We start from the raw sequence: 72,089 nt of genomic DNA on the forward strand, positions 1-72,089 counted from the left end.
GGTAGTATAGGGTACAACAGAGTAGAGCAACTGTGATTCCAACTGGTCTACTTCACATATCTTTTGATTTTTTTTTTCTGTCTATGAGGAGTTGGGGCAAGGCTAGGGAGAGAGGGAAGATGAGAGGGTAGTCCTTTCTGAACAGGACCAGATTATTGAGTGCTAGAAGTCTGCTAGGGCTTTTATTTTTCCCTAAGTCAAAGTTAGCAGATTGGGAACATGAATGTTGGAACCAGACATGCCCTCCAGGAGTCATCTCCTTCCCTCTTTATTGGAGGTCTATTTGGATGCTCCTTTGTGCCAGATCTGGGGACAGTATGAATTTTTTGTGGGTTTTGGGTGTCCTCATAGTTCCCCGATGCATCTTGGCTAAGCTACCAGGCAATATAAAAACAGTGTAGGTATAATGAAACTAGTTATAAGGCTTGCTGCATAGGGCCCATGGGACAGAGAGATGATTTTAAAAAAAAGCTTTATGGATTTTGCTGAAAATGGAGTAGAGGAATATGTCAGTAGCTGGTGGAAAAATGGGATTAAAAAAAAGCATTTTAAGTTGGAAAACAGTAACAGTATGTTGTAATGACAACATTGGAAAAGGAATAAAAAAGATGAAATATGCAAAAGAGGCTAGAATTTCTGGAGTGAATATTTGAGTTGGTGCAAGGAGGTGGGATATTGTGCTCAAATGGAAGGGTTGGCTTTGGATAGCAGAACACAAGTGTGGTAGGTGGATAGATATGTTGGTGCTAGTCTATGGAAATTATCTTTAATTATCTTTAATGCTTAGTGATGTGGGAGGAAGCACCATCATCTGAGTCTGAGGATTGGGGAGGAGGTGTTAGAAGTTTGATGTTCAAGAGCATAAGGCTGAAACTAGATAATGTGTGACTGTTAAGAATATTGAAGTTCATGTTCATGAATTTATTGGAAAACCAAACAACTTTCTGTGTTATTTTTATATCTATGCTTATCTGCATGCTTATAAGCATGATCTAGATAGGGAGAAGTACATTGCCAAGCTTCCACAAGTCTAACGCCTTTACTCATGTCAAATTCATTATTACTCCACTGATCAAAGTAGGAAGTCTGGTCAACTCCACCACGAATTGAATGTAGTATGGTTTTGAGATGATGAGCTGCCTTCTTTCCTGGGAAGTATTGCAAAACCACAAGGAGAAAGAACAGGATGCAAGGAGAATGATTCAATCAGCCATTGGCATTAACTATTACCCCCAACTTAAATGTGAGGATATATAAAGAAGATAAACATTTCCTAGTGTCATAGAGCAATGAACCCTAAACCCCCAGAGCACTTGAGCACTCGAATGCCACTACATTCTTGTGCACAGGATATCTTAGGAGAATGTAGAGTGACATAGAGGGTTATGAAGCATTTGAGTAAGGTACTGCAAGCAAGTCAGAATTTGAGAATGAGCCTGAGTAGTTAACAGATTAAATATTTCTGTTGGATTTAGCAATAACTAATAATGAATGGGACATTGGTACTGGTGAGAATAATTTCACTGGAGAGGTAAAGAAAAGAGATAATAGGTTTATCAGTGCTTGGTAGTGAAGGTAGAGGACCAACTAATGAAGATAAATATGAAAAAATTAGATAGGACTGAAATAGAAGACAACATTTTCTTTCCCTCAAAGACCTGAGAGCATAGTGCAAACCTGGAAGTTAATAGCAGGTCTTGTTGGATTTGAATTTACCCTTTAAAATATCCATCACATACTTGGCCCTTGGTATAATATGAACTCTACTGATTGTGGGGAGTGAAGGAGAGAAAAGATTTGGATATATCTAAAAAGAAGACATGATTCCAGTAATTGTCATGCCAGTGCCTATTTACATGTGGCTGAGCTTAGTGTTGGTTCAGTGGTTTACAGAATTGAACTGAAACCTTTTTTTAACTAATATTCAGCACAAGACAATATTTATCACAAGCAAATTTGAGAAGACCTTCTTTAGAAGGTCCCCAACCCTTCTTGATATTTTTGTTTCTTCACCTTTGAGATGAGACAATTGGATTATTTGGTTTCAATTTGGGAATCCCTGAAGTGGTATTTGAAGTTTGCTAAGTACTTCTAATATTTCAGAAAGCTGTTTTGGAAATTATGTTTTCCTTCAGTAAACTGCAAAGATTGAACAAAATATCCTGTTTGTCAGTACTATATTAAACTAAGCTTGAATTCTCAGGGGCCTGGTGGTGGTGTGCCCAGTTGAGTACACACATTACCAGGCTCAAGGACCTGAGTTTGAGCCATCATTCCTTACCTGCAGGGAGGATACTTCATGAGTAGTGAAACAGGTTTGTAGGGTCTGTCTTTCCCTTTCCCTTTCTCCCATACAAGTACTATCCAGGCCCGACCCTGCTTAGCATCTGAGATCAGACGAGATCGGGCGTGTTCAGGGTGGTATGGCCATAGACTCTCTTTCTCTTTCTATAACCACCCCCTCTTAATTTCTCTCTGGCCTATCAGATGATATAAAAAATATGGAAAGAATAGCCTTCAGGAATGCTGATTCATAATACTAGCACTGAGCCACAGTGAACCCTGGTGGCAATAAAAATAATTAAGTAAATAAACTAAGTTGACTTCTCATAGTTATTCATTTCATAGTTCTGGAGTTTGACTACTAAGTTTGGCTCATTGGAAATCCTTCAAGCAATGTTTTCCGATCTAATTTCTATAAATACCACTGTGAAAAGTATATCTTATTTTTTTTATGTTAACCAGAAACTCTGATTGACTTCTCAAAGGAAGACCATTGAGTTCACAGTTTAGCAGGTGTATTGGTTACTGCATTGTTCATTCCATAAAGAAAGAGTACTCCAGATAGAGACCAGGTGGGTTCAACCCTAAACTTGGCTTGTTGGTGCACCTATGGACTATAGCCCAGTATATTTATTCATAAATCTGTGTGGTTTCAATTATTTATGATTCTCTGCTACAGTTGGATCTGGTTCCTTTGGTCCTGTAAGATCCATCTGGGTCATTGACATTCATCTGGGTCATCAGGTTATTTCCCTGCTGTGTCCATGTGTGCAGTCTATTTGTTAGCAGTGCAAAATTCAGCACTATGTCAGGGAAATAACATTTTAACAGGCTAGGGAAGATTGATTGTGGCCACATGGGAGAGTGCAAGGTGTTGCCAGGAATATTTCAATCACTTTGAAATGGGTTCTCTTCCTCAGCATTACTGGTTTGAACCTGCAGTGTCTACTTCAGTCCTGAATATTTTTAAGAAGAACAGATTGGATATCTTTCCTGCTGTGTTGACCGCTCAGAGGGAGAGAGAAAAGAGATACTACCTGCTGTTTCTGAAGTGAAGTGTTTCAGTGGGGTATTGTTTTCCCCTCAAACTCTACTGCTTCTCTGCTTCTGAGATTGTCAAGCTGAGCATTCATCCTTCAAAAATCTGAACTACAGGGTCAGGCACATGAAGGGGCAAGAGAATAGACCAAACCTTTATTAGTTCACAGAACTCCAATTCTTTATTAATCACAGCTTGCTCACAATGACATACAGGAAAATAGCACTAATGAAGAATAAATATGCAGGCAGCAACCTTCAAGAGTTGGGAATTGGGGAAGAAACAACTTCAAAACTGCGATAGGTACTTATGGTGGGTATCTGGTGATTCTCTTTGTTGGCACAAATGCCCTGCCTAGCCCCCTAAACTGTGTCAGCCCTCATAGATGGAATAATTTTTTTTGTTTGTTTTTTAATAGGCAAAATTGCTTCACACTGGGGAAGAAAGACCAGCTTGAGTGAAAGTCCGCAGTGCTTTTGATTTTGTGTGAAGATTTTAATGCAACAACCAGCTCACAGTTTCCAAGTGGAAAAGTATGTAGTAGCATTATGTACTGGTACTATATGTAAAAGCTTAACATGAACATCATCAATCATGGCATCCACAAATAAGCCACCCGACACATTAATTAATTCATTCCATCAAAAGAACGTAAACTAGAGAATTCAGTCCACTTCATGAAAAGCAATTCCACAGTTGCTTGAACCATTTGGATTTGGATCTGTATTCAGCGCTTCGAAAGGTTCAGTTTTTTGCTTCTACCTAGATTGATCTCAGATCTGTTTTCTCATCCATCCCTTTCTAAAGCCAAAACACATTTGTAGCCCATAATCTGGCAGAAGCAGAAGCAGAAGTAAATGCTATGATCGATGGTTTTTCTTAGCCTAGTTTTGTAGTTTTTTTTTTTTTTTTTTTTTTTTTTAGGAAGTTTGTAGACTATGAGCAAACAAATGTAGAGGTTCATGTGTATTTAATACCTGTGATCTAGGTATGGTTTTAGCTGAGTTGAGAGATTACAAAGCCATCTAGGTCATTAGGCAATGGTGGGTTTCTAGCACCATAGGCTGTCTACTGACCTCATTTGTCTGTTGGAATGGAAAGGGCAGGGAGTGGAGTTAGATGTGAGGAGCTTCAAAAAGAACAGACCTAGCAGATTCATTTGAGTGGAGAGACACAACGTCAAAAGCCTGTTACAGGACATGTAAGATTATGAAATAACTTGCATAATGCAATACTTGTATTTTTTAACAAAAATGTAAGTATTTACAAAATAAGATCCAAGGTATTTTTTTTTTAAACATCAAGCAAAACATTCTGCAAAGAGACCGCATTGACTTTTTTTTTTTATTTTCGATGGTTTTTTTAAATTTTTTTTTTTTAATAATGAGTTCTTTTTAAACCATGTCATACATTTCCCATACTGACATCGCATGATCCATTATAATATAGGCGGGGGGATTTACTAATGGTGGGGCGTGCCATACCCGCCTTCCCTTCAGCCAGACAGTTCAACCTGGAGTTCCTTGTTTCTGCGCACCTCAGCGGCATGCCTCTCCTAGAAGACACCGAGGGGGAGAGGAAGAGTCAGTCTTGCCTTCTGGTCCCTGGAAAACCACATGAGCCAGCCCACACCTTTGCATACTAATTACTCAATTGGGAGTAACCTACTTTATGTTTGGTGCACCTATGGATAATACAGGTAATAGAATTTTGAAAATTATGACTCTGCTATATAAACCTGATAGGAGCAATAGAACACAGCATTGCTGTTTTCCCTTACCTTTGGATTTTTTTTCTTGAAAAATGTTTATTGATTGATTGATTTATGAGTTCAGGGAGAAATTGAGAGGGCAAGAGAGAAGAGGAGAGAAGAGGGGGAGGGATGGGAGACAAGGGAGAGAGAGAGAGAGGAGAGAGGGGGAGAGAGAGGGGGGAGAGAGAGAGAGAGAGAGGAGAGAGAGAGAGAGAGAGAGAGAGAGAGAGAAAGGGAGAGAGGAGAGAGGGGGAGAGGGGGGGAGAAAGGAGGAAGGAAACTGCAGCACTGCTTAGCTTCCCCTTCTAGAGGTGGAGGACTGGGGGCCTTGAACCTGGGTATTTGCACATTTTAACATGCACGCTCAACCAACCAGGTGATTCCCTTGCCTTTTTAATGATGTTTTTCTTTCCCCCTAATATCTTAAGGGCTAATCTACACTGGGAAGATTAGACTCAGGAAGAAGATTTTTTTTTTTTATATGCTTCCTAACTTCCCCCACCCCCTTTTAATTTTTAATTATTTTCTTTCTTTGACCAGAGAACTGCTTAGTTCTGCTGACTGGTGGGGCCTGGGATTGAAACCCTGATGTATAAACTATTGTGCTGGTTCCCTGGCCTGTGAATAGTATTTTACAGTTGTGTGGAAAATGTGTCTCCATATGTAGGTTCTGGGAGAAAAAAGGCATTGTACCCTACACTTCCTCCAAAGACACAGAGTGGGGTAAACAGGAAGTTGACTCTAAAGGAAGAGTTCAGAAGCAATTTTGTTTAATTGTTTCAAATGAGCTTTTTATGTACATTCAAAAGCCATGAAGAGAAAGAAAATAAAAGGCTTGCAGAAAGAAAGCATATCCTGTTTGGAAATGTCCTAAGGGAATTAGAATGGATACAGCTGGTGCTTCCTTCTTAACAATACAGTGAAGGCTTTTTCTCAGAAAAACAAAAAAACAAAAACAACCTAATTAGTGTGAAATGAATACTGATGAAAATTGAGAAAAATCCCAGACCATCACATGTTAGAAAAAATCCTGAGCCTGAGTCTAAATATTCACAAAAGCCAAAAATGTAATCTAATAAGAATCATGATTTCCCATCCATTTTGCAGCATGCTTTTTATTAGCTCAGTTAGTTGCAAAGAAGCAAATTTTACAGGAAGAATGATCACACACACATAAAAACATATGTGTATAATCTGTAATTCTGAAATTACATGAAAGGAAAAAAAAGAATTTACATGAAAGGAAACTTGAAAAATCTAAATTTCAAGGAAAATGTTTACTTTAAAGTATTTTAGTAATTCTGCTACTTAAAATGTTTTACATACACACACACACACACACACACACACACACACACACACACACACATGCATGTATATTTCCTTTTCCCCCTCCAGGGTTATCTCTGTGGCTTGGTGTCGGCACCAAGAATCCACTGCTCCTGGCAGTCATTTTTCCCATTTTATTGGATAGGACAGAGAGAAATAGAGAGAGGAGGAGACGGGAGGGGTAGATAAAGAAGGAGAGGGAAAGACAGACACCTGCAGACTTGCTTCACCACACGGGAAGTGCCTTTCAGAGGGCTTGAAGGTTCAAGCCCTCTGAAAGGTCCTTGTGGGCCCGAAAATGTTATATTCAATGTTGTCAACATTGTCTCTTTTTCTTAATCTGTGGGTTGTTTACAATTGTTAGAAGACCTTGGGTTCAGAGATTATTAAGGCTATTGTGATACTCTGAGGGAACTTGTCATGAAGTCAAAACTATCCTTTGATAATCATTTCATTGTTGACTTTCAATATTTTCTAGTCACTATCAGACACACTGAGCTAGGTAGACTAGTGCAGATCTAACACTATAATATTCTCTGCCAATTTACCCTGTTCCTCTTTCCAATAGAAAGGACATATAATGAATAGTATTTAGCACTGTTCGCAGCTTCCTTCACTGTGCAAAATATACTAAGGGTGGTTTTAGGAAATGTTATAACTATTGTGCTGTCTCCTCAGTACCCAAGGGATTTTATTTTGGAACCCCATCCCTAAACCATGCAGTTGCCTTATGAAGTCAATGCTATATTGGGAGACCCTAGCCATGGGCTGAGTAGTCATATGTTTTACAAAGCATATGATGAGTCATCTTATTGCACTGTACATGAATGCACGCACTGATTCAGGACTCTGCTGTGATTACCTTTTCTTGCAGACGTTCAATAATAGCAGCTAGATTAGCCTCACGGTTTTCCTTAATTTGTTCCATTTTCAGGATCAGTTTTTCCTCTGCCATTTTGCTGAAATTGTTGTTCTCCTCCAAAGCCTTCTGAAGGACTTCTCGCTCATGCTCCCTCTTCTCTGCCAATTGCTTCAGCACCTGGGCCTCCTGAGACTGGGAGAAAGAAAGAGAGAGATATCCATTTTATGATCATTTAGACACAAATCTGATGGAACAATAGCCTGCTGATTTGAGAGTTTTCCTTTCAAATGGATACTACTTCTAGCCTAGGGCAGTCCTGTCCATTGTGTACTCATCTTCATGGTTTTGAATTTTCTTTTTTTTTCTTTTTCTTTTTTTTCCCTCCAGGGTTATTGCTGGGGCTCAGTGCCTGCACTACGAGAATCCACTGCTCCTGGGGGCTATTTTTTCCCATTTTGTCGCCCTTGTTGTTGTGCTTGTTGTAGTTGTTATTGTTGTCATAGCTGTTGTTGTTGTTGGATAGGACAGAGAGAAAATGGAGAGAGGAAGGGAAGACAGAGAGGAGAGAAAGATAGACACTTGCAGACCTGCTTCATCTCTTGTGAATCGACCTCCTGCAGGTGGGGAGACGGGGCTCGAACCAATATCCTTACACCGGCCCTTGTACTTTGCGCCATGTGCGCTTAACCCGCTGTGCTACTGCCCGACTCCCATGGGTTTGAATTTTCTAAAATAATATGATTAGTTGAGAAATGTCGGTGGATTTTTAGCTGTGAATTTTTTGGATAGACTACTTATTGCTATAGTTGATATTTGTTAACAAATGACCTTCATTCATCTGAAAGACAACTACTAGCTGATCTTTAAAAAATATTTACTTATTTATTTACTATTGGGTAGTAAAGACAGAGAGGAATTGAAAGGGGTGGGGGAGAGAGGAAAAGACACAGAGAGACATTAGCATCCTTGCTTCACCACTTGTAGAACTTTCTTCCTGAAGGTGGGGACTGGGGACTTGAACCTGGGTCCTTGTGCCCTGTAACATGTGCACTCAACTAGGTGAACCACTCAGCTAGGCTCCTTGGCTGATTCTGCTCATATGTGTGATATGAAAAATTGAGATGCAAGCTGTCACTAAGACTTTGTGAAAAAAAGTTTTGCGGGTGGGTGAGTGGTACAGGAGGAATAACAGAACTGTGGTGGTGAGCGTTGTGTGGAACTATACCTCTGTAAATCTAAAGATCTTGTAAAACATTATTAAATCACTAATAAAAATAAATACATTAAAATATAAATTATTATATATTCATATTATGTACTTGGGCAATTCCTTGAATCTGGCTGATGCTCTGAGATGAACCACGACAGGACTAATTTTAAAGATGATTATCTGAACAGTGATAGATCCAAAGTAGCTGTTGGCTATTAAAAATCAATTCTGATTCAAAATACTCATAGGAAACTATTTTAATTGTTAGTGATTTTCATGTGATCATACTGGGGATATCTGTAGTCAGAGGCAGTGCCTGATAGAAGAAACATCTCATTAAAAATTCTTTTCTATAGATAGATAAAAAGCTAAATTCAGACAATCTTTGTTCATTTATTTATTCTGAAAAGTATCTGGGACAGGTCTAGTGACCATTAAAAAATCACACAGTATGTTCTGGGAATCAGAATAGACCCCCACTTGATTTTTTGAGATCTACAGTAAAACAGTCAATCCCTTTCTTTGTTAAATCTTGTCTGTGAACAATAGTGAGAAAATAGCACTTAAAATATATGTAAAATCAAACAGAGCCTGTCTGGTAGAAAAATGAGTGCAAACTACTGTAGCTGGTTCATCCACCTGCCTCTAGGTGGCACTAGAGGCAAGGTATCCTGCACTGACTTTGCTTACTTTCAGCTCTGGGCTCACTGAATTGTTAACAGAGAAAAAGGATGGCCAAAGTGGTATGTATGTGTATGTGTTTACTATTTCTCTCTGAGAACAGTCTTCATGGAATTTTTTGACATCTAGATATTTCCTACCTTATTAAATTGTTTCTTTTTTAAAAATACTAATTTTATTTTATTGAGATAGATACAGAGAGAAAGATAGAGAGAGAAAGATCAGAGCACTGCTCAATTCTGACTGGGGACTGAATCTGGGACCTCAGCCTCAGGCATGAAAATCTTTCTCTAAAGCCCATGAAATCATTTCTTAGGATCAAATGAAATGATGTTTGTAGCACACTGTCTAACATGGGGTAAGTTAAAACTGAGTGAATGACAGTTATTATTATTGAAAGCAAATTCCAAACATATTGATGATGGTAATTGAACTTCCTGGTACAGCTAAGTTCAAATGTGAAATTCTGGCTATCTCACGTGTATATAACATTTGGTCACACACTTGATCATGGACAGCAAATACACTCAGTGATCATTAGGGGGCAGTCTTAATCCTTCTCTAACTCATAATTTACACACATTCACTGAGTTTCAAAAGTGCATGGATAGAAAATTAGGAAATTTCACAATGCAGTAAGCATTGTGAAGAGAAAAAAAGCAACTCTAATCATTCATTTCAGAAATATTCAATTCATCTAGTCCCCAGTTGAGAAAATCTAGAGTGAGAAATCTAGAAAGAAAAATCTAGTTATCTCTTTCTTTCAATAGTGTGTGAAAAAGGAAAAACAATTCCATCTTATTAAACTCATAAAAAATAACTCACTGTGACAGGTGAGAATTGGTTTTCAATTAAATATGACCTTCTCCAAGAACCATTCCTGCTTATACATTTTTAGACACTCAGATTAACCTTGGCATATTTCTGTGCTTTAATTTTATACTCACTCAATTTTCTTTTGTGACAGGAGAAGACATCAGGAGTATAGGCTTGAGAATGGAAGGACTTGAAATTGAAAGGGTAGTATAGAAATACACTTTCCCCATAGTTTTGCCTGGGTGGGACACAGTTGGTCTGAGAAAAAAAAAAGTGTGAATACACTTTCTCAGATCCCATTATCAATAATGAAAAGAGGACTATAGCATTTAATGGAGTGCAGAGTTGGCTCAGTTTGAAATGCCTCAGTTAACAGTGCTGGTGCTTTCTTAGCCATTGGGACTAAATGAAATTACCCAGCGTAGGTGACAAGTGTTTTTCTTTAGCACGATTAATGAGGTGAAACAGAAACAGGAGGCAGTACAAAGTATTCTCCAGTGTGGTTGCAGCTCAGTGACCAAGATCTGCCAAACTGGGCCAGGCCATCCATACTTCTGAGCCACTCACTATTGTGGTGCCTTTTCTTGGTCTTTGAAAGGAATGCTGTATGCAGTACTATCTCAGCTAATGTATTTTTTGGATCAAATTAGTATATATGTTTCAAATAGTTAAAAGTCAAACTGGATGTGAAATTGGTTCTGGGGAGAGCTCAATAAGAAACTATGCTTGTGATGGAGATTATGCGTGAGTCAAATTCAATTTCTGTTACCGAGTCAATTCAAGTCAAATTTTCTCATGCAAATTAAAAAAATCGGTGTATTACTTATTGCTCAATAAGGAAAGTGTCATTTTACATAAATTATATAAGTTAAGCAATCCTGAGAAATAAAAAGAAGAACCAACTTGTGACTCCTTATTTTAGTTTGTTTCTTAAGTATTGAACCCTTCTCTGCAGTTTATATTCATGGAAACTTTCCTAGGATTTTTAAAGCCTTTGACCCCATTTCTACAATACAATTATGATGATTTTGATGCTTATTTCTCTAGTAACCTAACATACAGTAATTACTGTTTGTAATTTTTCTATCAATGTTTCCTTATGAAGGCAGCTTAATCTCTTAGTGATAGCCACAAGAAAGACAACTAAGTCTGATTTTGAAATTTCCATCAGTGAAGCAAATAAGTATTCTCTTCAGAAAAACACTGAAAAGAATGATAGAAAGTGAATGTGGGGCTGGATGGTGGCACACCTGGTTGAGTGCCAATGTTACAATGTGCAAGGACCCGGGTTTGAGCCCCTGGTCCCCACTTGTAGGGGGAAACCTTTGCGAGAGGCAAAGCAGTACTACAGGTGTGTCTCTCTGATTCTCTCTCTCTCTACCACTCTCTTCCCTCTTGATTTCTGGCTGTCTCTATCCAATTAATAAAGATAATAAAAAATTTAAAAAAAGAAAGTGAGTGTGAAAATATGGAAGAAAAATATGTGAAACATCAAAGTAGAAATACTTTCCTTCATTTAAGAAGTGATATTAATACTACATGGTCAAATAGATGCTCTTCCTTTCTTTTAAACTCGGATATATTAGCAAAATTGAGCTTTGGTTTTGCAGACTGACAGGGAGGCTGGATCAGTGGGATTTGCTGAAAAATTGTTTAAAATATTTTCAAGGGAAAAGAATCTGACCATGGAGAAATATTCCTGAGTAGCATGTAACTAATATAGAAGGTTATTGAATTACTGGGATAAAAAAATCAGAACAGGATCATGATCAGCAGATACAAAGCAAGGTAAGGCATTTATAGAAATGAGAAATTTATAGAATTAAAACATTCAACATGGAAATTCTGGAAGACACAGGCACATGACAAGTGAACAACTTTTCTAGGTATAAAGCTCACAATGAACTCAACGTCGTTGATCAAATTACATGAGAGATATGTGATGAGAAAAGAAAGAGACAGGAAGAAGAGTTATAGTATAGTTAGGGACACTTTAACATTTTCCAGAGGTTCATTTCCATTTCTTGTTTTACTGAGAATAAGAGTTTAATTACTGTATAAATGAAATGGAAGATAAATTTGAGTTAAGTGGCATGTAAAACTCATTTTATGTACACATAGGAGATTTAAGACCTTATTGTAGATAGCGCTAGTTTTCCTTTTATTTCTAAAATAGGCTCATTTCTACCCCTTAACTTACTGCTTCTTGCCATTTGGGCATGTTATTTGCTATTTAAATCTGTTTATTGACTTTGCTTTTTAACAACAAAAAGATTCACAAATAATGTTGAAATATGATGACTAAATATAATTAAATAAAACAACATGGTACAGATTCACTTTGTGTGTGAAGCATAAGGTATTTCAAGTGAATAAATCTAAAGACTTTTATAATAAGCCCTTTGCTAAAACCTGTAATGCACTTACTGTAGTTAATTCTTAGGGGAATCATTGCTGTGCTCTTAACTGAGGGGGTACCATACGCAAGGATTCTGTGGACCATGTGTCATATCCTCTAAGAGGCAGATTGCTTCCCAAATGCTGAATTATGACTAATCTATCCCTTTAGTTTAGAATTCATTACTGTATTACTTTGATTGCCAACTATAATGCTAGATTCAAACACATAGAAGAGGCAAGTGACCAATGACCCATTTTATGACATTTTATTAAAAGTAAGCAGGGGTCAGGTGGTAGCCCAGCGGGTTAAGCACATGTGGCACCAAGTGCAAGGACCAGAGTAAGGATCCTGGTTCAAGACCACGGCCCCCCAGCTGCAAGGGAATCTCTTCACAAGCGGTGAAGCAGGTCTGCAGGTGTCTCTCTTTCTCTCCCCCTCTCTGTCTTCCCCTCCTCTCTCCATTTCTCCCTGTCTTATCCAACAACGACGACATCATCAACAACAACAATAAAAAACAACAAGGGCAACAGAAGGGAAAATAAATAATAAAAAACTTAAAAAAAGTAAGCAGCATATTTTCCAGAGGTTCAGTGACTTAAGAATAGGATGTGCCAATATTGTCAATATGACACTGAACTGGCTTGAGTAGTACTCTTTTTAAAATTTTTTTTAAGTATTTTTATTTATTTTATTTTTGAGAGAGACAGAAACACCAGAGCACTGCTCAGCTCTGGTTTATGGTGGTGCAGGGGATTGACCCTGAGACTAAGGAGCCTCAGGCATGAGAGTCTGTTTGCATAACCATTATGCTATTTCCCCTGACCTGAGAAGTACTCTTTTAAACTAATCTATTTTAAGATTTAAGTAAGATTTTTGCTAATGCCATTAAAATACTTAGATTTTTATCATATTTTTAGAAGAAGGTATAGTTGAGATGACCTATTTCTGTTTGTGTTGCTAGGTAAACAGAACTTCATTAGATCAGAAACGGATAGGATTTTGCACACAAACAGCCCTGTTATAACGTTTGCTATTTATCTTCATGTAGAGTAGCAGCTCTTCTGGTTCACACGTTGCTTCATGACATAGGACCTATTACTCACATCATTTTGCAAATGGTAAAATAACACACAGGTTAAATAATTTGTCCAAGATCACACAGCATTAAATGATGTAGCCAGACTTTAATCATAGGTTTTCTCCTAATGACTATACTGTTAGTGTCTATATTGTTAAAAATTCTCTTAAACAAACTTTGTCCTGTTTAGGATGATAAGATTATTTACTCTGCAAACTGGGACACTGATGATAATGAATGGAGTCGTTAACAAAAGAAGTTAGCGAGTCCTTTCTAGTCAACTGGGATAGAGGCCCTCTTAGTTCTGCTGCCTCTCAATGAATAAGTGTCTGTCGAATAAATAAATAAATTAGTGAACATGTGTTTATATCATTTTACTCCTATGGGCCTGTTGCATTATGAAAATGCTGATTTCAAGAAGTGAGCTTCGGCTGATCTCTTGAAATTGTATGGCTCATGGAAGTGAATTCCAGAGATAATCAAAGAAGGAAGAAAAAACAGGAAAGGGAATTAATCCTTTTATAAAAAACTGATTCTACCAGTGAGGCAATGGAGCATTGGCACATTAATTCTGATTCAAAGGAGCCTAAGGGAGGATGGTCCACAGTAGTAACCAGATGGTCAGTACTGCAGTAGTGTCAACAGATGGAATAAGAATTGGAAAAACTGCCAAGACATTTAACACACAGTGAATTGAAGCCCACATGGAGATGCCTTCATTGCTTCCTTGTATCTGTAAATCCAAAAGGCCTTTAAATAGTGCCGGTCATCATTTCCCAGACAGAGTCCCTGAAATCCCAGAAGCAGATATTTCATGAGTGCTAATGAAGGGGGAGAAGAGATCATATGACATCAAGTGTTTTGAAAATCCCCATTAAAATAAAATTTTACATCTTTATGCTTGCATTTAATTTTTTTTTTCCCTTTTGCCTCTAAGGTTATCGCTGGGCCTCGATGACTACACTACGAATCCACTGCTCTTGGAGGCCATTTTTTCCCCATTGTTGTTGTTGCTGTTATTGTTGTTATTGTTATTGTTGTTCTTGTTGCTAGGACAGAGAAATTGAGAGAGGAGGGGGAGGTAGAAAGGGAGAGGAAAGATAGATACCTACAGACCTATTTCACCGCTTGTGAAGTGACCCACCCCTGCAGGTGCAGAGCCAGGGGCTGGAACCAGGATTATCCACTGGTCCTTGCATTTAATTGTTGTTTTTTTTTTTTTTAAGTGCTACTAGATTTATTGCCAGGGCTTGGTGCATGCATTATAAGCCCTCTACTCCAGGTAGCCAGTTTTTCCTTTTTTTTTTTTTCTAGTTTGATAGAGAGAAATTGAGAGGAGCAGAGGAGATAGAGAGGGAGAGAGAAAATAAACCTGTAGCTCTGCTTTACCGCTCATGAAGTTTCTACCCTGCAGATGGAGACCAAGGACTTGAACCTAGCTTGTGCACTCAACTAGTATTGACTTTTGAGTATGAATTAAAACAATTTGGTGATAAATGCTTAACATATATGCTAAATGTTAATTGGTAGCTATGGATTACTTTGATTATAACTGTGTCCAAAAGGTTTACCAATATTTATTTAAATATAGTATGTTTGGTAGACAGAATCTTAAAAAATACTTTTAATTTAAGGGAAAGGAAATGGAGTCAAGGTAAAGAAAACATTGCTCACCACTCTACTAGATGGGCATCTATGCATTTCTGTAAGTCTTTAATCATCTCCCCTTCTTAAATAATGGAGTTTGAGCATCTAATCTGGCACTCACAGAACTCTAAGACCATCTGTATTCACTGTCTTCCAACTCTCAACCTAAATCCACTGGTTCAAGCTACTGTTCTATCCACTGTCCTGAAATATTTCCAGCTTTCTCTCATTTCTTTCTTTTTTTTCCTTTTTATGTTTCCCTTTTTGTTTTATTTTTGTTGTAATTATTATTGTTGTCGTTATTGATGTCTGTTGTTGGATAGGACAGAGAGACATGGAGAGAGGAAGGGAAGACAGAGAGGGAGAGACAAAGATAGACATCTACAGACCTGTTTCACCACCTGTGAAGAGACTCCCCTGCAGGTGGGAGCAGGGAGGGGGGGGGCTGGAACTGGGATCCTTACGCTAGTCCTTGCTCTTAGCGCCATGTGCCGTTAACCCTAGCTACTGCCTGACTCCCGCTTTATCTCATTTCAAGGTCTTTCAGGGGTCGCATATGCTAAATTCATTCATTCATTCATTCGTTCGTTCGTTCGTTCGTTCGTTCGTTCGTTCATTCATTCATTCCTTTTGTTGCCCTTGTTTTATTGTTGTAGTTGTTATTGATGTTGTTGTTGTTGGGTAGGACAGAGAGAAATGGAGAGAGGAGGGGAAGACAGAGAGGAGGAGAGAAAGACAGACACCTGCAGACCTGCTTCACAGCCTGCAAAGCGACTCCCGGGCAGGTGGGGAGCTGGGGGCTCGAACCGGGATTCTTATGCTAGTCCTTGCGCTTTGCATGGCCACGTGTGCTTAACCCACTGCACTACCGCCCTACTCCCATATGCTAAATTTTTAACTTCAGGCATTCTACCTCCAGAAAATTAGGCATGGCTCAATTCTTACCTTCATTTCTTTTTCAAATATTCTCCCTCATTACCTTTATGCTCCTTTTCAAACATTTTCATACTTAAGACTCTGGTTTCTGACTATCCCCATAAGACTAGCACCTCTAATACCATTTCTACCTAAATGCTTTGTCCTGCTTAATTTTAGTATGATCTAATCTATATTTATTAGTTGATAAAATCACCCCTAGTGTCTGGACCTTTGCCCATCAAGTATTGTGTGCTCACTGAATAGCAGTTGAATGCGAGTTTTTCCAGACAGAGAAATCTTTGGACTGTAGAATTTATTTTGTGCAATTGCAAAGATGTCATTTGAAAACTTGCTGACTATAATTTTGTTTTAGGATAGGAGGATGAGATAAAAAGTCAAAACAAGTTATACACTGCCTTTAGCATTTTGCTATGTTTATTTACTTCAAAATGTTTGTCATACTATTGCCAGTTACTATTAACCCAAAGGCACATTGAGTTCCTTCATGGGATTTATAATCTAATGAATATATATATATATGAATAAATGAATATGCAAATAAATATATGATTACAAATTGAGCTAGATGCTACAAAGGAAAAATAAATCAGAATACCGCATGAGAGAATAACAGAAGAAAATTGAGTTCAGAGAAATCTCCTTGCTTCCTACAGCAGAAAATGGACACGTCAGATGAGATTCTAGGGAACAAAGAAAATGTGGGATTTTGAAGATCCTCTAAAGAATCATAGCAAGTCCTATGTTTCATCCTGGTGGGCTCTGATGTTGTAACATGAAGTCATAGCACGGACTTTTCTTTTAATTTTACGAATTGCTATTTCAACAGGGATGCAATTTATAGAGAGTATGCAAGAAAATGAAGCAAAGTTAAATCTGAATAATTATCTGGTTCTAATTTTAAAAGGACAAAAATTCCTCTGGTCTAATCATCCGTATTTGTGTTGTCCAACACAACATACAACAGCTGATGTGGTTATTCTCATTCTTCATTCATTATTGTTTTGAATGTGACTGCTACAAAAATTTAAAATACAGTAAGTGTCTCATATAGTTTGTACCGGACAATGTATAGCTGCATAGATTGCTTCCTGCATTCTATTTCTGTGAAAATAGCCATGCCGAATGCTGACACAGCTGAAGAAGACAAAAATTGAGTAGTATATGAGCCAAATAATTACTCTAATGGGTATAAAAACACTAGACACTGACAGATAAGGATTGTGGCTATCTGCTGTTGTCTGTCCAAGGCCCATTTTCCCTATTGCTGTAAGCACACAACTTTCTTTTGGTGTACTATCCTTCCACATTTCCAATTTAGGGATGTCACCTCAATTCCTCTGTATCAGTGATGACCATATGATCCAGGTGAAGCAAAGTTCTGCATCTCCTTGGTCACAATAAGTCACTGAGTGTTTGGTATATAACCACAGGTCATTGAGACACACTTTCAGGACTTTAAAAATAATCATGCATTCCATTGCAGTTTCTAATATGTAAAATCACAGACAACTAATTTCTTGAGATTAAATTCTCTTGATATTGAGCCCAAATAAATGTCGTAAGGAATGATAGATATAAAAGAAAAGTTTTTTTTGGGCAATATTTTTTGGTCTTCAACCTCTAGCTGTTTTTAAAGCTGTTAATTACTCCTAGATGTTTTGTAATATGCTTTTTTTTTCTGCCTCAGTTAAGTTGGATTTTGGTTATATGTATATCCTTACAAAGATAATTACTGAGATTCATGCATTCACAGAAGGCTTTAAAAATGTATGACTTCTTCAAATGACCCTTACTTAAGTACAATCCAATATATTAAAATCAATCAGTGATGTTTACATTGTCACTTTTTGTGGATTAGTTATATTTTCTTTTAATTAAAGCCCTACTCCAGGGAATAATCCATATAAAGATTTTTCCGTAGGACATTTTAATGATTAATACCAGAAATTTGAAGGAATATTGATGTTAAAGGTATTCAAAGAACATTTTCCCTGGGTATTAGTGCTTTTAGCCATTTGACCAATATCTAACGTAAGTAAACGATTTAAAGTATAACTGCTTCTATTTTATTGTGTTGAGGTAAAGAAGTTTTACTAGAATCATCAATTAAATTTAACTCAGTTTTATATGAATGATCAGTTCATTCCTATCACCTTGCATTCTTTCTATTTCTTTAATAATATTCATCAAGTTAATTAAATTACCTAGTATCAGCACCAACCCTCTGAACCATGAGATTGGTTTTCTCCATTTTTTTTTAATTTTTAAAAAGTTATCTTTATTTATTTATTGGATAGAGACAGCCAAAAATTGAGGGAGAAGTTAATAGAGAGGGAGAAAGACAGAGAGACACCTTTAAATATTGCTTCACTACTCCTGAAGCTTTCCCCCTGCAGGTGGGGAGGGTGGCTCAAATCTAGGTCCTTGCGCCTAACCAGGTGTGCCACCACCCAGGCCCCCAAATTTCTGTTCAAGTAATACAACTCTTCTTATTAACTCATGACCTATACCTACTGTCTAGATGATGCTTATACGTACTATCTAGATCATGCTAGTGATTGAAAACGACCTTGAACTGTCTTGAATGAAGCATAGGCTCTACTACTGCATATATTTGAGGATTTCATATCTTTGAGTTTTGTTAATTGATACTACAGTATATATGTGAAATATATATATATATATATACGTATACATATATGTTTGTCCTTTATATTACTTAAAAGTATAATTGCTGACAATTTATTGCTGTTGGATTGCAGGATTTTTACGAGAACCATCACTGATTAGTTGACTCAGGAAGTTGTATGAGAACAATCAATTAATTTGAATGTTCCTGCATTATTTAAATTACTTTATTTCTTATATGTATTCATGCACATATATCTGCATACAGACAGATCTGAGTTATACTTGTTAGAGAATCCAATCTTTAGAAGGTATTTCTCCATTTTTCTTTGTGGCCATCCAACATGGAAATACTAAATGTCATTGATGTAAATTTTCATTGACAACAAAAAAGGGAAGGGAAAAATTTGGAAATCTGTGGGAAAAAATTACCTTTCTTCTTTCCTCTGCAGCTTCCAGTTTTTTCTGAATCTCCTCCAGGGACAGATCTTTCTTCTTTGGAGAAGCTAAAGTTCGTGGGGCTTCTGAGATAGGAGAAGGTGGCTTTAGGATCAGCTCAAAAGCCTGGCCAGAGGCACGTTTGTTGATTTGCTTCACTTCCATATCTGAGAAATAAGTATTTGAGAAATATGAACAACTTTATTTAATTTGAATTCTCGCGATTGTTCTCTCCTTCTCTATCTCCTCTTCTATTTCAATTTCTCTCTGTATTAGACAATTTTGAATAAGGTTACTGGAAGTGTTGGATTTGTTCTATAGGCACAGAACTGTAGCAATAACCTTGTGATGATTTTTTAAAGTAGTACTGTTATTCTGCCAGATATAAAAAGGGTTAGATGCTATTCACAAATAACCAGGCATGGAAACAATCAAATTATTCATCAACAGACAACAGGATAAAGAAATTATGAGATACATTTCAATAGAAACAACTACTCTACAGTTGAATAAGACCTTATTCTTTCCTTTGGGAACAAAATGAATGGAACTGGACTTGATTATGTTCAGTTAAATAAATAAAGAGGTAAACAACAACAACAGGATGAATTTGTTCATAAGTGGAATATAAATAAAGCATAAAGCAAAATCGAATTATTTCTTTTTTTTTTTTTTAAAGGCCTGGATGGACTTTATTTATTACCCTATATACAACTGACTTTGAGGTAAAATATAAGTAACACATAAAAATGCCTATTTCTTCTACTATGTAATTGAATTCTCCATTGTGAATATTGTGGTAAAGCTAATGACAGCTCTAATGTCATCACATACTCTAGCTTTCCGCAAGCCGGGGTCACATTGCCTGGGGCGGGTGAAAGTGGGGAAGAGGGGGGCTGCATGCCCCCCCAGACACTCACCAGGGCCTCAGTCGTGCGAGTGGGACCCTGGGGCCCAGCTGCAATAGTGGGTGCCCCAGAGAATTCCACGCTCACTTGCCTGAAGCCCCGGGCCTGTGCCCAGGCTCCTGGGACACCATGCATCTTATCTGGGGGGGACAGTGACAGGGTATGGTGGGGGGGTGTTGGAGGGACTGTCAAAGTTCAGGGCGCCAGTATGCTGGGCTAGCTTTGCGGTGGGAGACAGACGACCAGGGACACGTGGCTGAGCAGAGAAGCAGTATTTCTTTATTCACAAGCGAGCAGTTCAAAAAACTAATCTAATCTAATCACAACCCAATTCTGTCCTGCCTCTCTCTCCTTCATCGGAAGAGTCAGGAACCAAGGAAGTATGTAGGATAGGGGGCGGGGATAAGGAAGAAGCAAACTAGCAAGGACTAAACCAAAATCTCCCAGAAGCAGGGGAAGTGAGACCAAACCAATGTAACAGAATGACCATGTAAATAGACCACAACGTCAAGCAATGTAACAGAAGGGATCCCAGAAGCAGAACTAGAAGCATACCAACAAGGGACAAAGGGAGAGGAGCTCGGTGTCCATTGACAGGCCACATGTGAGATACTGACCTCAGACTTGGTTAGAATTATGATAGTTATGGGAGTGGTTCAATGAACTTTAGTGGTCTGATGTAAAACTAGGCCTCTGAAATCATATAATTCTGTAAACCAGTACTGAGTCACTAATAAAGTTTAAAAAAAAAGCTGGATTTGATAATGAGCTATACATTACTTTGTTATATAAAGCCTCTTTATCACAGCTATAATTAAACTGTGCTCATTGGGAGTTAAGTAGTGATAGGCCTACCTAGGAAAAAATAATCTGAACTAATTTTAAATAAAAACCTTTTTTAAAAAAACAAATATGAGTATTACATGAATAGCAAACAGCATAGGCTTATAATTGTTTATTTGTTTATTCAATGTATCTATGATTGGGGGACATTTTCAGACTAAATCAACAAAGTTCTCTAGTTTTTATATATAATATTATGGGTAGAAACTGCAGAAGCAATGTTAGAACCAACATAACTCCTTGGATGCTTGGAAATATTTGACCAAAACAATATATTCTGATTTCTTTTCTTTTCTTCTTTTTCTTGTTCTTTTTTTCTTTGCCTAGTCTGGCTTGTTCATCTTAGTTACCAAGCAAATATGTCATACCCTCTGTGGAGAACATCTAATGGGTGTCCTGCTTCAAGGTGTTTTACAGTCTAATGGGGATGAGAAAAAAAAAACCCACTGTAATGTCTTTGCTCCATTTATTTGTTGGATAGTATATACTCCATCAGTATGTCTCAGCTATAGACAGAAGCCAGGGAAAAAAGCACGGTGGTAGAGGAGAGAGAAGGCAATGTTTGCTTATCTAATTTTTGAGTGCTTAAAGTGGCCCATGTGCTATTAGGCTTGCATTATGCCATTTAAGCAAGTCCTTGGCTATAGTAAATAGTGCTGTAAAATCAAGAAGTTGCATATATTACATCAAATTAGTGTTTTTCTTTAATATTTTTCAGGTAAAATCCTCAGAAGTGAAATCATTGAATTACATTGAATTATTTTTTAAATCCCTAGGAATCTTCAAACTGCTTTTCATAATGGTTGTATTGATTTACATTTGTACCAACAGTGCACTCTTCTCTCTTACACTTGCTTCTTTGGGATAAGAACCATTCTCACTAGTGTGAGATCTATCTACTGGTGATGAGTGAAGATGTGGTATATGTACACAGTGGAGTACTATTCAGCTGTAGAGAAAGATGACATCCTACCATTTGAAACAACATAAGTGAGCTTAAAGGGTATTATTATGTTTAATGAGATGAGTAAAAACACACACCTATGAATAGGCACATAAAGAAAACAAACAAATGAACTAAATAAAACAATACTAAATATCTGGACTCCAGGACCAATGTCTGGTTACCAGAAGGAAATGGAGAAGGCATACATCAGGCCAAAGGGGATACAATGTTAGTTTTTAATTATATGTACTTGGAGCCAGTACAATACTGTGTGGAAATGACTCTTCAATTAATAAAAACAAAGCTTACAAGAAGGAAGATCTGGAGTGAAACAAGGCTCAGAGATTTGAATTAAATTGCTTGAAGCAATGCAAATAGCAGAGGCAAAAAAAATTAATGAGGATGAATCAGGTTAAATTAAACCTTAAGAGTTGCACTGCTCCTAGAATGTTCCTAGTGTGACCACAGAATGTGAGCTCAGACTGACAGGGATGCAGAGGTTACACAGGGTCCCACGCTAAATATAAATAGATACGGGCCTTAGGCCAGATCGACGAGGTTTACAATTAATGGTATTTATTAATTCTCCCAAATTTGAGAGCTTCTCTCTGTCCTGATCCAGCTTTCTAGTTTTATCCTCAACTCTGATACCATCTTCCCAAACAGTACTCTCAGCCCTCCTGCATGTCTTACATGTTATCTGTTGTGCTCAGGCAAAAATTAGTAAAGCCTTGGGCCCTTTGGAGTATACCTAAAATAGGCTTGCTAGCTTTTTCCAACACGAAGAACCCAAATTTCATCTGCTATACTCTTACCTGTGGGTTCCTGATTACTAAACAATTTGTTCTGCTTTATATCTTAATGTTTTTTAGCCACCAAGTTTCAGATGCTACCGTGATGCCAACTTGATTTCTCAGGGCAGACGATCTCATCAATGTGTTCTGGAACCCCACCTCTGTAAAGCCCTGCTGCACCAGAGAAAGGCAGAAACAGGCTGGGGGTGGGTGGGTATGGACTGACCTGCCAATGCCCATGTCCAGTGGAGAAACAATTACAGAAGCCAGACTTTCCACTTTCTGCTTCCCATAAGGAATTTTGGTGCATACTCCCAGAGGGATAGAGAATAGGGAAGCTTCCAATGGAGAGGATGGGACACAGAACTCTGATGGTGGAGACTATATAGAACTGTACCCATGTTATATTGTTAATCTTTATTAAATTACTAGATAAAAAAAGAGTTCCACTACAACTAAGTTGATAGCCACACCAATTCTGCAGGATATTCTTTTCAAATCTTTTATGTGGAGGTCTCAGTCATAAGTGAGTTTTATGATTGGAATGTGTTAATAATTGTTGTATAAGCATAAAATATAGGAACTTTATACAAATGATATGAAGGTAAAATCAGTGATGGTTGCTTACTTTTCTCCTGAGATTTTTTTTTAAGTATTAAAGTATTTTCTTGAAAATTATGATATGCTTTAATTACAGCTTAGTACATTCTGTTATTTGCCAATAAGAGCAATGGAAATATTGTGGATGTTGACACGCTGTAGCTACTAATAACAGTCCAGCCATGTTTCTTAAGAGGTGTTAACAAATTGTTATTAGTATCAAACAGAAACTTTTAAGTACGAGGGAATTAAGAAAACCTCACAACTAGGCATAAAGCAAAAATAGTCAGACCTGCAAAGTAGTTATTTCCTATCTCAGGAGCTGTGAGAAACAGACATTTCCGTCTAGCTAGTTGGAGCATTTATGTCCTAGAGAACTCACCATCGTAAGTGTAGATGTTGATGTTGCGAGGTTCTGGGTAGAAGCAAGAGCAGATCAATGACAGCATGGACAGCTCCTTCATTTTTTCCTTGTAGGCTGAAATAAAACACTCAAGATGAGTATTGTTTGTTTTCTGAGCTATTTTTAATGTTTACTTAATTTTGAATAATAATTATACCCTGCTGAAGGATGAATATTGTCAGAGACTCTCCTTTATTCTCTCACAAAATACAAAGTATAGGATTGAAATAGAAATCAAAACGTATATTCTATATGACAGAGGGTATAAATTGCATATTAAAGTAGTTTAGGTAAGAAGCGAGAAAAAAGACATTAGAGAGGTAAAAAGATAGATCTGAAGAGGTGCTGGGTGGTGGCACACTTGGTAGATCACACATTAACATGCAGGGTCAAGTCCTCGGACCCCTGCTGTAGGGGGAGGGCGGAGCTTCACAAGTGGTGAAGCAGTACTGCAAATGTGTTTATTTCTTACTCCATCTATACTCCCACCTCCTCTCGCAATTTGTCTCTGTCCTATGAAATAAAAAAAAAATTGAATGAAAAAAATATCTGAAAAAAAAAGAAAGAGATAAAGGTAGAAGAAATTAAGATGCAACACAACTGGAGGATGAGATAGGAAAGAAAAAGGAAATATAACTAAAATATGCCTACTAGCTATCTACAAAATGGAGGACCCCCCCAACACTTCATCTGCACTATTCCAGCCTTTAGGTCCATGATTGTTCAACAATTTGTTTGGCTTTATATGTTAACTCTCTTTTCAGCCACCAGGTACCAGATGCTAGCATGATGCCGACCAGACTTCCCTGGACAGATGACCCCACCATTGGGTCCTGGAGCTCTGCTTCTCCAAACCCCTACCCTACTAGGGAAAGAGAGAGGCAGGCTGGGAGTTTGGATCAACCAGTCAACACCCATCTTCAGCGGGAAAACAATTACAGAAGCCAGACCTTCCATCTTCTGCATCCCACAGTGACCTTGGGTCCATGTTCCCAGAGGGATAAAGAATAGGAAAGCTATCAGGGGAGGGGATGGGATATGGAGATCTGGTGGTAGGAATCCTGTGGAGTTGTACCCCTCTTATCCTATGGTTTTTTTAATGTCTCCTTTTTTAAATAAATAAATAATTTTTTTTTAAAAAAAAGCAGAAACAGATACAATTAGCATAGCAAGGTCCCTCTTTACATATGTTTATGTAGGCCCATTGCATAGAAGTCAGAACTATCCTTTACTGGTTTAGTCTGAATGACCACATATTCATTTGGGGCCAGGCAGAGAACTCATCAGTATGTCATTAAACAGACATACTCTCAGGGAAATGTGTTACTGCTTTCAAACCATTCCTAAATTCTTTATCATCCCTTCCCCCATTTCATTGTCCTCTTTCTCCTTTAAGAGACCAGTTCAGGTAGGCTTGGAGGGTATCTCATTACACCTGGTTGTTAATAGGATAAGTTATGGTCCCATGAGGATAAGGAAATGGAATTCTCTCATTTTTGTTGATTATTTAACTAGTGAGAGAAATAAATTAAGGAAAACAGAAAGAAATGGGAATGTTAGACACTAGCTTGTGAGAAAGGATAAATGGATAGTTCTGGTATAACACTGAAATTTATGGGTAACACCTGCCTCTTGATAGGGTCTTCTTCTTTTTTTTTTTTTTTTGCCTCCAGGGTTATTGCTGGGGCTCAGTGCCAACACTACAAATTCACTGCTCCTGGAGGCTATTTTTCCCATTTTGTTGCCCTTGTTGTGGTTGTTATTGTTTTTACAGTAGTTGTTGGATAGGACAGAGAAAAAATGAGAGAGGAGGGGAAGACAGAGAGGAGGAGAGAAAGACATCTGTAGACCTGCTTCACTGCTTGCGAAGTGATCCTCCTGCAGGTAGAGATATGGGGGCTGGAACCAGGAACCTTTCTCCAGTCCTTGCGTCTGTCTGTGTGCTTTGCGTCATGTGCACTTAACCTGCTGCTCTACTGTCCATCCCCCAATAGGGTCTTCTAATCATTTCTGTGATTTAAGGTTAGAGTGAATACTTTAGAGAAGGGAGAGTTCCCAGACGATCTGTTTGGGCATTATTGGCAGGTGGATTTTCTTGCTGGTCAGGAGGAAACAGATTCAACACCCAATGCTTTAGAACTATACATAGAATGTTAAGATAGGGAAAGTTCTAAAAGACTACTTTGTCAACTGTCTAATTATTCCTCCACTAACTCTAAAAATGAAATGTCCACAGAGTCCAAAGTAACTTTTGGTAAGTGACAGAATTTGGCTTCTGGATAAAGTGTAGAAACAATTTCTCTCAATGGCACCAAGAGGTCTTCTTTTAACTCTACTTGTAGGATGAGGGAGGGCTGAACATGCTTGCACACTGTTGAACCATATAGTTCAACCTATTATACCCATAGGGTATGTCACTCCCTATTTAGTTTATTTCTTTAAACAGCACAGGGCTGGAAGATAGCTGACTATGCACTCTTTTTTTTTTTTTTTTGCCTCCAGGGTTATTGCTGGGGCTCAGTGCCTCGAATCCACTGTTCCTGGAAGCCATTTTTCCCCTTTTTGTTGCCCTTGTTTTATCGTTGTTGGGGTTATTGTTGTCATTGTTGGATAGGACAGAGAGAAATGGAGAGAGAAGGGGAAGACAGAGAGGGGGAGAGAAAGACACTTGCAGACATGTTTCACTGCCTGTGAAGTGACTCCCCTGCAGATGGGGAGCTGGGGGCTCGAACCGAGATCCTTACTCTGGTCCTTGCGCTTCACACCACGTGCACTTAACCTGCTGCACTATTGCTAGAACCCGATAAAATGCACTCTTTCACCATGTGTGAGAACTGGGTTTAGAGCCCTCTGCCAGTGTACGGGAGGACCACCTGGAGGGAGTTTCCTGAATGGTCGTGTGATACTTCAGTGTCTTTCCTCTTCTCAGTCTCTCTTAATCTCTTTCTTCATCTCTGTCCCTCACCCCTATATAAAAGAAGTCTGCATGACATTCAGGACTCTAGCTGGCATAGAATCCAAGTGATAACCTTGATGGTAAAAAAAGTAAGCCACCCAATTTTCCTTGTGATATAACAGTCCTGCCATCACTCCACTCTAAGAGATTTTAAGGGATGTCTTTGGAAATTTGGAAGACCATATATTTCTTTGCATTCTATATATGTATTTAGTTATGCTACTTAAAAAGGTCCAAGGAGATATGTACCTATATGCTCACCTAGAATTACAATTTCTGTCAGCTACATGTTGTGATTCAATATTTTATTCCATGAACTGATTAAAACCAACAATAGTATGACTTTGTAAGCTGATACCTTTTTTGGTAAGACGATGTAGTATAGCTCCCAAAACAGTTTTGAAAAATTACAAACACATTGGGTGCACAAGTTAACAGTAAGAGATTTAGAAGGGAGGACTAATCCAAAAATAAATATAAAAGATTTTCCACCTCAGAGAGTAGCAACAGTAGTAAAATATAGAATAACATAATTTCTACTATACAGGGCACTCCTCAACATCAATCCTCAGGGTTTTTTTAATTAGTACCTTTCATTGATTTTAAATCATTTACTCTAATAACAGGGATTTATGATCATCAGCAATGGGTAGACATTCCTATGAGATATTATGGAGTTGCGATGCAAACTCTGAAATAGATGGCACGTTGGGGAAGTGGAGTGTAAACAGACATGCAGAATAGGATAAGCTTTAAATGTAGACACAGGTGATTTGCATTTAGAAATTCACAAACACCTCAAAAGTCCTGCCACTGCCGTGGTCAAGAAGGTCTTTACAGTCAGGACAGCTGGACTGAGCAAATCTAAATATGAGACTTCACTAAATTTTAACCCCCATATGGTGCATGAGATATATTGAAAATCATCCCTTGTTTTGTTGGAAATTAAATTTTAGGTATTTTGTATTTTATATGATAGCCAGGGCAGGTGGACCAGGATGATAAAACTGAATAGTGTTGAAAACAGCAAGGAAGGGAGAAGACATATTTATTATTGTTGACAAGGAAATAGGATCCTTATTTGGTCAAATGGATGACTTTTATGGGTAGGGCAGTGAGTTCACATTAGGAATGATGACTCTAGGGAGAGTCATTCACTTCATTAAATTCTCTGTGCTCCAGGAGGTGGAGTTTTCTTAGACTAAAAGATAATGGGATTTCAGGAATTATTTGCTGAGAGTACACTTTTCTGAGAGTTATTTTTTTTCTCCAAGATTTCCAATAAGAGATTTTCAATTTTCCCTGATTTTGTGAAAGGATTGTTTCTTAGAACATTGTTATGCTAGAACTTCAGAATCTTATGAATCTTTATAAACTTAAAAAAAAGATATTTAAGAGTTTAGTTTTGAGTTCATCCTTGAAAATTAATTCAAATGTGCAAAGAGGCAATGGATTGGTTAGCTCTAGGTCCTGGGGGGGGGTGGTTGGCTTGGGATAAATAGTAGATGATCTTCTTATAGATGGTACTTAAGAAACTAGGACAGAAAGGGAAAACACAAGCAAAACTTGGACTGGGTGTGGCGTATTGCATCAAAGCAAAAGAATTTGGGGAAGGAAGGAAGGAAAGGTACTGGGGGGTGGTGGTGGTGGTAGTGCATTTTAGAGTCCTAGTGGAGATTGGAGGGAAAGGTCCAAAGTTGTGGATGAGAGTATTTTGCAGACACCTGTTACAGGGAGATGAGGATTGTATGTATGTGCCAATGACTATATTGTAATCTATTAACCTCCCTAGAAAGAAAGTGAGATAGACAGACAGACAGAAAGAAAGAAACAAAGAAAGAGTGAGAGACAGAAAGAAAAGAAGAGAGACAAAGAAAGAAAGAAAGAAAGAAAGGAAGGAAGGAAGGAAGGAAGGAAGGAAAGAAAAAGAGGGAGGAAAGAAGAAAGAAAGAAAATCGATAGATCTTTAGGATCTGGCAATTGGGGAGGATAGCTGTACACCTTGTTGGCGGTGCTCACTGGTATTAGGATTTAAACAGACAGTGGGAGAAACAGGGTGATTGTCAAACTGGTTCTAAAAACATCTGAGTCTCATAATAATAAACACTGAAGCTACACTTTATTACTGACCCGTTAACTCTGTCATTCATTATTCTCCTTTTATTATCTAAGTTTTAATGTACTGTATATGCGTATAAGTTACCTCTTAGATCTTCTTATGCTAGAGATCTTGATACCCCATTACTTGATTTAAAACTATATTACAGGTTATTGTGCACATATGTGTACGTGCATGTATGGTGTTAGGGGGTCCTGTAGAGTGAGGTCAGATTTTTCTAAAAGTAAAATCTGTTATTTAATTTAGAAGGACTTTTGGGAGAACCATCATTGTGATTTTTTTTCCATGAAAGATGGAAAAGACTAAAATGATTTTTATCTAAAATAGTTGTATTTTATCTAAAATACTGACAATTCTGGACCTTAAGCTACTTTGAATGAGTATGCAATTAAGGATTCAATGTTTAAATAATAAATAAAAATCAGATTTTTGAAGATCTATTGTAACATCCCAGAAGATCACTGATATGAGCTAATGTTCTAAATTTATCTGCTATGATGATGTAATGGCAACTAATTTATTATAAAAAATGGATTCTGTCAATCAACATTATTCTACCAATCTCATCCCCAAGAATTATAATCTCTAAACTATAATGACCAGGGAGTTTTTAAAAGGTTAGTATTTTGATTAGGAAAGGAGCACTTTTTTTTTCCTGTAGGAGTGGATATCAAATCAAATCAAAGGACATTTAAGAAGGTCATAGTTGTATAAATCATTACTGAGTGTTACAGAAACAGATGAGGCTCTTCAATTTCAATTTGATTGATTCTTGGCAAAGTAATTGTGACAAGGAAAAGCAATTAGATGGCATGAATCAGTCCTTGTGATCAAAATTGTAATAAGAGTAGTAAATTATACCAACCTGAGATCTCACCTTACACTTGATTCCAGCTAATAATCATGCTGAATTTAAGGAGCGTTCTACTACACATGTAGAGTCTTGTCCTTTTTTCTTTCCTACTGATGAAGGAACTCCTTAACAGTCCCACACAGAGTACAAACTATACTGGAGTTTACAGGAAAATGGAAACACTTTTCTGTTTTAAGATTTTATTATCTTGTTAATTCTGAATTCTGAGTGATTTTTTTTTTTCTTCTTAAGCCCCTAATACTACTAGGTAGTAATAATGGTCCAAGATTATAGCTAGACTGACTGAGGTTAAATCAGATACCAGGGTAAGGAAATGAAGTGTTCATATGGTTGAGCAGAGTTCTCAGATGAGAAGGACACTACTTTTCCTTTCTTCTCAATCTACTGAACTGGGTGCAACTATCATTTGAGACTGCTATGTTGTTCTCTGAATATTGTCTCCCAAATGACTGAATGTCATTGTAGCACCTAAGTGGTTTAAATGTTTTCCCAGTGGTTTTAAAATCTTGGCTGAACAGTGGAAGAATACTTGGCACTCATTCTTAATTCAGCAAAACTCAAAATTTCAATTCAGAGTGATTTCTGTACTTAGAGGTCAGTTTCTATAAGGATAAAGTCTCATTACTAAAGGCAAGGTTTCTAGGTTTCTTGTTCACTTTTCTCCAGATAATGAATCCTGGTTTCTATTTCATAAAGATTTTTACAATTCAGGCTGACCACAAATGTTGTCTCTGTATTGAATAAAGTGTTATAACACTACACACATACACAATGAATTATGATTACATTCTCAGAGTAAGTAGAAGTTTATAGAAATTAAAAATGTTACATTTTTAAAAATCACAAATGCAATATAAAAGCTATAAAATTTGTATGACTATTTCTTTTTAATGTATGTGTATGTTTATTTTAATTAAATTAATAATAATAATAATAATTATTATTATTATTATTTTTACCGGAGTACTGATCAGCTCTGGATTAAGGTGTTGTGGGGGATTGAACCTGAGACTTCAGAGCCTCGGGCATGAGAACTCTTTTTGCATAACCATTATGCTATCTACCCCTGCCTTGTATGATTTTATTTCTGATACTGGTCCAGCTGATATCCCCTTTGAGTTGACTAGTGGTCAGATACTAAGGATACAAACATAATGAACTCAAAGAGAATTCTATTTATCTTCATGAGATGGAGATTTCTATTTTTAACATAATATAATATGCTAATTTATAAAGCACAATGCACAGGGTCAGATTAAGTACTTTGCATTAATTTGTGAAGTGACATCTGTCATATCCTGATTTAGTTCCTCTACCAATCTTAAAATTTGTTAAATTTTCAAAGCGTATTTCTTGATGACTAGCAAAAACCTCTACTTCCTATGTATAGTGTAGAATTTTAAAGAATTTTGAAACGTTCCATACAGTTATTTTAGTTCTGGATGACTCTTACAAAATTAACACTATTTTATAACTGTTACCAGCATCACTTGTAAATGAAAGAAGTATTTTAAGTTGGTGTTATTATCAAATAATAATAAGGTTTTAGTGAATGGATTCCTTATCTGAATAGAATACAAGTTATATTTACAACAGTCTCCATAATGTTTTCTTGGGAAAAGGGTAGCATGCAAATAACTAATGGAAGATAGTTATTTTAGGCAAAGGCTCTAAAAATCTCATGTAAGAACTAGCAGTTTACTTGATTCTGTAAACCTTATGAGCATTCTAGAGTCTTATTACATGAAACTGAAGTGCACAATATATATTTACTCAATAATGCCCTAACAGTTGCAGTTTCAAAACACTTTGATTAGAGTTTTATTTTAGTCATCTATGAAAAATAATGTATCAAATACTTATGTAGGTGGTGTAGTAAGCAAATGTGTAGGAGCTATATCAGAAATATGCCCCCACACCCATGGACATTTAATTTTTGACGAGTGGACCCAAACTATTAAATGGAGAAAGGAGAGTCTCTTCAAGAAATGGTTCTGGAAAAACTGGGTTGAAACATGCAGATGAGTGAAACTGAACTACTATATTTCACCAAAAACAAAAGTAAACTCCAAATTGATCAAGGACTTGGGTGTTAGATCAGAAACTACCAAATACTTAGAGGAAAATATTGGCAGGACGCTTTCCCATCTAAATTTTATAGGTATCTTTAGGGATACAAATCCAATTGCAAGGAAGACTAAAACAATGTGACTACATCAAAATTCAAAAGCTTTTGCACAGCAAAAGAAACCATTACTCAAACAAAGAGACCCCCCACAGCATGGGAAAGATATTTTCAAGCCATAAATCAGATAAAAAGTTAATACCCAAAATATATAAAGAGCTAACCAAACTCAGCAGCAGCAGCAACAACAAAAACAAATGACCGTATAAAAAGTGGGAAGAAGATATGAATTCTTTTCCCTGATCCAGCTTTCTAGTCTTTTTTTCCAAGTATGAAACCATCTCCCCAGACAATACCTTGGGACCACCTGCATGTTAGCTGTCAGGCTTAGACAAATACTAGCAAAGTCATGGGTCCCTTGGAATATAGCAAAGATAGACCTACTAGCTTTTACCAAAATGGAGACCTCAGATGTCATCTGCAATTTTGTTGCCTTTAGGTTCATGATTAGTCAAAAATTTGTTCTGCTTTATAACGTAATTCTTTTTTAGCCACTAGGTTCCAAATGCTACCATGACACCAACCTGACTTCCCTGGGCAGACTACCCTACCAGTGTGTCTGGAACCCTGCATCCCCAGAGACCTCCCCCATTAGGGAAAGATAAAAACAGACTGGGAATATGAATGGACCTGCCAACACCCATGCCCAATGGAGAAGCAATTACAGAAGCCAGACCTTCCACCCTCTGCACCCTATAATGATCCTGGGTCCATACTTCCAGAGGGATAAAGAATAGGGAAGTTTTCAAGGATGAGGATGGGATACGGAGTTCTGGTGGTAGGAATTGTGTGGAATTCTACCTCTTTTATCCTATGGTTTTATCAATATTTCCATTTTATAAATAAATAAAAAGGTTTTATTTGCATAGATCAATGTGAATTACGATTTGCTATAATAGGTTACTGATGTTATTTTAAAAAATACAAGTTGGGGTCACTGAAATAGCTCATTTGGATAGTGTGCTGCTTTGTCATGTGTGCAACCCAGGTTCAAGCCTGGCCCCTGCTGCATTGAAGGAAGCTTTGGTACTATGGTCTTTTCCACCTCTCTCTACCATCTCTGTCTCTATCTAATATAAACAAACAAACAGACAAATGATCACGTTAGTATATATTAAATGAAGGCTTAATGCTGGGTTTTTTCTTCTTCTGTTTTCCTGTCTTTATTCACTGTAAGCATTGCTCATTTAAAGAATAAGCTTCCAATGGAAGAGATGGGATATAGAACTCTGGTGGTGGGAATTGTGTGGACTTGTACTCCTCTTATCCTATGATCTTGCTGATCATTATTAAATCAATAAAGAAATCTGCAAATTATAAAAAAAATGAGCACTCATGGTTTGGAATGTTGCTTACAATTTCAAAGTTTGGCAAATGACAAGAGACAGAGGACCTCTGTTTTAGGATTCAGTGCCAATCCAGAAATGTATCCAACAGCTGTGATTCACACTGTTGTGTAAGGCTGAATTCAAATCTCCCTAAAAAAAAAAAAAGTGTCCATGTCCAGTGGAGAAAGAATTACAGAAGCCAGACCTTCCACCTTTTGCACTGCATCAAGGCTTTTGATCCATGTCCCCAGAGTGATAGATAATAGGGAGTTTCCAATGGAGAGGATGGGACATAAAGCTCTAGTAGTGGGAACTATATGGAATTATACCTCTGTTATTTTACAGTCTTATTAATCAGTATCAAGTCACTAATACATTTTTTTTAAATCAGAAAAGAAGTCAATTTGTTTTCTATGCAAGGGCCTTTGATTTTGTTTTCCTTTCTTAGACCCAGTAAGTTCCCTGGTTTGTTTCACTTAATTAAACCCTCATTCTTCTACTGCTTTGTTTACAGCTTGTAATTTATTCTAAACTGTATTTAAGTTTCCGAAGGCAAGAGGAGGTGTCTTGTTTAGCATTTTAACTGTATGCCCCTCCTCCCTAGCCTCCTCCCCCCCCCCCCACACATTTGTAGGAGGTTGTGACTTCAATTGTCTTATAAATACTCACCCATTGGTTGCGGCTGCAAAAGTGACCTGCCCTGCTGGCTTCACTATTGAGACTGGATCAGGTGGGAGTGATCAGCCCAGATTCTGGAACCAGGTCAAACAGCAATTCTTCACTAACTTTAATAGTTTCATTTTTGTGATACAACATGCGTGGTATTTCTGTGTTTTGAAGTAAGTGACCTGCTTTTCTCAATATGCCTTATGTCTTTATCCCTTCACTATATAAGTTAATGTTAATGGTTTGAAAAGGGCATTAGTTAGTGGTTTGGCAACAGCTGTTTGGCTCCAAAAACCGTAAGAAAAGCTTCCCAGCTCTACTATTCTATAACGTTAACTCCACTTTATATACAAAGAGAAAAAAGTGGGTTGATTGTTACCTTTGCATATGTCCTAGTGCTTTTGTGTCCCCAACCCCCATATTGAATTTAGGTGAATACATATTATCCTGGGGTGACAAAAAGAATATGAATACGAGTTGATGAATCAAAGTTGTCCTTTAGCTGAGATCCAACCAACTTTAGGGAATTAAGATTTCTGAGTATGAGTTCTGTCTTCACATTGTTGTAAGGGATGAATTAAAATGTTCTGAGAAACTCAACAACTGTTACATTAGAATAAAGACTATTTTCATTATATTTATCTTAATTCTTTGAGTGATGTTTGGAAGTTTTACAGAGTTAGGTACTTTGTTTCATGTAATTCTAAGATATCCCTTCATCCTTATGAAATCATCCAGAGTTCCAACAATCTCTAAGGGATGATATGTATGTTAACTATGTTTTTTTTATTTACTTGCTGCAAATCATGGACCTCATGCACATATAATTTCCCCACTGTGGGCTGACTTTTATTCAGATAATGAGATTGTGAGAGACGCACAGAGAGAAGGAAAGATAGCTTTTCATCAGCGCTTCCTCCAATGCCATAGAAGAGCCTTCCATGTGGTGACTCAGCTCTAGCACCTAGCCTCTGCATGACTAGGGACCCACAAGTGAGTTCTTTCTATCTCTCTCTCTCTCTCTCTGTCTGTCCCCCACCTCAAGTGTTTCTTTCCAACTTTTTTTTTAAAGATTTTTTTAATATTTATTTTATTTATTTATTCCCTTTTGTTGCCCTTGTTGTTTTATTGTTGTAGTTATTATTGTTGTTGTCGTTGTTGGATAGGACAGAGAGAAATGGAGAGAGGAGGGGAAGACAGAGAGGAGGAAAGAAAGATAGACACCTGCAGACCTGCTTCACCGCCTGTGAAGCGACTCCCCTGCAGGTGGGGAGCCGGGGTTCGAACCGGGATCCTTATGCCGGTCCTTGTGCTTTGCGCCACCTGCGCTTAACCAGCTACGCTACAGCCCGACTCCCCAAGATTTTTTTTTTAACATGAGAATGAAATAGAGAGGGAGCATTGTAACATGTGTGCTCAACCAGGTGTGCCACCACCCGGTCCCCAATAAATACTTTTTTTAAAGAAAGTAATTTTTCTATGTTCAGAACTAACATTGAAGAAATTTAACAATTGTAAAAATTGTATTCTGTTAAATTTCATTTTAGAATGCTATTTTTAAAACAGTGTTGTAGTCTGTACTGGTTGTGAAATGCACTACTACTTAACTAAATTAATATATACGAAAGAATGTAACAGGAAAAAATGCTGGACTTTGTGACTTCCTCACATATCTTAAAAGAATAAAAGCCGGGAGTTGGGTGGTAGCGCAGGGAGCGGGTTAAGCGCACTTGGCTCAAATCACAAGGACCTGCCTAAAGATCCCCGTTTGAGCCCCCCAGCTCCCCACCTGCAGGGGGGTCGCTTCACAGGCGGTGAAGCAGGTCTGCAGGTGTCTTTCTCTCCCCCTCTCTGTTTTCCCCTTTTCTCTCCATTTCTCTGTCCTATCAAACAACAATGACATCAATAATAATAACAATAATAACTACAACAACAATAAAAAACAAGAACAAAAGGGATAATAAGTAAAGAGAGAAGGAACAAAAGCCTAATTGATCAAATTAATTGCAAAAAGAAATAGTTACTCTAGAGGTGGAGCAGAGAGGGAGAAAGAAAGACAGACACCTGCAGCCCTGCTTCACCACTTGCAAAGCTTTCCCCCTGCCGGTGGGAACCAGGGGCTTGAACCCAGGTCCTTGAGCACTGTAATATGAGAACCTAACCAGGTGCACCACTGCTTGGCCCCTGAAAAAAATTACTTTATATATACTGTTTGATTTTCTTTCATTTGTTCTGATACAGAATTGTTTCCTGTTTTCCCTTTTTTCAGTCAAAGATAGATATGGGGTTATTTTCTGTCTTTTGTGTACTGGCTAGTCATATCAGAATTAAAAAAATTTTTTTTAATGTAAGGAAATAACCACATTTTTGAAAGCTGAAGTACTTTCCTTCCTTTTTCCCTTTCTTCCTTCCTCTTTTTCTCTTTCCTCCTTTCTTTTCTCATTTGTGTGGTTTTGCTGTTTTTAAAGTTAGGGACAGAGGGGGAGAGGGAAAGACAGAGGAAGGAGACACACAACACCTCTCCATCACTTATAGAGGGTCCCTGGATGCATGTGTGGTGCTTCCTTATGGTGGCCAGGACCTCTGGACTGAGATCCTCCTCCTTTGCAAAGTGTGAGCTCTACTATGTGAACTACTTCCTGACCCTCATGGCTCTAACCTGAACTCTTTCACCCCGTGCAAAATATTATGATATTCTAAGGATTTATTTTGATACTTTTCATATAGAAGTTCTCTATAAATATTAGGTCATGTTTATGAAAAAGTAGGAGTGTATTTTATGGCCTATAACTGTGAAAATAATACTGCGTACTTTTCATATGTAGACTCATCAACAGCATCTAACTTGAGCCCTCATTTATTTTTTTAATATAATTTTTTAATATCTATTTTCCCTTTTGTTGCCCTTGTTGTTGTAGTTATTATTGTTGTTGTTATTGATGTCGTTGTTAGATAGGACAGAAAGAAATGGAGAGAGGAGGGGAAGACAGGGGGGGAGAGAAAGATAGACACCTGCAGACCTACTTCACTGCCTGTGAAGTGACTTCCCTGCAGGTGGGGAGCCAGGGGCTTGAACAAGGATTCTTGCTCCAGTCCTTGCATTTTGTGCCATGTGCGTGCACTTAACCCACTGCGCTATTGCCCGACTCCCTTGAGCCCTCATTTCTCATGTCTGCAAGTCTACCATGAATATAGTTCTTATTTTATGTATCATACATTTGTACATATTGATATTCTAGTGAAGGAAAAAATAATTAAAATGGTCCTTCTTATTGGTAGCCAGCTAGGTTCCCTGAAGCTTTTGGAAAGTCCGATTCAGATGAATACTACTTCTCAGAATATCATTATTACTTTAACCTTAAATTATGCGAACATCTTATATATATTTTTGCCTCTCTTTGTTTATTGGCTAGGGACAGAGAATCTGAGGTAAAAAAAAAAAGAGGGAGGGATGGAGAGAGGGAGAGAGAGAAAAGGGAAGAGAGAGAGGAGAAAGAGAAGAGAGAGGCAGACTCCTGCAGCACTGCTTAACCACTTGTGAAACTATATATGTTTCTGAAATGGAATGAGGTATGAAATACAAACATAAGATGATAATATAAAAGAAAAATGTACTGGGATTCGGGCGGTAGCGCAGCGGGTTAAGCACAGGTACCGAAAAGCACAAGGACCGGTGTAAGGATCCGGGTTCGAGGCCCTGGATCCCCACCTGCAGGGAAGTCGCTTCACAGGGGCTGAAGCAGGTCTTCAGGTGTCTGTCTTTCTCTCCCCCTCTTTGTCTTCCCCTCCTCTCTCCATTTCTCTGTCCTATCCAACAACAACAACATCAATAATAGCAATAATAACTACAACAATAAAACAAGGGCAACCCAATAAATAAATAAATCAATAAAATGTACTTTCAATACTAACATTACTCAGAATGGGGGCCAGGCGGTGGTGCCCCTGGTTAAATATGCACATTATAGTACTCAAGAATCTGGGTTCAAAGCCCCAGGTTGCAGGGGAAAGCTTCATGAGTGGTGAAGCAGGGCTGCAGGTGTCTCTCTGTTTCTTCCCCTCTCTACCTTCTCCTCCTTTCTCAATTTCTAACTGAAAAAAAAAAAAAAGAAAGAAAAAGAATGGACTTCCCTGGAGATAAACGATAAGCTGTATTGGTAATAATGACATAAATACTAGTTCTCTTACTACCAAGATTTTTTGAACAGTGATTTAAAAAAAACATGTTATGATCTTCATTTACTTATTGGATAGACACAGCCATAAATAAAGAGGGAAGGGGGTGATAGAGAGGGAGAGAGATGGAGAGACACCTGCAGTACTGTTTCACACTTGTGAAGCTTTTCCCCTGTAGGTGGGGACTGGGGGCTCAACCTGGGTCCTTGCGCATTGTAACATGTACACCACCACCCAGCACCTAACAGTGATTGTTTTTTAAAGTCCAAGGAATATTAGTAGTTTTGTTACTACCTATAGAAAGAAATTGATAGAGTATAGAATTTAGGTATTCAGTATTTTCATTCAGTATTTTCACAATTCACCTTAAGAATCAGAGAAGATGATTAATTTTTTTATTACAAAAATTTTAAAACATTTATTGCTATTTACTGGGTTTGCCACTGCATTGCCAAAGTGATAATGAATTGCGCAGCTATTACAGTTTTTTTTTGGTATTCATTTGCTTACCTAATCCAGCTAACAATCACATGATTTAGATGGCATTTCCCCATTTCATAACTGAGAAAATTGCAATATGGAAATGATGGCTTGCTGAAAGATCATCAGGTAGTAATAGTGGAACAGAGTACAAAAGCAGAGCCATCTAATGCTCAGATCCACCTTTTCTCTGGTACTGCTTCTTATACATAACAGTAATAACTTCTGACATAAGTTGTTTTTTTGGAGGGGGTTATAGTACTACTTTCAATATTCACAGAATTTCATATTCTTTTGAGTTCTTTGATGAGTTGTTTGTTTATTACATAGAATTTTTCCCATTCTGCTTAATTTTAAAAAATATTTATGACTTACCACATAATTCCATTTTATAATTACCATTATAATTCCAGTGTCATTACAGTAAAGAGACCCTTCCCTTTCTTTTAATTTCTAAAGACAACTTTAAACCAAGTTTCAGTGTACTTGAACATTTGTACCTGGGTTATTTTGCCAAAGGTAGGCTAGATTTGTTCATGGAAGCAGACTGAGAAGGCAGAGAATGTTGACATAGGTCAGCAAAAAGGAAACATGGAGCCAAATGCTATTGGCTTTCCCTTTGGCTTGTCAATCAGTCCACTAGTTCATCACCCTATTTAGGCCATCTGTTTTCTCAGATTGGTGGCTGCCATTTTGGGTCACCACTCACCATTCTTATCTTAAAGAAGCTTGGATTGGAGAATAGTGGGGTGGGAAGTCACTGTAATAAAATTTTGGGGAAACGAATTGCTTTTCAGTAGTCATGTATAAAGAAAAAGAATCTTAAATATCTACATAAGACTGGACATATGGACATTAACTATATAATCTACAGTATCAACAGCTTCTGCATAAACTCACGTGACACTATAGCAAAAGTCCTCCAATGCAACCTGGAAATGTGGCAAAATTAAAATTCAAAGGCCTTACCTCGCTCGGATCTATAGAACAAGAATTGCTGGTGTGGCAAGGTCTTAGGTTCCTGATGCTGCTGATGTGCAATGCAGTTTGCATCCGTTGGTGAATCTCAGCATCTTGTAATTGATGCTTATAGTGTATTGTCATCTATTGTTTTACAATGTCATAGAGTAGCATAGGATTAATATTTATCTTTTTGGTATATACAGAGTTTTGCTTTTTTTGAGTCTAAATTCCCCGAAGACGAATACCATCCATATTTATTATATTCTTATAGTATCTTGTATAGGCTTCAGGAGTGCACTGGGACTCAATTCTATTTTACTTTAGTTAATTAACTATTACTGAGATTAGATTGAAGGCACATATGCTTAGTGTGCAACTCTGCACTTGTACATACTTTGATTACTGTATTATTTTGTTGACTTTTTAAAATTGTGATTATTATACTGTTAACATTCAATATAAGATGTATGGTTTGGAATATATATTATATATTTTAAAATTAGCTATGCTCTGCTCTGGCTCTAAAGCTCACCACATGTAAGCTAGAATGAGTGAATGCTTTGAGCTTAAATCCACTCACTTAAAAATGAGAATAATATGTATACTTTGCCCATCTCGTAAGGATTATATGAAGACTTAAAGAGATATAACATGAATTTTTCTTTTTAAAAATTATTAGTAAAACTTTCTTTCAATTCTTTATTTCAGAGAAGAGTATAGAAGAGAGACAGAGAAATAGGAGAGAGGAGAGATACCACAATATTGTTTGCCCACCCTTGGATCTTCCCTGGGTCTCTCCATGGGCCTCCTATGTGGTATGAAAGCTTGAATCCAGACCCTCACATTTGGTAAGGATGAGTTATCTTCTGAATATTTTCTGACAGTTGTAGGGTCCCATAAAAATAGACTGCATTATCTAATTTTTCTTTTGAACATTTTTTTAATCTTGTTTTTTCTTGTTATCCTCTCTTATCTTGTTAATAAAGGGGAAAATGCAGTCTAAAATACATTAAAAAATTACCTCTAAAGAGTAAAAAAATCTGTGTTCATGTAATCTGCATCATACAATTAGACTTGACTGGTGTATTTGAATGAATTTGAATAGTGACTATGAGAAGAATGCTAACCGGCATTTCTCAAATAAAGCTATAAGACTTAAAAAACAACAATATTGAGAACAAAAGAAGCAAGCCAACAAACAGAACTCAGTAGTAGTGAAGTAGTAAGGTGGGAGCCTATGTTAGGGGAGGAAGACCAGAGGGGCTTGAACTCCGATTCTGTCAAGACCCAGAGAGAGAAGAGGGAAACAGGAAAGACATTCAGAAGTATCAATAGGTGATGGAAAAAAAGAGAGAAGGCAAGACCATAGGAAAAAAAGAGGGTACATATAGTCTACCCATATCTGTGACCTTGGGAAAACTACTGCAAGTTTCCAATGGAGGGAATGGGGACACAGAACTCTGGTGGTGGGAATAGTCATATGGAAATGTGGATTCTCTAGGGAACTGTACTTGACAACTACATATACTATTTTTTAATTCAGTGTTTTTCTTATTATTTTTCTGGATCTACACATTAAGATATTTAATACTTTGAAAATGCAATATTCCAAACATTGTTCTTACCAGAAATCTTTTTTTTTTATATAATTTTTAAAATCATGTCTTTGAGGGTCAGGCAGTGGTGTTCCTGTTTGAGTATATGTTTGAGTATATGGATTACCATGTGCAAGAACCAGAATTCAAACCTCCACTCCCCATCTGCAGGGGGGAAGATTCACAAGTGGTGAAGCAGGTCTGCAGCAGGCTCTCCACCTCTTCCCTCCCTTTTCAATTCCTCTCTGCCCAATCTAGTAAAAAAGAAAAGAAAGGGAGTCGGGCGGTAGCTGAACTTTACCATGTGCGTTACATTCACTAGGAAGGCCAAAAGAAAAGATTACACATTTTACTGTGAGTAGTTTTGTGGAATAGAAATTAGAACTTCATGGCTGCAGTTCATAGAGGAAATAAAGAAGATGTAGGATTCTCACAGAAATTTAAACTTTAAAATGTTCTCTTGTAAGAACATTTTTAGGCCCAGATTTGAGAAATTTCATCCACTTTTTTTATTCTTGTATGAAAGACTGACAGATCCCTATTGCGTGATCTTTTGTTACACTTAAGGACTTGTATTAATGAGTGATGTATACACTGGTCTGTCAGAAGTTTGGAAATTATTCTGAAAAAAATAAAACCTTGCTAAATAGACATCCTTCTAAGAACTGCATAACAAATTTGGCAAAAGTAGATGTTAAAAAATTGCAGACCCTATTCTTGCTATATATAAAGATGTTATTACTGTTGTTGTTGCTGTTTGTTTATTTATTTGTTTTACTGCCACTAGGTTTATCCACCACAAATTCACCATTCTTAGTGGCCATTTTTTTCTTTTCTTTTAAAATTTAAAAAAATATTTATTTTTCCCTTTTTGTTGCCCTTGTTTTTTCTTGTTGTTGTAGTTGTTATTGATATGGTCGTTGTTAGATAGGACAGAGAGAAATGGAGAGAGGAGGGGAAGACAGAGGGGGAGAGAAAGAGAGACACCTGCAGACCTGCCTCACTGCCTGGGGAGCGACTTCCCTGCAGGTGGGAGCTGGGGGCTCCTTATGTGGATCCTTGCGCTTTGTGCCACCTGTGCTTAACCCGCTGCGCTACCGCCCGACTCCCTTTCTTTTCTTTTTTGGTAATCCATATACTCAAACATATACTCAAACAGGAACACCACTGCCTGACCCTCAAAGACATGATTTTAAAAATTATATAAAAAACGATTTCTGGTAAGAACAATGTTTGGAATATTGCATTTTCAAAGTATTAAATATCTTAATGTGTAGATGCAGAAAAATAATAAGAAAAACACTGAATTAAAAAATAGTATATGTAGTTGTCAAGTACAGTTCCCTAGAGAATCCACATTTCCATATGACTAATAAAATGATTGCTGAAGTGCATTAATTAACCTTTACATTCACATAAAAATGTTTTGTGAGGACAAATGTACACAGAACATTATCTTTAATCATGGCTAATAAAAATGGGTTATATAAACATAGGTTTTACTGCTGCGAACATCTCCTTGACAAATGACAGGATCTGATTCCTTTATTAAAAGAGTATTAAAAATGTTTCACAAGGGGTTTAGATCCTACCCACGGTTTGATCCTGACTGTCTGCTTTTGAGGTAATAAGGACAGTTTAAGGTACTATTTAGTGACTGTACTAAATGTGAATGTTTGAACTGTGTACATTTTAGTTCAAAATTTATTTCGTAAAGCAAATCAGTAAAATTAAAAATCTAGGACCAATGAAAGACATTAAAGATCCATTTTGAATTGCATTATGATGCTTTGATATTACTTATTTTAAGATATTTTTTCCAGAACTGATCACCATCATGTATCAGCATCAGAAATTGCTAAGCATTTACCTGAGCCTTCAAAGAGCCATGCATTCTATACATTACAAGCCCCCAAACCTAAATGATGACAATTATTTTAACAAGCCCTAGATTAGATATTAAATCCAGTTATCAATCTGAAGGTATTTTGTCTTCTCAGTGAATCTGTGCTTAGAAAGGACAAAATTATCTCAGAATTGTCACATGGTGCTTTCATTGATCTACCTCTGTTCCCTGTTGTGGAAATACTTTTTTTTTTTTTTTTTTGCCTCCAGGGTTATTGCTGAGGCTCGGTGTCTGCACTACAAATCCACTGTTCCTGGCAGCCATTTCTTATATTTTTGTTGTTGTTGGATAGGACAGAGAGAAATTGAGACAGTAGGGGATGACAGAGACAGGGAGAGAAAGACACCTGCAGATCTGTTTCATCACTTGTTTCATCACTGCCTGCAGGTGGGGAGCCCGGGGGATGGAACCAGGATCCTTGCAACAGTCCTTGTGCTTAAACCAGTGCGCTACTGCTACCACTACCTCCATCACCCTGCCCCTGGTGGGAAAACGTTTGATATAGATGTGCAAGTAGATTTAAGAATTGTTGATGAAAAGCTCAGATGTTTGGAGTCAGACAGTAAGATTCACATTCTATATGTATTGGGTTGTTAGAAAAGTCATGACACATTTTTGCACAGAAAAATACATCAAGACTTTTTCTGACAAACTGATATAATGCTGGGTCAGCAACTTTACTTCTCTTATGCCTTAGTTTCTTCATCTGAATAGTGCTTAGCTTTCAGAATTATTTCATAGTCAACACTGCTACTATGTGTAAAGTACTTAGGCTAATTCCTAACATGCTACAGAAGGGTTAAGTCAATAACAAAAGTCATCTCTTAAAGACTTTGAGATTTATATCTATGGCAGAAAATGATTATTTTTAAGAAGTAATTTATTTGTTATCATGAGTGAGAGAAAGAAAATAGAAAGAGTACTAGAGCATTGATCAACTCTGGCATAAGGTAGTTTGAGGTTTTGGCCTCTGGGGACTCGGGAATGTTAGTTGGTGCTCTAACAGCTGAGTTAGAATTGATTCATGAAAGAAAGATGATTTATGAAAGAAAGCAAAGTTAAATGAAAATGGTTGATGAAAGGCCCAGTCAGAACATTTTGAGCTTAGTCTTTAAGGCCCTCAAATTTAGATATTTGCTATAACTATATAGAATGATACTGTACTACTAGGCATAAACATGTAAATTCAGTAGCTTTTGTCTTCTTTTTAAATACACAAAAAGTTCAAATCATTGAAAGTTACCTAGCTTCTGAGAAGCCCTGGAATTATCAGTTAAAAGCAACAATAACAACAAGGGCAACAAAAGGGAATAAATAAACAAAATAAATATTTAAAAAAAAAGCAACAATAATGGGGACTGGCATATGCCTCAGCTAGTAGCGCTCACAGGGCTACCATGGCAAGGACCCAGGTTCTAGTCCAAGGCTACCAAATGAGAACACCTGTAATGGGGAACCTTCACCAGAGTTGAAGTGGTGCTATAGTGTTTCTCTTCCTTCCTGTCTCCTTCTGCCTCTTTTTCTCACCCTTTGTCTAGAGGAAACAAACAAAAAAATGACTGCCAGAAGTCATGTAGTAGTAGTACAGGCATTCAGTCCAACAATAACCCTAGTGGCAAACAAACAAACACAATGAAGAAATGGATAACCTTGAAGCTTAAGTCAACTTCAGATTGATCAACACTATTTCTACCCAATTCCCGGTCAGTTTTATTCAAGACCATGTTTTTTTGTATGCTGTCTGGGAAATGCTGTATTTATAACTTGGGATATACTATATGTATGGATATCATAATAATCCCCAAATATGTGCACTGTTATTGCAGTAACCTCAGATAATTAAAAGGTGGGGGAGCACTAAAGTAGATTCTCACTCCATTTATGACAAAGTTGGGGAGGCAAGATAGTGTCTTATCAGTCAATAGCACAAATCTACCAAAAAAAAAAAAAAGAACAGATAGCACATGGCCACAAGGGAGGCCTAACTTGAATCTACAAGATGTTCTAAAAACTCACTTGTGTTTTATGAAAAAAAAAATATATATATATATTGTGAGACCAACAGAGATGTCTTCCAGACTCTGCATGACTTAGAAACCTTCTTCAGTGAGGACATCCAAGGACTGTCACCCAGGAGAAGGAAATCCTCCCTTGAGAGTTGCGTGGAACTCTCAAGCCTCTGTCTGACTCCACTCCCATGTCTGTTTACCCAGCCACCTCATGGTTCCTGCTCTTCCCTCCACCCTCTACTGTTAATTTATTTATATGTCTCTATTGCTGTCTTGGGCTTACTACAATAAAATCTTACTGTAATTATAAAATTGGCTTGAGTTGTAAAGGGAAATATGTTATTTGTACATGTAGCTATTCAATGTATGGAAAAACTGAAATGATCCAGTTTGTTAATATCCCTCAAGACTCACTTTCCTCTCTCTAGGTTTACATTTATAGAAAGTTAGAATTGAATAATAGAAGTTTCTTATTGACATAAATATGAAGAAAGCACACACGTCTGTTTTCAGATATCTTCTCACACAAAAAAAATTGTTAATAAAGTTTTCAAGATCAGATGAGATTGGGCGTGTTCAGGGTGGTATGGTCATAGACTAATACATTTTTCATGTGTTTATAAGAAGAAATATTTCCAAACAAATTGTTGAGCAATCATGGACCCAAAGCTTGGAAAAGTGGAGAGGAAGTATTAGGGAGATACTCACTGCAAACTCTAGTATACTTCTGCTTTCTTACTTTGGTGCCATACTCCAAACTCAGTCAATTTCTGCTTTGCGTTTCTACTTCTTCTTTTTTTTTTTTTTTTACATGCATAACATTCCCCAGATTCCCAATTTGTTTGGCTTTGTATGTTAACTCTCTTTTCAGTCACCAGGTTCCAGGTGTCATCAGGATGCCGGCCAGACTTCCCTGGATTGAAGACACCACCAATGTGTCCTGGAGCTCAGCTTCCCCAGAGACCCATCCTACTAGGGAAAGAGAGAGGCAGACTGGGAGTATGGACCGACCAGTCAACGCCCATGTTCAGCGAGGAGGGCAATTACAGAAGCCAGACCTTCTACCTTCTGCAACCCTCAATGACCCTGGGTCCATGCTCCCAGAGGGATAGAGAATGGGAAAGCTATCGGGGGAGGGGGTGGTATATGGAGATTGGGCGGTGGGAATTGTGTGGAGTTGTACCCCTCCTACCCTATGGTTTTGTTAATTAATCCTTTCTTAAATAAAAAAAAAATACAAAAAAAAAAAAAGAAATATTTCCTTAGAACTACTGGGCAAATAATCTGTGAGATATATTGACAGTTTTACTGATTTTCAATCTTTGTTTTATTTTTTTCATCATATTTGCAGTAATTAAGTGAGTTACAGAGTTTTGCACGTTATCCCACAATTTAAAGGCTGTGAGTAAAACTTTGTTTTGCATGCTGTAAATAACAAACAGTAAGCTAGTAATACCCATTTGTTAATCTCAACTGTCATAAACCCAATCCATTATTACACACACACACACACTCACTCATTTCCTATTTCTTCTGAAGGCCCTCTGCTGAATCCTGCAATGTGAATATATTTTTAAAAATCCAATTAAGAGAGAGCGATGGCATAGAATACTCAACCCCCAGAGGAATAAATTCCCTAAGTAAATGAGTTTGGATATGAAATATTTTGTAAAGATTGCCATTGCTTTGAAAATGTTATATTACACTAGAATCCACTTAGGGTCGTGTATGTATATGATGATTTTTGTATTTCCAAAACAGATGTGCTTTATGGTTATAATCTATATCATCTGAGAGCTTGTTAGAAATGAAGAGTGTCTGGCTTCGATCTGAAGGACTGTATCAGAATTTGCATTTTAATGAAAAATTACGGGCAATTCATATGCACATTAGAGTTTGAGGAGCACAATAATGTCAAACTATTAAATATTTTACAGATGGATCATAGTTATGTAGAAGAAAAAGGATCTCCCCACCAATGTAAACATGAAAAAAATATTTTTGATGATCCTAAATATTAGTTAGTACTCAGACCAGGGAAACCCACTGATTAGGTAACAGAACTTGCATATGCACCAGCAACAGCCAGAGCTGAGCAGTTCTCTAGTCAATGGTGATATGAACAACAACAACAAAAAAAGAAGTTAATGTTTCTATGTATCGTCATTAAAATTAACATCAAATTTCAACTAAACTAATACAACCACTACAAGGATATACATAACAGTTGTTGAAGCCTGATACAGGATATGGTTCAATATCGAGTTGAAATCATACTGGATTTGGTTTAAAAGAGTATCTTTTAATATTTTATTTATTTATTTATTTAATAATGACAGAGAGAAATTGAGAGGGAAGGGGCAGATAGAGAGGGAGATACCTGCATCACTGTGTCACCACTCATAAAGTTTTTTTCTTGCAGGTGGAGGGAGGGGGCTTGAACTCAGGTCCTCCTTACACATGTGAGTTCAATTAGGTACACCACTGCCTGACCTGGGAGTGTCTTTTTAAAGGTTAAAGAAAAACAAATTTAGAAAATGGGAAAATAAGCAGTTTTCAGCATCCATTCTCAGTATCCCATTGTGTCTACCAGTTTTATGTAGAAGACTCCAAATTTTGTGAATGTAGAGACTGGTATTAAAGTTTGCCCCCAATATAGAGAACATCTAAAACAAATGAACAAATCAGTGACATTTCTGTTTAGTTTATTCATTTATTTGAATATTAAAAATGCTATTTGTGAATAATTTTTGTCTTTACTGATGACATCCTACTGTCTATCCACATGTTAGTAGTTACAAGGCAATGAAACTGGAATGTTGAATCGGAGAATAAGAATATGAACATAAGAGAAAATATTAATTAGGGCCAGCACCTACTTTCATGTATTTTATTTGTTTCTCTGAAATGGTATACCAACTCCTTCTATCCACTAAAGAAAGGTAGAACATTAACTTACCAAATAAGCAACTAAATGTTTCAAATAAAATAAAATATTTGGAACTGAGTTTACTTCTTTAGAGAACTTTTGGTTGCCCTCTAGTGGGGTAAAAAGTTAGTGCAGTAAAAAAAAAAACCCAGAAAACAAACAAATAACAACAACAAAAACAAAAACAAGGGGGAAAAAAAAAAGACAAGCCAGGTTCCGGAAAATCTGGGTCACCGGCTAATTTGGTGTTTTCATTTTGCCTGAAATTTGCTTGCATTTTTTATATGAAGTCACATATCTTGTGACAATAATATGTCTGTTTCTCAAAGATCAAAGAAAAATTATGAGCTGGAGTCAGGTATCAGCCTATTTGGGAGGGGCACACCTAAAGCAGGTAGACGCATGCTCTATGGGCAGCTTCATTTAGCTTTGTGTGAGCCAGGAGCAACTGGGATATATTAGGACATAGAAATGGTAGCATCCAACTTGAATAAAAAAATAATTAATTGGTTTAGGAATTTTCCTAAAGATGGTCTGGATTTATCAGTGATAAAACCCCCCAAATAACTATGCAATTGATTCCAATTCCATTTCATTTTGTATGCGCTGAACTATAAAATCCTGACTGATAGTTACTAGCCAGTGTCCACAGAATTATTTTCATCCTAAATTATATGGAAAAAAACCCTCTTTTATTGTGTAAATAAGCTTTAAGTTCTCTCAGGAGACAGTTCTTGGGTCTTACTAAAACATAGTTTCTTGCATCATTTTTTATCATTGAGAATAAGCTATTTAATGGAAAACACATTGAACCAAATAACCAGATATTTAAACCACAACCTATCTATTAGTAATAAAAAAAATCCAAAGTCTATAAATGTGTTTTTAATGCAATAAATAAAATCTTGCTATGGGTAGGGGCAATTGCTCTAACAATAAAAACACTTCCTTCTTCCCTTAGAGTAGGACAAATTACTAAGATCCTGAACCACCATACACACACACACACACACACACACACACACACACACACACACACACACACAGACACACACACCCCACTTTAATTTTAACTAAGTAAACTTCTAGATGTAAATATTACAAACCATCTAATTTCAACTATCATTTAAAATACACTTTCAAAGAATTTTCGCATACTTAGACAAACACAACCAGGTGTAACTAATACCCTAATAGTAGTTATATGTAGTGGATTTACACAGAGTAACATTGTTTATTTGCAGCCTCAGCTTACTCACCTGTTATAACATTATTTTCACATCAGGACAGATGGCATGTTACTGTTTTTCTTTAATTTTTATACTGAAATCCTGGCCAAATCCACTTGATCAGAGAAGATAATGGGGATATTATTGCAGCCGGCACCATCATGTTGAATTCAATAATCGTTTAATGAATCAAGTAAAAAGTACCCGCCCTAGAGATTAATTGATTATGCTTTGCAACTGGAATGATTTCAAAATCCATTGTTTTAAAATTGCAGAGGTTGTGTTTCTTTTCATTATTGCAAATGCAACTTAAGTATGGTGGTAAGAATTCTTAAATTTGACATACCTAGGGTAAGATTTTTATTAATGGGTGGAGGTTAATGTTCCATGATTTCTGTTTCTGTGTAGTCTTGACATCATATTAAAAACCAGCAATGAGAAGTAAAAAAGAGAAAAAAGAAAGAATTTGTTCATAATCTACAGTTATATATTTTAACTGACCTTATGGAAAACGTGAAGATTATAAAATCTTATTTATATGTATAATATAGATTATGTGTATGTATGTATACAATTTTCTGCAGAGAATTTTCAGCAATCTTTAACACATAAGCTCTGCCAGTGGAGAGCGCCTACACATATATCAGAGCACATGAACATACAAAATCCCAACAACTTAAAATACATTTGCTTTATAGTTTATAATGAGTATCCGGAGAATGCATTTTGGGGGGTGGGGTGGGGCAGGGTGAGGTGGGGGTTCATAGAGGAAGGGAAATGAATGGAACAAGGGTTAATTCTTAATCAAATGCAGTAATTCATTCTATCTGAACAAACAAGGCCACTGAATCACGAGATGATAATAACGATGATTTGAAACAGTAAAAATAATACTGATAAGTTTGTAGCCTGCAGCAAAGATCTTCCATTGAGGGGGAAGAACACAGTGCAAAATCGCCCCCATTCCCCATTCTCAGAACCTTTCTTGGGCTGGTGCGTGAATGGCGATTTGTGGGAAGCCGGGTAGCACAGGACACTGCGCAGAAAACCTGCCTTCCCCGCTGCAAGCGCCGGGGCTTGCGCCAGGCTACCGCCTGGGGAGCCCAGGGCGCGGCGCCTGGCTTTGCAGGTTTGGCCGCGCTCCACGCGCTGCTCGCCACGTGCGCCCCCACCCGGCCAGTGGTTGCGGGTTCCGATTCCAGTTGACTGGGGTGGGGCCGAACCGCACCCCAATGGAGGAGCAAGGCCCTTTCCTAGGCACACTATCCAAGGGAAATCAAGGAGAACAAGAGTGAGGACTGCAGGTTGGGGGCTAGGAGAAAAGAATCCCGAGCTCTGTGGGCTGTGGGAGGGCGACAAGAGCGCTCGTCCACCTCACCCACGGAACGGGGTCACCTCTACGGTCTCGCGGCCGGCTGGGGTGGGGCTGCGCCTTTGTGTGGCCGGGCAGGGCTCCTGTCAGCTTTTCTGCAGAGCCACCACCCGCTGGGCTCAGAGAGGGGATGGGGGCGCCTCCCAGAACAACGTGGGGTGTCAGCGCACAGCCTAGATTGCATGAGCCTTTTGCATATAGGAGACTGGAAAAAGGGAAGGGAGAGGGGTGGGGGGGGGGTCTTTAAGTGCAAACCATTCAACCCCGGCTTCCCAGCACCCTTTCCTCGCCAAGACTTAGAGCCCGAGGTCATCTCAGCTCCCAGAGGAGGGTGTGGCAGGGTGGAGCTGTCCAGGGCGAATCCTTCTTCGCCACACGCACCTAGCCCTGGATGAGGCTTATGGTAGCCCCTGGAGCTCTGACTACCACCAACCCTCCCCCCCCCCCAGCCTATTCAACTCCCAAGTCACCCAGTTCCCCAAACCACAGGACACTGGACACACGCGCTAGACCAGTTGAGGATGGAGGCCTTGGATTCAGAAGATCGCTGGCTCTCTCTGTATCTGATCTGCCTTTCTGATATAGGTAGAGCTGGTAAAAATTGCCATGATATTGAACCAGTCTGACTTACAAAATGGTTATTCATGTTGCTCAGAGATCTGTATCTCTCTAATATGTGCACTATTATATAATATGTTTGTATGTATAGGTTCCACAAGCTTTTCCCCATATCAATCAAATGAGTTCAGAGAAGCCTGTGTGATGTGGCTTTTTTTGGGAAAAAAAATGTTAGTCCACTTCGCCGCCACCTAATAAAACGACAATGAGGCAAGGGTGGGGAAGGAAGAGGTGGGGGAGCACGGGTTAGATCTAGCTCTCCGGAACCTAGATCCGAAGTCTGGAGCGCCTACAGTGGGGAGTGGCGCAGTCTCCCCCCTCCTTCCTTGGCAGGGTTTCTGGGTGTCGCGCAGCGCTCCCCACCGGCCTCCCTTCAGCAGGAGAAGCAGCACTGGGCTGGGGGAAGGGAAGGAGGGAGCCGCTGGGTTCCGCACAGGGTGGGGCCGTCCGCATTGTGCACCAGCGCTGCAGGTGCCTTCCCCTCCCGCTCCCCTCCACCCCCCCCCCCCCCGGGACTGCTAGTCCTCACACAAAGAAACCCCACCCCAGAGCCGGCGGAACCGCTGTGGCCCCCTCCCCACCCCGCCCCTGCAGCTGCCCACCCGCGCCCTCCTTGCCCTCCCAGACTTCCCCTCTCTCTTTCGACTCCCTTTTCCTAAACAAAGGATAGACACCCCCCCCCCCAGCCCACGCCACCCCTCCACCCTCACTTCCCCGCACCGCGCCCCGGGACTAGCGGTTTCTCTACCAAGACAATACTATAAAATCTGCCCTGTTCTCCACCTCCCCTTCCTCGTCTCCACCCATCTTTCAGACATCCTAGATGGGACCACTTTGACTTTGAATTTTCTTTCGTTCTTTCTCTCTCTCCCTCTCTCTCTCTCGCTCGCTCGCTCTCGCTCTCTCTGTTTCTTTTTTTTCTCGGTCTCTCACCCCTTTCCTCCTTTTCATTTTCATTCTTTTTTTTTAACTGCAGAAGAAATATAATGGATGTTACAAAGCACTTTCTAAAATGTCCCTTAACCTCATTTAAGGCAAACATCTCGCCCCCACCCCCACCCACTACACAAAATCGAACCCTGTTTTTAAACATGTAAGCAGAATAAATTCCCTACCTATATGGAAAAGCAACTTACCTGCTTCTATCTTTAAAACGAAATTCTTATGATTTTCAAAGACTCCTTCTCTAACCCCACCTCAATGCCAGAACTGCTCCCTTCTTTCCTTGTTCCCCTGTTACTATGAACGTCTCCCCCTCCCACCCCTATAAAATACCTTTCAGAGTTCTAAGAGAGAAGGTAAAAGGTGGAGCCGAGAGAGAACGAGGTCGCAATGCCTTACCCATCGCTGTTTTAGCCATTGTAGGGATGTGCAGATGCTGAGCAGTGGAGAAGGCGAAGAAGGGTCCAGCTACAACAGCGGAGAGAGCAAGAGAAGACTGGATAAGGCACTGAGTCTGCAGAGTGGGGCAGTGCGAGAGAAAGAGCAAGAGGCAGGAGCCTATGAATAATTATCACTCAGAAGCTCAAGCAGATTGGCTCCCAAGGTCCCCTGACATGACTCCCGCAGAGTTAGAATCTCCAAGCATTAAATATTGATCGACCAATGGTGCCAGAGTACAAAGTACCAGAATGCAGTTTGAAATGGAAATCAGTTCTTCCCTGCCAGCTCCCCCCCGTTTTGGGGGCCTGATAGTACAGTCCAAGTAGAGTGGAGTCTTAGCCCAGAAGCCTCCTGGGAGCTTGGAACTGGGCTGTACCTACCTGTGAACCAGGGGGCTAGACTTTGCTCACTCTTGCTTTATTGCACGAATGCCGCAGAAAAGAGAAAGGATTAGGAGGCCTGAGAAGTCTTCATAACATCCTGACTCTTGGAAATCTTTATGTAAAACATTGTATTTTCACTTATTCGTGTTTTCTTTCTCCTTTGCCCCTGTCTTTGGTAGATGTTAGCCTTCCAGGGTAACCATAAGCCTAGTGTCACCTTCGAGAAAACTGTACCTCTGTTCTCAATCTTGTGCAAAATTGGATTCAGATGTCTTTGGACCCATGAGGTTATCTCAGTAATGTGAGGCCTGGTGTTTTCTGTATTTGGCCTGGACTGTTTAGGTAAAGGAACAAGTAGTTGTGGAACCCTCTGGGGATATCACGGAGGAGGATATGAATTAGCTTTCTGCACTGGTGTCCTTTTCATCTGGTAACAAGACAGAACCAGGTGGACTTGGTGGCTTGAACATTGGAGGAACAATAGTAGGTGGATGTCATGTTGCTCAGGGGATGTAAGATTATATGGATTGAAACTTCACTAATCTTTCCTGACTCTAAGGAACGCCCTACACTGAAAAATTAGTGGAAAATGAGAGTCATAATCTGGGTCTTTCTGTGTGTCAGTGATGTCATTTATATAGGCTAAGGAAAGAAACATTTCATGTTGAGAGATCTATAAAAAAATCTAAGATCAAGTGTAAAAAGTGATATTTTGTTATAGACAAGGTATTCACTAATTCATCCCTAGTCACTTAATGAATACTGTTGTCACTTGCTCATGTAAATGTTCACTTAACATATGACAAGCTTGAGGATATAGCTATGAAAAAACAAATTCTAAACAGGTTTTTAAAAATTCTAATGAAAATTTAAACCGCTGATAATTAAACACTTCTTTGGTTTTACTGGACCTTCCTCCAGTCTGTAGACATTTAGAAATATGAGTTTGGGGAGTCAGGCGGTAGCACAGCTGGTTAAGCACACGTGGAGTGAAGCACAAGGACTGGCGTAAGGATCCTGGTTCGAGCCCCCGGCTCCCCACCTGCAGGGGAGTCCCTTCACAGGCTGTGAAGCAGGTCTGCAGGTGTCTATCTTTCTCTCCCCTTCTCTGTATTCCCCTCCTCCCTCCATTTCTCTCTGTCCTATCTAACAACGACGACACCAATAACAACAACAATAATAACTACGACAACAATTAAAAAAAAAACCAAGGGCAACAAAAGGGAAAATAAAGAAAGAAAGAAAGAAATGTGAGTTTGACAGTTGAGAAATAGTTTTATCTTTGTACTTGAAAACAAAACAAACAAAAAAGAATACATGTGGAAATCAGAAACATTCAAGAATCCCTAGCAGGGCTTTTTGTTTGTTTTACCTCTAGGGTTATCTCTGGGATTCTGTGCCTGCACTACGAATCCACTGCTCCTGGAGGACATTTTTTTTCCCTTGTTATTACTGTTATTGTTGCCATTGCTGTTGTTGTTGGATTGGACAGAGAGAAATCCAGAGGAGGGGAAGACAGAGAGGAGAGAGAAAGACGCCTGCAGACCTGCTTCACTGCTTGTGAAGTGACCCCCCTACAGGTGGGGAGGTGGGGGCTCAAACCGGGATTCCTATGCCAGTCCCTGCACTTCTTGCCATGTGCACTTAATCTGCTGTGCTACTGCCCGGCCCCCTCCTGGCAGGTTTTTAAATTCGGAGAAATGATTTGGGATTTTTCTCATAAATGAAAAATGTTCTTAGTTTCCTAGCTTACATTTTTATCTTAGCATTTTTTTCCAAAATTTCTTTCTAGCCTTCTGAATACCATTCAGGGATGGTTGCATGAAACCTTTTGAAAGAGCAAGTCACTCTCCTTGGTGCTGAAATAGATATCTTCATCTATTAACTTGTATCACATTTTAACCTCATACATATTTGGCTGAGTAAGAGGAAACTACTCAAACTGGAGCAGTTTGAACCAGCTGAATCATAGGGAAAAGCAAAGATAAAGTAGAGATCAATACAATTGCTTTTTGGACAAGATAAATAATTTTTTTTTTACTGTCACTGTACAGATCTGTGACTATGACGCAGCAAGAGAACAATATGGAAGTTGGCAGAATTTGAAAATAACCATTTTCTCCCTCTCAGGTCACTTCCCACTATAAATGTGAGTTAATGCTCTCAGTAGAGCAGTTACCGGTCATGAGATGAGGGATCTTCAGCATGTCTGTGTGACTAATTTCTTTAAAGTATTCCTTTTCCCCCCCCACACCCAATATGCCACTTTCATATTTTAATTAATTAATTAATTAATTATATTGTCACCAGGCTTGTGCTCACATGATGAATCCACTGTTCCTGGTGACCATTTCCTGCCCCCCTTTCCTTTATTTGATAGGACAGAGAGAAATTGAGAGGGGAGGGCAGATAGATAGAGATAGAGAGATAGAGAGAGAGAGACAACCAAAACACTTGCTTCACCACTCATGAAGCTTCCATCTTGCAGATGGGGAGGGGGGGACTCCCAGTCCTTGCCTGTGGGAATGTGTGTGCTTAATTGTTTGGCTCATTTTTTATCAAGACAGAAAGACAGTGAAAGAAGCCCCAACATTAAAGCTTTCTTCTATGTACTTGTGGGTCAGACAAGAGTGTGGATCACACATATAGAAAAGCAGCACACTATGCAAGTGAGCTGTTTTTACACATTCTTTAACTTCATTGGAGAAGATCCCAAAATCATAACATCAATATATCTAACAATTACTGTTAATGAAGGAATATTATTGATTGCACTTCTGATCACTGTAAGTAAAACAACAAAACACATATTAGGTCTAATTATTTATTCTTTGGTAAATATAGCTTAATAAGGAATAGGAATGTAAGAATGAGGTCAGCATGCACAGAAGCAAGTGGCAGATGTGTCACTTATTTCTGTTTCTGACATTCTGAATACTAACCACTTAGTTATGTCTGAATTTCCAAGGAAAGAAATGATTAGTATGAATTACTATAAACTATAAAAATGGCAGTCTCTCATCAAGATGGCTAAAAATAAACCTAAAAAAATTTAAAAATCTGAGGTATAATCAATTTTTATTGCCTTTTAACATGTTCAAGTATTCATTTTGAATGGGAGAGGAGGGGGAAAACAGAAATAGAGAAATTATCTACAGTTAGTAGTTTATTTATTCATTTATTTAGCTAACTTATATATCCAATGAATACTTATTTAATAAAAAATTAGGCTTTTATATGAATGAATCTGCTTAGCTTCTCCTTAGTTACTAAACATTATAAAATGAAGGAAATTGTAGCCCCTTTCTTTAGGAAAAATGTTAACTTTTAAAATGAATAATATTCTATAAATTAGAATAATTTTGGTTGCAAAAAATACCAATCCCCTCAAAACAAAACCAAACAAACAAGCAAAAACCCACCAGAGAGCAAAAACAAAACTAGTTCTGACAATGAAAGGAAAAAATTTTGATTCTTCCAACTATAGTAGTTTACAGATGGAAAGTTAAATTCAAGTGTTTGGAAATGAAAATCAATTTTTGCTGAAGCAAGTGGATTTGATGGTAATGGGTGAATATCCAATTCTAAGTTTAAGTACTAGGTATGTTCAGTGTAAAATAAGGTTAATATATATGGTGTAAGATTTTAGATAAAGCAAAGTGTTATCATTTATAAACTGCCCAGGTGAACATGAATGTTTAATAAATCACCATAGCTCTGTTTATGATTTCTAATGTATCTGAGCATTTTAAGGGCCAATATGCACTGTATATATATCATATTCTTTTCAGTGCTTGTATTCCCAAATTACAGGGTTAATAGTAAACGCTTGTGGACTAACAAGAATAATGTATGTTGAAAGTAATTCAAGGTGATTGACCTCAGAGAAACTAAAATAATGCTTCCAAATACTCTTCTTTGCTTAAGTTGAGAACAGGTAGTAGGGTGTATACTTTATTTATATCTTTCTCCATTCACCTCCAAAGAACATAAGTGAATAGAGCTCACATTGTTTGTTAATTTTTCAAACCATTAGCAATAGCCAGAGGAAATCAAAATATCTGAACAGATTTTAACTACTGTGAGTTACAGTGAAATACATAGTCTCTTCAATAAAACCTGAGCTTCAAGCAACAATTATTAAGACATAGGTTCTTAGGAACATTCCTAAAACAGACTTTCTAGCTTCCTTCTACCTAAAGGTCCCTACTTTCACCAGCTCTATCCCTACTTTATGATTCCTGTTTATTAAACATTTTGTCCTGCTTTCCATCTCACTTCATTTCAGCCACCACAGATGCTACTATGATTCCATCCTACTTCCCTGGGCAAATTATCTCATAATGCTTCCTGGAACCTCACCTCTCCAGAGTCCTACCACAATAGGGAAAGATAAAAATGGGCTGGAGGTATGGATTGAGCTGCCAAGACCCATGTCCAGTGGAGAAGCAATTACTGAAGTCAGAACTCCCACCTTCTGCACCCAGAAAGAATTGTGGTTCATACTCCCACAGGGGTAAATGATAGGGAAGTTTCCAGTGGAGGGGATGGGGCATCAACTCTGGTGGTGGGAACTGTATGGAATTATACTCCCATATCTTCCAATCTTGTAAATCAATATGAAATCACTAATAAAATTTTAAAAAATGAGCTGTTGATTTCCTTTCAAGCTGGAGCAGAACATCTGGAGGATTAATGATGTTATATGATTTTCCATTATTAAGAATCAAGTTTCCGGGCGGGGGAGACAGCATAATGGTTATGCAAACAGACTCTCATGCCTGAGGCTCCTAAGTCCCAGGTTCAGTCCCCCGCACCACCATAAGCCAGAGCTGAGCAGTGCTCTGGTGTTTCTCTCTGTGTGTGTGTCTCTGTATCTCTCTCTCAAAAAAAAAATTAAAATTAAAAAAAGAGTTTAAAAAAAAAAGAATCAAGTTTCTGGGAAAGAATTCTAAAGTAATCACTAAATATTAGCAAGGACCTGGGAAATAGTGTACTGGTCATATACCAGCATTTCATGCTTCAGACTTTAGAACCCCGGGTTCAATGTTTTGCACCATCATAAGTCATTACTGAGCAGTGTCCTGATCTCTCTCTCACCTTTGATTAAAATAAAATGAATATTTAAAAACTAAATTTACATTAGAAAAGAACTGAAAATATAAATTGAACTGTTTCTTTTTAGCTGACTTCAGCTGACTGTCAAGGAAGTTTGTGGAAAAAAGAAAGTCATGGGAGTCGGGCTGTAATTTTCTTTTTTGGACAGAAGGAAATTGAAAGAAGAAGGGGAGATAGAGGAACAGAGATACACCTGCAGCATTTGCCTCACCATTAGTGAAACTTCTCCCCTTCAAGCAAGGAACAGGGGCTGGAACTAGGGTGTGCACTTAACTAGATACACCATCATCATTTTCTGGAAATGAATTCTCTCTCACTATAAGAAGGACTTGATACAGACAAAATAAGTTGAACATTAAATATTATATTGGTAGGGTTGAAAAACTCTTTACTAGCATGACAATAACTACTGTAATAATTCCTTTCTTGCTACAGTTGATTTATAGCTCGAGTCCAAGGAGAACATTAATAGGGCACTACAGAAGGGAGGAAGTTCATTCGCCTTGGAATTCCAATCAGCATTTTAGTTTACAACTCTTAAATGAGAGAGAACACAGTGGAGACAATACTGAAGTGTCTGGAAGAGAAAAGTAAATGAGGTATGACTCACTCTATTTATGCCACAGGCCCAATTAAAAGGATTGAAGTGGTATTATTTTTATGTGTACAGAATTATAACTTGATGTCTGTACATAGTACATTATACTCACCATCATAAAATTAACTCCCCTTTACGCAGTTTACTTATCTTTTACCTCTTCCCCATTTGGTAACCCCTATTTAATTTTTTTTAATTTTTATTTATAAAAATGAAACACTGACAAAAATCATAGGATAAGAGGGTTACAACTCCATGCAATTCCCTCCACCAGAACTCCCTATTTTAAATTTAAGGCCTGAGTAGTCTATCTTTGCTTTGTCTTATTTGAGTGTTTGTTTTGTTTCTTTATCTTATACACATGCATGAATTCATATGCTGTTTGTCTTTTAACACTTGACTTATTTAACTTAATACCCCCACTTTCATTCATGGTGTCACAAATAGCAAGGTTTCATACGTAGTTTGATAGTATTCCATTGTATATATAATTATTTATTTATCTTTTTAAATTTTTATTTTTATTTATTACCTTTTGTTGCCTTGTTGTAGTTATTATTGTTACATACGACAGAGAGAAATGGAGAGAGGAGGGGAAGACAGAGGGGGAGAGAAAGTTAGACATCTGCAGACCTGCTTCACCACCTGTGAAGTGACTCACCTGGGGCTCTAACTGGGATCCTTAACAGCGCTTAACCCGCTGTTCTACTGCCCAACTCCCCTATTTATTTATCTGTTCAAACACTCATGATTATTTATTTAGGTTGTTTTCAAATTTTGGCTTCTGAGAATATCTTGCATTGAACATAAGGCTACACACACACACACAAACACACATACATTTCTTTGTTTTAGTTTTCCTATTGTTTTATTAGTGACAATATTAATTTACAAGATTATAACAAGGGTATACATTGTTCCCACCACCAGAGTTCTGTATCCCTGTTCACTTCATTGAATGCGACAGTAGTTTTCCCAAGTTGCAGATATGGGTTGACTATTATTTCTACAAAAAATATATATGTATCCTTCTTTTCTATGGTCCTGGCTTCCTTTCTAAATCACACCTATTCCTACTACTATATCTGAATGTCCCTCCTTTTTTCCTCTTCTTTTTCCAGGTCCTGATGTGCTTGGCCTCACAGTGCTTTGTGCCTTTAAGGGTTATCTAATCACTGTATCTTAGATACTGACTTGGCCAAATGGTTTTGATCTGTCTGACCTAATGTTGTAGGTAACTTAGATATTTGAAAAAACATGTATACAAATACAGTTTTAGAGCTCCTTGAACAATTAAAGCCCAGTGGATACACACACACACACACACACACACACACACACACACACACACACACACACACACATTTTTTAGTCATTTATTTTTCTTGAATAAATGCCCAGCAGTGGAATAACTACACCATATGCTTTTTCTGTTCTTAATTTTCTGAAAAAAAAAAAATCTCTGCACTGTTTTCCATAGTGTCTGCAAATGTTTATTTCCTCAGCTACAGTGTATAAGAGGTTTTTCTTTTTCTTATAGCTTCATCACTAGTTTTTTTTTTTTTTTATAATAGTCATTCTCAAAAGTACTAGGTGCTTGGCCTCACAATGCTTTGTGCCTTTAAGGGTTATCTAATCACTGTATCTTAGATACTGACTTGGCCAAATGGTTTTGATCTGTCTGGCCTAATGTTGTAGGTAACTTAGATATTTGAAAAAACATGTATACAAATACAGTTTTAGAGCTCCTTGAACAATTAAAGCCCAGTGGATACACGCACACACACACACACACACACACACACTTTTTAGTCATTTATTTTTTCACTTTGTTTTTTATTTGCATTTCTCTAATAAAAGGGACAATGATCTTCTTTTTCTTTAATTTTTTAAATTGCCACCAGGATTATCACTGGGTCTGAATGCCTGCCTACACTAAGAATCCACTGTTCCCAGTAGCCATTTTTTTCTTTCTCTTATTTCCTATTATACATGATAGGATAGAGAGAAATTGAGAAGGGAGGGGAGATAGTGAAGGAGAGAGAAATATAGACACATGTGGCCCTGCAGGTGAAGAGTGGGGGCTCAAACTCGGTCTCTTGTGCATGGTAGCATGTGCACTTAATCAGAAGCGCTAGGTCTCTTTTAACTTTTCTTTTACCTTTGAATTACCACGTAGGTCTTAATGCCTGCACAATAAACCCACTGCTCCTTATGATTCTTTTTTCTTGTACAGAGACAGAGAGAAATTGAGAGAGAAAGAGGAGATGAGAGTGAGAAAGAAGAGAGACACCGGCAGACTTGCTTAACAGCTTTTGAGGCATCCTCCCTTGAGGGGTCCTGGGGTCTTGTGCATAGCAATGTGTGTGTTCTACTGGTGAACTTTCAAAGGACCCGTTCAGATATTCTGCCCATTTTTTCAATTGGTTTGTATATTTTTGTTGAGTTCTTTATATATTTGGGGTATTAACTTCTTGTTGAATGTGAAATTTGTAGATGTCTTCCCCCATTTAGTATACTACCTTTTCATTTTGATGGTTTCTTTTACTGTGCAGAAATTTTTTTAGTTTGATGTGATGATGTCAATTGATAATTTTTGCTTGTTTCTTTACCACTGTAGATGAGTCTACAAAGATATTGCTAAAGTTGATGTTTCCCATTTATATTGTCTTCTTCAATATATTTTACATTTCTGGCCTTACTTTCAAGTCTTTAACTCACTTTTGAATTAGTTTATGTATGGTTTTGGATGTCGGTCTCTTACCCTTATTCAGCTTTTGCAGTCCTTACTTTAATAAGGTTAGCTTTGGAGTGAGTGAGAGAATGTAATAAGAAATAAGTGAGGAGGGTATCTAAGATTAAGTAGACACTGTTTCATTATGAACTTTATTGTGTCTTTTTAGGTCTTTCTACTTGTTTGCTGCATATATTGATTCACTGCATACTATTGTGCACTTTTGCTTACAGGTATATATTTTGCCCTAATTTATGGATACATGTGAACATATGCCCTATCTCATGGGACCTGGTCTATATCTACGTTTTGGGACTCTGTTAGGAAGTGAGCTACCCGAAATGGAATTAGAGACTTCTATGAAAGGAAAGTTCTCACCCAAGTAATGAAGCTGAATGGTTGACATTCCACACCTGATGTCTCTGGACACAGTCTGAAGTGAAGCTTGCTGAGGTGGTACTCCTTGCATTGATTAGGTTGTGGTCAGCAGACACAATATCATTTGGCATGAATTGAGAGAAGCATGCAGGAAAGGGAGCCACACACTGGAGGTTCCAGGACTGGGGGGAATATAGACTCTATAAAGGAAGCAGGAGGTTCCTGCTGTCTTAGGGTTTAAGAATGCAATAGATAGTTATTTTTGTAATCAAATTATTTGGCAGTTGGGTTAACTTTGAAAATCCCTTTGTTAGGATTTCCTATATCATACACAGCATCACCATAATTTTTGTCCTTTGACATGATTTGTCTATAGTCGTATCTTATAGAGGAATGCTACTGGTTGTTTCTGTTCTCCTGGTCTAAGCTTATAGGAGAGTCAACATTTCAAAGACTTAGCATGTGGTCTGTGCATTAAAAAGCTTGAGATATTCAATCAATTTTCCCCCTCTATATTAATTAAATAGTGATTTATAAGACTATAATTTAATAGGAGTGTACATAAACGCCATTCCCACTACTAAAAGACTGTGTCCCATCCCATCCCCCCCAACCCCACCCCTGTTGAAGCTGAGCATCCACCTCTACCCTCCACCCAGAGGCTTTTACTTTGGTGCCCTACTGCAAACTCAGTCAGATCCTGCTCTGAGATTCCCTTTCTGTTCTTCTTGCTCAACTTCTATTTATGTGTGGGATCATCTCATACTCGTCTTTGTCCTTCTGACTTAGCTCACTTAATATAATTCCTTCTAGCTCCACCCAAGATGGGTCAGAGAAGGTGGGGTCATTGTTCTTAATAGCTGTGTAGTATTTCATTGTGTATATATACCACAGCTTTCTCAGCCACTCATCTGTTGTTGGGCACCTGGGTTGCTTCCAGGTTTTAGCTATTATGAATTGTGCTGTTATGAACATAGGTGTACACATTTCTTTTTGGTTGGGTGTTATGGAGTCCTTGGGGTATATTCCTAGGAGAGGAATTACTGGGTCATATGGAAAGTCCATGTCTAGCCTTGTGAGAGTTTTACAGACTGCTCTCCACAGAGGTTGGACCAATATTTTTAAAAAGCTGCTCCATTACCTTATCTCTCCAGAGCCCTATCCCACTATGGAAATAGAGAGATAGGCTAGTGGTATGGATTTACCTGTTAATGTTCAGATCCAGCAGAGAAGTGATTACAGAAACCAGAACTCCCACTTTCTGCACTTCATAAAGAATTTTGATTTACACTGTCAGAAGAGGAGAAATATTAGGGGAAGATGACCAGAGTGGTCTGGACTCCAATTCCATCAGGACCCAGAGAGAGAAGAGATAAAAAGAAAGACATTCAGAAATGACAGTAGGTGTAGGTTTGACTTGGTGGGGAGGGGAGCACAGGACAGGACCATGGAAGAAATGGGTATATATTAGTCAACCCATGTCTATGACCTTGGGAGAGCTATTGAAGCTTCCATAGGAGGGAATGGGAACTCAAAACTCAGGCGGTGGGAAAGGTGTGGAATTATACCCCCTTTGTCCCATAATTTTCTAAATCAATATTAAATCACTAATAAAAAATGTGCTTCATCCAAAATTCAATTTGACGGTAATATTAGATTTGAGTTCAACTATGGACTACAGAATAATCTCTTCATATCTTGATGGATTCTTTTTTTCTACCACTTTCTGGCAGACGTATATATGATTTTTCAGGAGTTGAATTTATCAGTAATGAAATAATACAAATACTAAGTAGTGAATATTGCCCATTATGGCAGAAAAATTTCCCAATAATTTGCTAATTGGGTTTATTTAGAATGAACAGAGTATGTCTTCATTTGAAAAGAGGATTCCTAAATCTTTTAGATACTTACCATATTAAATATTTACATCAAAATATAAGAAATTACTTAATTTTAAATGATTTATTATTATTATTTTTTGCCTCCAGGGTTATGCTGGGGCTTCGTACCAGCACTATGAATCCACTGCTCCTGGAGGCCATTTTTTCCATTTTATTAGGACACAGAAAAATTGAGAATGTAGTGGAGAGAGAGAGGGAGAGAAAAAGACACCTGTAGACCTGCTTGTCACTTGTGAAGCATTCCCCCTGCAGGTGGAGAGCAGGGGCTTGAATCTGGATCCTTGCACCAGACTTTGTGCTTGCCTGTGTGCTCAATCATGTGCTCCACTGCCTGGCTCCCATGATGAATTGTTATAGTTCAAATAGATGCAAAAAGTAATAAAATAGTGAAGTTAAATCTATCAAGTAAAAAGTCAATATGAAGATTTCCTTGAATCACCTGGAATATATGATAGGATTAAAAATTGAGTCAATATAATCCTAATCTTGGGAGCCATGTTTGATCTGTGGGAGAAGAAAAACATATGGAGACAGAGAAGGTAGGAAAGAATATTAAAGCATAAGGTAAGAATTAGACATGAGTTCATAATATAAAATTATAGACATAGTTCTTTTCTTTCTTTATTTTTTTTAACCAGAGGACTGCTCAGCTCTGGTTTATGGTGGTGAGGGGTAGAGGTGGAGGGTTGAACCTGGGACTTCAGTTAATGGTTGGTACAGATGTAGAGAAGAAATAATTTTGGTAGATTAAGTGTTCTTAATACAAATTACATTAAGTGTTTCGGAATAGTTTAGGGTAATGGCCAACTTTAAAGCTGAAATGGAGAAATTTTAAGATGAGTCTGAAGAATATTACTATGTCAAAAGGTAAAGAAGTCCTGTATTAAGTAGGCAGCTAGTAGAGATCTCAGTGGCCACATAAATACAGTAGTAAAGAATGAGAACTTAATAAATAAAATAAGAGATACCACTACTGATGCTAAATTAAAGTGGGAGAAAATGAAAGACTTCTTTTTAAAAAAAATACAGAGTGTTATCTTATAAGTATAGAAGGAAATATAGAATAATAAAAAAAATCACCATTCTGCAGCTAGCATTTTATGACTGACTCAAATAAAGAATCATTAGTAAATTAAAAAGCAAAACAAAAACTGACTAGTGAAAGTTTCACATGGAAAAGATAATTCAACTGTCTCAGAGTATTTCCTCACAAAACATGTGTTAATTAAAAAGGAAATACTGATGATTTTCCATGTAGGACTTAATTTTATTTATTTTAATTTAATTTTATTTTATTTTTCACCTGAGTACTGCTCATCTCTGGCTTCTGGTGGAGCTGGGTACAGAACCTGTAACCTTTGGTGCCTCAGGCTTGAAAGTCTTTTTTGCACAACATTATACTGTCTCCCCAGCCTTCATGTAGGAATCTTGCAGGTCATCTCAACTAGTTTACCAAAGATATCTTCACCACTAATTTGATAATCCAACAAAACTGCCATTTGATGTGGTGAACTTAAGCACACTACATTGGCTACTTGGTATTTTCATCAGAACATGAAAAATTTACTGTGAAAAACACTTAAAAAACCCATATAAAAGAGAGCTTAGATAAATTATAAATGTCATGTTAAGAAGGGAGATATTAAAAAATAAAGCTCCAGGGGGCCGGGCTGTAGCATAGTAGGTGTGGTGACCCCAGCAGGAGTTTGGGACTATTAGCATACAAATGATGTCACCCTGAGGAGGTGCTTCAGAGAAGGGGATGTATAAAAGCAGGGACTTGGAGCACATGGGTCTCTTTGGCTGGCTGTTGCTGCTGCTTCTGGTCAGAAGCTTCTTCTGGTCAGGTATCCCCCATGCTGCTTTTCCTGGGAACTGAACACGTGTGACTCTGCTAGCCGGTAAACTTTTAGACCCCTCTACAGCCATGAGCAACCTTTACCAGAGCTGATAATTGTTTACCTTATGGTACTAAACTTTGATAACCATATTCAGACTTTATTGACCTAGCGTACGCTTAACCCTTGATGCTAAGTGCTTATTTTTGCGTTTTACCTGTTTCACCCTAATAAACCGTGTACTGATTAAACTAGTTCCCAGCTCTCGCTGTGAATTCTTCTATATGCGCCACAAGCAGCCCCAACCCCATACCTCTTTTTAAGTTAATTTACAATAGTAGGTTAAGTGGACATGGCACAAAGCACTAGGACTGTCATAAGATCCCAGTTTGAGCCCCAAGCTCCCCACCTGTGGGGGTTAGGGGGGCACTTCACAAGCAGTGAAGCAGGTCTGCAGGTGTCTATCTTTCTCTCCCCCCTTTCAGTCTTCCCCTCCTCTCTCGATTTCTCTCTGTCCTAACAACAATGACAGCACTAACAACAACAATAATAACAACAACAGCAATAAACAAGTGCAACAAAAAGGAAAAATATCCTCCAGGAGCAGTGGATTTGTAGGGCAGGTACTGAGCCCCAGTGATAACCCTGAAGGCAAAAACAAACAAACAAACAAACAAACAAAAAACCTCCAGATTAAAGGAAACTAAAAAGACATGACAAGTAATTGCATAAGATGATCCAGAAATGGATTTTGGGTTAAGGAAAAAATTGCATAAGCACATACTAGTCATTGTTAGTAAAGCTTGATTACACACTATATAATATTACGTCAATATTGGATTTTCCAAATTTGGTGTCTGTGCTATGGTTTTGTGAGAGAATAGTCCTATTTTAAGAAATAAACATAAAAATATTTAAGAATGAATAATCAAGCTACTGCAATCAACACTCAAATAGTTCAACATTAGCAATAATATTTTATTTATATGAATGTGTATTATATATACAAATATAGATCAAGTGTAGACTCAGCGGTTAATGAAAGTAGATAGGGGTATATAGTTCACTGAACTACTTTTTTTTTTTTCCTCCAGGGTTATTGCTGGGCTCGGTGCCTGCACCATGAATCCACCGCTCCTGGAGGCCATTTTTCCCCCTTTTTGTTGCCCTAGTTGTTGCAGCCTCGTTGCGGTTATTATTGCCATTGTTGACGTTGCTTTGTTGTTGGATAGGACAGAGAGAAATGGAGAGAGGAGGGGAAGACAGAGAGAGAGGGGAGAGAAAGATAGACACCTGCAGACCTGCTTCACCCCCAGTGAAGCGACTTCCCTGCAGGTGGGGAGCTGGGGGCTCAAACAGGGATCCTTACGCCGGTCCCTGCGCTTTGCGCCACGTGCGCTTAACCCACTGCGCCACCGCCCGACTCCCCACTGAACTACTTTTATAACTTTCCTCTGAGTCTGAATTTTTTAAAAATATGATTAGCTCACTTGAGCTTTCTAGGACCTGAGGCTTTCAGCTCTGTATTAACAGAAGTCTCTTGAACCTTTCTCTTTAAAGACTGGAAAATTAGGCTTTCAGGGAGAAAAATTTTAATCTGGGGACCTAGCCATGGTGCACTTGGTTAAGTGCGCACACACTACCATGTAGAGGAGTGGGGTGTGATTTCCCACTCCTTTCTACCCCTCTCTCTGCTCAGCTCCCTCCCCCATTACTTTCTCTCTGTCCTATCAAATAAAGGGGGAAAAAATGGCCACCAGGAGTGTGGATTTGTCATGCAGGCACTGAGCCCCAGAAATAAGCTTGGTGGCAAAAAAGAAAAAAAAGGATAATTTTAATCTAACAAAAACACACACATTATAAAAATTCCCTTTTAAAGTTTTGTGTATGGACAAGATGATGAGATTCTTTTGTATATGCTTAAATTATGTTAAGGTAAGCTTGTGAATTGTGCCTTTGCAATTTTCCAAGTTACCAGAAAAGGAAGATCTCACTACCTGTTTGTTTACCAAGTGAAACTTCCCTTGCCAATATTTTTGAAAAGTTTGGGCCAATCTTCCTTTACTATTATGGACATTTTATACAGCATGCAAGTTAAAGTGCTGGACATTCACTTGGGTGCCACAGAGGTAATATTCTGGGAATGTCTCAAGTCTTTGCTTTGCAAGTGAAAATGCTGAGATTTCTTTCTTGTAAAAACAGATTGTTACATTTGAATAAGTTATTTAAACATGGAGTCATGAAAATAGAGGGTAAATGTTATTTTAACTTTAAGAGTAAAAAAATCAATAAAGGGTGTTTTAGCACATGGCATGGAAGTTTATGAATAAAGCAGTCCTTTTAAACTTCACAAGTGTGGACTTTAATTTGCATTTAATTTTTCCACTAGGTTGCCTCTAACTAGTCATGTGTTTTGTTTCCTTTTCATTGAGTGTTTCAGGAAGCTACATAATCCATGCTTTCAAACCATACCTGTGATGGAAATTGTCTCAGTGCTAGCCTCCCCCTTCAGGATTGAAGGATTTAGTGTAGACCACCTGAACTGAGGATGACCTCGGATAAAATACAGTCAGAGAAACAATTTTCCAGACTAGGTGAATTGGTACACTATGCTGATTTATCATATAACCACCGCTAACTTTGATTGCTTAGTCCAGATGGACTGGGTTTCTGTTTATAGACGATTTGACAGATCTTTTACTCTTTGTCAGTCAGTCATTGAGTATAGGCCATTGAATATAGAGTAAAAATGTTGGACATTCTCTCTTTAATGGGGATTACCTCTGGATGATGTCCTGAACTTCAGAGTTCTCCACAGAGTTGCTTGAGGTATAGGTTGAGATTACATTATTACTCAGCCTTACTCTCTACTTTTTCTTGCTTTTTCCCCCTTCCCTGTCAGAGGTCTTGAACTCTAGTAAATGCTCTGTGCAAATGATCTTAGACTCTGCTTTGGGAGAACCTAGCCATCCTGCAACAAAGTTGTAATCGTTAACATTTCATCTTTATTATCAGCTAAGTTACTAACTTTTTTTAAATAAGGAAGCCTCTGAGGGGCCAGGTAGTGGCACACCTGGTTGAGTACACACATAGCAGTGCACAAGGATTCAGGTTCAAGCTCCTGGTCTCCACCTGCAGAAGAAAAGCTACAGAAGCAATGAAATGATGCTGCAGATGTCTCTCTCCCTATCTCTCTCTTCTTTCTCAATTTCTCTTTGTCTCTACCCAAGACAAATAAGTCAATGAAATAAAATTTTTAAAAAGCTCCTGTAAAGAGAGACCCAAGAGAAAAATAATCCATTGGATATTTTCAATATGTATCACCAAGAATCAATATATGAAGGTTTTTAAGAGAGCATAAGTCAAATTGTGGTAAGGTATTATGGACAATTGTTTATTTTAATTTCATTTATTCTCAGCATTTTGGGAGGATATAATTACCATACAGCACTATTTATGTTTGAGGGCTACAGGATTGCTGATTATTTTAAAAAACATTTTGTTTTTTAAACTGAGATAGAAGGAGGGAGAGAGACACCTGTAACACTGCTTCCCCCTTGCAGGTGGAGACGGGCTTGAACATGGTAACATGCACACTTAACCAGGCGTACTAGCACCAGGCCCCACATTGTGGCTAATTCTATACTGAAAGGCAGTAAAATATAAAGCAGGACAAAGTGATTAATGAAAAGGAACCATAATGTAGGGATAGAGCAGATGAGAATAGAAATCTTAGGGTCAAAAGAAGCTCAGAAATCTATTTTAGGTATGCTCCAAGGGGCCCATTACTTTAGTAATATTTGCCTCAGCTTGATAGCTAACATGTAAGTGGACTAAAAATATTGTCTGGGACAATCATGTCCAAGTTGAGAAAAGTACTGGAAAGTTGGATTAGGGCAGACAACAGCTCCCAAGCTTCAAGAAAATATATAAATACAACTAACTGTTTACACCATGGATTTGACCCAGGGCCCATATATTTTCATATTTGGCTCAGAAGCCTGTGTAACTTCTGAGTCCTTGTCAGTCTAAGCTCACAGACTGTGATCATAACTGGGAATATTCTAGGCTGCACTCATTTCGGGACCAGTCTTCTTTTGAGTGGCAGGATGACACAGTCTCCCTTCAAAGAGTGGGGCAAACCTTGCCATTGCTACTTTATAATGAGGGCATGATTCTTGAGAGGCCCATAAGAGGTCTTATGATGATGTTCCTAATGGAAGTGTACAGTGGTGGTTGAGAGAGGAATCTATTAGATGTCTAGGCTCATATTTTCTATGAGGGAATTCAAAGATTCCCTAACTAGCACTCCAGATGATGGCGTGACCTGGTACTGAGCAAAAAAGCTGTAATTAAGTGAGCCAGTTATGTGCCCTTATCCAGCTTTTGCAGTCCTTTCTTTATCTGATGAGCTCAGACTTTATCCCAGTTGTTAAAGAGTTGTGTCATTTGTTGGTTTATGGAGTCTGAAGGCCAGCATTTTAAAATTATGTTTATTTTTCTTTCTTGAAGGTTCTATTTGTCTAAGGCTATTAATTTTATTAAATATTTATTATTTAATGGCTAGAGAAAGAGAGAACTTGAGGATGGAGATAGAAAGGGAAAGAGACAGAGAGACACCTGCAACCCTACTTCACCACTCATGAAGCTTTCCCCCTCCAGGTGGGGGCCAAGGGCTTGAGCCTGGGACCTTGCACACTGTAATGTGTGTACTTAACCCTTATTAATTTTTTAAGTCAATGATAATAAGAGTTTCTCTCAAGAGACTTTCTAATTCACTAACTTTTCTCTGTAAAAAACAAAGGTAAACCAATGTTTGCTTAAAATTTATTTTATACTCAATGGAAAATTTCATCACACAGCAGGAAAATAATAAATAATAAGATTTTCCTTTTTTTTAGTTTGAACATTTTCTGTAACATTATTAAAATATTTATGTGATATGTTAAAATATTATTCCAAGCCAGGTAGAATCTCTACTTTTTATTTTTACTTTGTTGTTAGCACAAAACATTTTCATTATAAAAATGATTCAGATAATTTTTATTTTTTGCGTGAGACTCATGGATAAAGAGGGAAAAAAGTCTTATACTCAGAAGAGTTCTTATTTCTTGAGAGGTCATGAAACATTGGACAAGCCAGAAACAATCATGTTTATTTCATTTGCTGTTTTTGCATACTTATATAGGTATCATCCAATTTATTGGAGCTGTTTTTCTTTTCTTTTCTTTTCCTATTTTAGATACAGACAGAGAGAAATTGAGGAGGAAGTGGGAGAAAGGGAGAGAGACAGAAAGTTTTTCTTCTGTAGGTAGGGGCTGGGGGCTTGAACACTGTTCCCTGTGCAGTATAATATGTGTGTTCTATGAGGTGCCCCACCACCTGGCCCATAGAGCCTGTTTTCCAGGCAGTAAAAGATTCATTCTTTATTTTCTTCCTTATTGCCTTGTAATGTCTGTAGGATCTCTATTTTTACTTTCTTTTTCATTCCTGACATTGGTAATTCATGTTTGCTCATTTACACTTGGTCTTTCTATTAGTTTTATTGATTTTTTCTCTCACATTTTTGGTTTTATATTTTATTGATTTGTACTGCTTTTAATTTTTTTTTTTCCTATTTGCTTGACTTCAGATTTCTGGAATATCTGCCTATCCTAGGGCTGACTAACAATTAGCAGAAAAAGTATTTTCAGTTACTCATGGCATTTTCAAAAAACACTGTGACTATGAAATGTGTCTGGTAAATCTGCTTTTCTTGTCTCTATCCAAATAATATAAGGAATGCTTAACTCCTATCATTACAATTCTTTAAAAATTTTTAGTAGAATTTTTATTTATTACATGGTGATAGGGATCAAATGGAAGACATATCTTTGCCACTGAGTCAACTCCCCAGTGGCTTTTTATTTATTTATCAATCTATGAAAGAGAGACCAAAGTACTGCTCCACTGTCCATGGAGTTCTCCCCTCCCCCCTCTTTTTTTTTTGCCACTGGGGATCTGTGCCATTCCTATCCCCTAGAACCCAGTAAATCATAACAAATAACACATAAAACTTGAATAACATTAACACTAAAATGTTAAGAGCAAGAGTAACATGTAAAGCAGTTCATGGAGACAAACCTGGTGCTTATTCTTGCTCCTTGGGGTCCCTCCCACCTCTGTGAAGGATGCTGCAAAACAAACATTGCATGCTATTTGTGTAGTATGTGCTTCAAAAATAAAATGGAAACCTCTTTGGAGGTATCCATTCATCCATCCATTTTTTTTTTCTCTCTCTATATATGAAGTTTTCTTATCCAAGACTTCCTGATACTTGTTAGTAGAATTTTTACACAAAGAACACACCTGACAGAAAGTCTCAGCCCACATCAGGGCTTCTCCACTGGGTTCCTGACTCCTCAAGCCCTTCTTGCCAGGTGCCATTTCCCCCTCTGTGAAGGCCACTGCCCAGGCACCCAGTCCGCCTCCTAGTGGCCAGAGACTGGTTAACCTCCCCCAGTGCCTCTTCTGTGCATAGCCCTTCCTCTGCCCACTCTTTTCTACCTTCGGGGGTCCCACTCCTTCAGCGGAACCTCGAGAGAACCCCACCCCAGCATAATATAGTAGAGCCCCCCCTCCTCTTTCGGCTGGTGTAGAATAGCCGATAGTGTAGTGCGGTGTGCTTTTCCGTGATGGCGAGTGGGCAGCGGGCGGTGGGCTCCCCGCAGCCGTCTGTCCCTCGTCTGCCTGTTGCAGCTCGTACTGTGT

At 38.0% G+C, this 72,089-nt stretch overlaps 1 protein-coding gene across 1 annotated transcript; it reads right to left on the reverse strand.

Moving 5' to 3' along the window:
* Positions 1–3,476: 3,476 nt before the first annotated feature.
* On the reverse strand, positions 3,477–52,508 carry STMN2 (stathmin 2). The gene is made up of 5 exons (XM_060199737.1): positions 52,345–52,508; positions 23,578–23,673; positions 19,099–19,271; positions 7,267–7,458; positions 3,477–4,877 (listed from the first exon to the last, which is right to left on the reverse strand). The coding sequence occupies exons 1-5, from the start codon at positions 52,361–52,363 to the stop codon at positions 4,818–4,820; spliced, it is 540 nt and encodes a 179-aa protein (XP_060055720.1). The 5' UTR covers positions 52,364–52,508; the 3' UTR covers positions 3,477–4,817.
* Positions 52,509–72,089: the final 19,581 nt, after the last annotated feature.

The sequence above is a fragment of the Erinaceus europaeus genome, chromosome 1 (genome assembly GCF_950295315.1).
Source record: "Erinaceus europaeus chromosome 1, mEriEur2.1, whole genome shotgun sequence".
Taxonomy (NCBI): Eukaryota; Metazoa; Chordata; class Mammalia; order Eulipotyphla; family Erinaceidae; genus Erinaceus; species Erinaceus europaeus.

Excerpts from the sequence above, each read along its gene's own strand:
- STMN2 (XM_060199737.1), bottom strand. Across the intron at positions 19,272-23,577 it reads CAACATCTACACTTACGATG|ATATGGAAGTGAAGCAAATC; the intron begins GTGAGTTCTCTA and ends CTTATTTCTCAG. Across the intron at positions 4,878-7,266 it reads TTGAACGTCTGCAAGAAAAG|GAGAGGCATGCCGCTGAGGT; the intron begins GTAATCACAGCA and ends GGTGTCTTCTAG.